This window comes from Cupressus sempervirens, chromosome 2 (genome assembly GCF_028749045.1).
Source record: "Cupressus sempervirens isolate cs-2001-9-10 chromosome 2, ASM2874904v1, whole genome shotgun sequence".
Taxonomy (NCBI): domain Eukaryota; kingdom Viridiplantae; phylum Streptophyta; class Pinopsida; order Cupressales; family Cupressaceae; genus Cupressus; species Cupressus sempervirens.
In genome coordinates this window covers 744,651,326-744,723,414 of record NC_143119.1, presented here as the reverse complement: position 1 = coordinate 744,723,414, position 72,089 = coordinate 744,651,326, and the positions used below count along the sequence as shown (strand labels likewise).

General features: G+C 35.9%; 2 protein-coding genes across 5 annotated transcripts; one reads left to right on the top strand and one right to left on the bottom strand.

The window, feature by feature from the left end:
• The first annotated feature begins 15,998 nt into the window (after window positions 1-15,998).
• On the top strand, window positions 15,999-49,013 carry SIGA (sigma factor A). 4 transcript variants are annotated; one of them, XM_089815295.1, is made up of 10 exons: window positions 15,999-16,266; window positions 17,015-17,772; window positions 32,594-32,792; window positions 32,971-33,063; window positions 47,547-47,675; window positions 47,806-47,859; window positions 47,955-48,029; window positions 48,193-48,255; window positions 48,390-48,502; window positions 48,600-49,013. In XM_089815295.1, the coding sequence occupies exons 1-10, from the start codon at window positions 16,126-16,128 to the stop codon at window positions 48,697-48,699; spliced, it is 1,725 nt and encodes a 574-aa protein (XP_089671421.1). In that variant the 5' UTR covers window positions 15,999-16,125; the 3' UTR covers window positions 48,700-49,013. The 4 variants fall into 4 exon arrangements, with proteins under 4 accessions (XP_089671421.1, XP_089671420.1, XP_089671423.1 ...); XM_089815294.1 differs by having other exon boundaries at window positions 16,003-16,266; window positions 48,585-49,013; XM_089815297.1 differs by having other exon boundaries at window positions 16,126-16,266; window positions 17,008-17,772; window positions 48,585-49,013.
• Window positions 19,899-21,531, bottom strand: LOC149575529 (uncharacterized). Its single transcript, XM_089812321.1, has 3 exons — window positions 21,142-21,531; window positions 20,815-21,058; window positions 19,899-20,176 (listed from the first exon to the last, which is right to left on the bottom strand). Exons 1-3 carry the CDS (start codon window positions 21,391-21,393, stop codon window positions 19,899-19,901), a joined length of 774 nt encoding a protein of 257 aa, XP_089668447.1. The 5' UTR covers window positions 21,394-21,531.
• Window positions 49,014-72,089: the final 23,076 nt, after the last annotated feature.

Sequence of the window (72,089 nt, the reverse complement as noted above, 5' to 3'; positions counted from 1 at the left end):
CCATCTAGATTAGATTGTCTTGTTCTCGAGTGAGATTGATAGCAAAATCATCTAAAGATGGCATGGTGAATTGAGTACAAAGTGCACCCTTACTAGCATAGAAGGTAGAGACAAACACAAAATATTTCAAACTTAGCTTAGAGAGAATACTAAGAATTAGTTGTTCATCCTCCTTTTCAATTCCACATTGTTTTAACTGCAACCTTAGTGATTTCAATTTAGTGAAGAAATCCTAGATTGTGTTGAAATTGCTTGGCCTTAGACTAATTAGTTCATTTTTCAACATATGACCCCTCATTGAATCTTGTGTGCCAAATAGTGTTTCTAGCTTTGTCTATATTTCATTTGGTGTATCTAAAAACTCAAAGTTAAAGAGAAAATTAGGACAAAAAGACAAACACAATGTTCTGTATGCCTCATCACATTTGTTAAATCATTTTAGCTTATCTTCATCTTTATCAGGTTCAATTTCAAGTCTCATACTTATCCTATTTAATCCATCTATCCTTGAGTGAATTGTCATGCATGATTTCCACTCAACGTAATTGTATAAAGTTAGGATGGGCATATTTGTTTGATCCATGATGAAGAAATATAGAGAAGAAATGCTAAAAAGAAGAGAACTCAGCCAAGACAATCCCCCCACCCCCCCCCCCCCCCAACAAGAAAATATGATTTGGCACTTTATATTAGTGTGTTTACAGCTACACTAGCAAGAAATACTAAGTGGTCTTGATTTCAATACATTACAAAACCCTCACAAAGAGCATATGTTGAAAATGCAATTTTGGCACAATACTCAGAGAAATAAATATCACCACTACGATCTACTCAAAAAATCATGTACTTTCAAAAAAAGAATCATCTCGATACGAGGTCGTGTGAGAAAGTAATGATCCTCCAAAGTTCCCAAAACAAGAACTATGCAATGTCACAACTGAGAATCCATAATTTCTCAAAAATTTATGCATCAAAATCAAAAAATGCACTAGTGGATAGAGCACAAAAAAATAGCCAAGATCATAACAAGAATCGTCAAAATCGAAGTCTGTATGAGAAAGAACAAGGCATTTGAAAGCTGCATTCAAATCTACAAATGCTAATGGAGAGGGGTACAACATTATCTTTTTGCATTCAATTTTGCAAAATATACAGATTGCATGCAAAAACTAAAACATACCCAAATGGTTTTTCGGTGCTGTGAACAAAACCCATAAGGATTTTTTCTTGTTGATGTATAGAAGATGTAGATCTAGTGTAAGTCAGATGCCTTTAGCAACGAAAAATGAGCCTAACAACCAAAGAAGAACCCCAACAACCAAAATATATCATGCAAAGGTTGAATAAGCTACCTAAGATAATCAATGGCATGTTGGAGCCTGCAATATTGATTGAAAACACCAAATATGAAAGTCAGTTGTCAAATTTGAGATTGAAACCCTAATTTCACAACTTGTATGATGATCTTCAATTTGAATGAAATGAAAGCCAAATTTGCTTTCTCAAGCCTCCTAGATGTGTTGGAATAACTAGAAATGTTTCTTGTATAACCAGAAATGTTGCAATCACCTAGATTTCATAAAACACATACAAACCCTAGAGATTAAAAATGTTTTCATCAAACTTTTCTGATTCTCAAGATCATCCGAAGATGCAAGAGAAGAGCATACTAAGTTTTTTTTAAATATTACAATAAGATTTATTACCCCCCAACCCCCCCCCCTCTCAAATCTCTCAAATAAGGAAACTAAAATCTACTCTTGCACATAGAATGGCTTTGATACCATGTTAGAATATGAAAAGATTAATTACCTAGAAAACTAGTGCAAAGAATAGATATCTAAACTATGAATGCAAATGATACAACATCAAAATAGCAACACAGAGTTAGTCTCCAAGAGAGTAATGCAAATGCTAGAAGAAAAATTGCATTAAGAGGATGCAAAAGCAAGAGATGCAAATACAAGCTAGGTAGCATGCTTATATAGACTAGGAAGAGGGAGGAGGTGGCAACACCAACCAATGAGGAGCAACCATCTATCAGACTAAAGATAACAAAGTATCTTCCCAATAGAGCTAATCGATGCTCACATGTAGGAATTTGACACCTCGCACCCACTCACCTAATAAGACATGCTTTATTAACCTAAGTGAGATTATTAATAGTGTAAGAAAAACCTAGTAATATAGGGAAAAATAAATAATCCACTAGGAAGTAAAAAAAACTACACTAACAGATTATAGCGGTCCATATTTTCACCTATTGCAAAAAAGAAATCTGTTATATATTTACTTTCTATTATTGTTGCTAAAAATTTATATGTTGAGAAAATGGATGTAAAAGCTATTATATTTATGGTGATTTGGAAGGAGGAAATTTATATAACACAACTAGAGCACTATGTGGTAAAACGTGAAATTTATTTGGTTTGTAAATTGAAGAAATCTTTATATTGCCTCTAATAGAGTTCTATGATGTGGTACTAAATTTTGATATGTATGTATTAAGTTTTGGGTTTGAACATTATGAATTAGATCACCGTGTTTATTATACTATGATAGTGATCAATATCTATAAAAAAATTGTTGATGGTATGTTATCCATTGTTTAAAGAAAATGTACAAACTCAAAGGTAAAGTAAAGTCTCATTGCTAAATTTGAAATGAAATATTTTGGTGCAAGTAAAAATGTTCTAGGGATGGGAACTAGAAGATATAAGAGTGGACATTTTTTACTATTATGCTTGGGTATGTGAATTCCATTTTCTGCAGCTTTGGCATTCAATATAGTAGATCATTATGTGTTCCCTTTATAGTTGGAATGAAGTTATGTATTTCAAATTACCCTACATCTCCATCATAGATGGAAAACATGTAAAGAGTGCTTCACTAGAGTGTAGTTGGAAGTTTGATATATTTTGTGTCTTGAACTAGATTAGACATTACTGAAGTAGTTGGAGTTATTTCTAGATTTTTGTATGATTTCAATATAGTTCATTGGGATGAATTTTAAAGAATCTTTAGAAATTTGAAAAGTGCTTTTGAGTATTTTTATTATCATCATGGCAATTTGATAAGAAATGAGATTTTCCATATTATTCATGGTAATGTGGATTTAGACTGAGCAAGCGATGTTTATAGCATAAGATCTACCAATGCTTATGTATTTACTTAATTTGATGGTTCAAATAGCTATATAAAAAAGTGGAAATGTTTTATTTGGTCACTATAAAAGTAGATTATTTGACAGCTACTCATGCTTATGAAAAACTCATTCAACTTAAGAGACCATATTCATACATTCGAATAAAATATGGTGACATGGAAATCAAAGTGTGATCTATCTAGAAAGAACCAAAAATTTCATGTTGAGACCAAGGAAATGTTAGGATTACAAGACAAAAATATAATAGTTATATGCAAATATAAATAATAATGTAAAGAAATAAAGCAAGTAGAAGTAGAACAAAAGACACAAAGGTTTAGTGTGGTTCACCCAATCTTGGGCTATATCCACCAAAAAGAGAGTCCATTCTTATTATCCATAGAAGAGAAAATTGCAGTCTGATACATTTTACAATACACTACCACTAGTTTATAATACCCTAGGTGGGTTAACAAGTAAACCATAAAAATTGCTCGATGAGTCAACCTAGGGAAATGTTTAATGAGACAACCAAATTTTTTTTTAATGATTTAACCCCCCAAAATGGAAAGTATACAATACTTGCATAATCAATCACCACAAATCAAAAAAAGTTAAGGTTTAGTATCATTTTGTTAGAGATATGGTTGAGGATGGCAAGGTGAAGTTGGCTAGGGTAGAGATTTCGATAAATGTTACAATTTTTTTAACTAAGTCAATGAGCAAAAATAATTTCAAATGGTGTTCATATTTCATGGTCCTCTTGACCCCTAGAAATTATTGCCAGGCATTTGACAGGTAGGAGATTTATTAGAAAAATAATGTCTTAACCTTGCAAAAATAAAATGACATTATTGATAAATGCATCTGGGGGGGGGTGCAAACAAGGTGCCCACCTAAAAGCCACATTTTATGTATACTTTATCATTGTAGTTATTGATCGTTCAACATTACACCACATATCTAATAGAGGATATTTTGTGCATTTTTCTTTCACTAGAAGACAAACCCATTTTATGAGGCACTATATTGTGGATATGGATTGTGATGTATTTAGAGAGCTTGATAGCTTTTGAGTTTCCTTTGGATCTCCATTGCATATAAGAAAATTACTTTGCATGTATATTATAATTTTTTTAAAAATTTCTAGACAATATATCAATTAACTTTTGAAGTGTGGTAATTTTCTCCCAAAATAGATTTTCTTACCTTGTATTATGTTATTTGTGTTATCTAGATTTCTTAATTTTTGTAATTATTGCAAATATAATGAAAGTTTTGAATTTCTCATATCAAGATTAGTGTAGGAACTTGTTCTACAACTTTAGATTCCTTTCAATGGTATATGGTGTGGATGGGAGGAATGTTGGTAGAAACCTTCTGGAAAGGACTATTTATGGATCCTATTTTTCCACATGCATTGGATGTAGTTGCCCCTAGGATCATCGAGGTACCACTAACATCATAAAATTTCTTGATTGATGAACAATTGAGACCTTAATATACATGATTTTATACAAGTGCATTGGTTTTAACATTCTTGAACCATATAGGACCAAGCATTTTCCTAAATATTGTGGATATGGAATAGTTTATTTGCAATAGGTTTTTTTGTTTTTTTGTTTTGGCATAATATAATAATCTACTAGAAAATATGATTTGACAAAAGTGGATGATCTTAGTTGACATGATATTAGTACTTTTTCCTTATTCATTCTTGTTTTCACTTTGCCATTTAAATGCAATGTGATTCATAGTACACCTTGTGTTAGCATGAATGTTGATTGTATTCTTATGGGAGAGTGTCCTAAGCATTGCTAGAACACATGGGATATTGTTAGCATGATTGATATGTTGCATTCATGATTGTGGTTGTCATTGATGACAACATAACATTGTTTTTGTGAAGACTAGAAAAATAGAAGACAAAGAATGAGGTTGTATAGATGGAGTATTGATGATCAGATGAAGCGTAGTTAAGGATGTGTTCTATACTATGTCCTGATGAAGTGGTTAAGTGTGTACATAGAAAGTTGAAGATAAGCAAAAGATATGCTTGATTTACATAAGATAGTATACAAATAGAGTACCTGAGAAGTAGTTTCTAATATTTGGATTGTATCTCCTAATAGGGATAGAATCATGATATGTGAAGTTAGATAGTAAAAATAGACAATATAATGATGACATCAATGAGTGCACAAGGTCTGAGGTCACATATGTGGAAATTTGTAAATACTGTGAGCCGACAATAATTTGTAATTATGAAAAAATGTAAAGTTTTTGTAATATCTTAATGGGGTCCTATTATAATTAATTGGGAAAGCCTCAAGGTCGACTCAAGGAATTATTTTGAGGATATGGTATAAAGGAAGGATATTTTCCTTGTTATTTTGTAAGTAAAAAATTGTGATTAATGTATGAAGTTTGAATTGAGCAAGTGATATGAGAAGTATTTGGTAAATACGAGTAAGCAATCTAAGGGATTATTGGATCCAAAGTTGGTGTTCTAGTATTGAGATCAAATGAGGATAAGTCTAGTTAGAGGACATGGAAGGAGCTATACATTTCTATTAATCTACAAGGAATAATACAAAGATCAATTGGATAGTGAGTTCAATGGTCTTTCCCCTGAAGCTATTTGGACAATGGGTCCATCCACCTTCTACAACTCCTAACGGGGTTGGCACAACTCCTAACAGGGTTGAAATCTCCTAACAGGGATTCAAAGTCTCCTAATAGGGATTGATACATATTGAAGGCATTTCATTGGCTCTTAATAGATTCCATCCTCTAAGAAGGAACTTTTATATTAGTACATCATTTTGTGGGTACCATCCTCACCAGGGTTTTCCCTATGATCAAGGGTTTCTCTAGTTAACATATCTAGTGTTATTGTGTATGAGTATCTTGTTGTGGCTATTGATCATATTGTTCACATGTTTAAGGATTAATAAGGTTGATAAATATTGTAATAGTTGGATAACTAATTCACCCACCCCCCCCCCCCCCCCCCCCCCACCCTCCTAGTTATCTTGGTGGACTTTACTTTCTAACAATTGGTATCAGAGCCTTGGGTCCTTAAAGAGAAATCTTAACAACTTTGGTAGATAAATGACAGGTCACTTCAGAAGAGAAATTCCTAAATTTTATGGAGTTGACTATGACAACTAGAAGGAAAAGATGAAGACTCATTTACTATGTATGGGTCTAAGATACTAGCTGATGACATAAAATGACAAACAAATTATGAAAGAAAGAAAGCTTGAGGAATGGAGTAAATCTAAAAGAGATTTGTTTATGTGTGATATGTGTGCCAAAGAAGCATTATTGTCATCTCTTCCTGAAAATGAATATAGTCAAGTAAAATCTTTAGAGACATCTCATAAAATTTGGAAAGCTAAATATAATCTACTTATGGAGGTGATAAGCATGTTAAAAGAGTCAAACTACAAAATTGGATATGTTTGTTTCAAGATTCTAAAATGATGGATTAAGTCTTGTCATGGATATGTGATTATATGAAAGATCTTGAAGGCATAGACACCACCATTCAGACAAATAGAGCAAATGATTGAGCAAGTGATAACTTGCACTAAAATTTTTACCAGAGAGACTTTACTTGGAAGATTGGAAGAAACATAATTAAGCTTGAAGAAATCAAATGATTCATCCATATTGGAAACAACCTTAGTGCAATGAGTGTTTGTCCTTCTTTACCAAGAAATGCAAGCACCAGTGGAGACTATGCTAGCAACAGTAGATCCAGATCTGAGGAGGATAGAAGAATTGAATAAGGAATTACTTTACTTGTAAGAAGAAAACCAAATGGTAAGAAAAAATTTAAATGTTGGACTTGCAATGAATTTGGTCATTATGCTTTAAGTGTCCTAGAAGAGTGAAAATTTGTAAAAGGAATTTCAAGCCTAGAAGACCTATAGATTGTTTGTCTGTGAATGAAGATGATGAGTGTGAGGAAAGTGTTTAGATTGAAAGTGATGCTGAATTAGGATTTGTGACTATGAAATAAGTAGATATGTTATATTAACTTAGATATCGATCGAAGTATGCATGTTCACAATTTTTTTTGGGTGGATACAAGTTCACACCCTACAATATCAAAGGTGAAATGCCAAAAATCATGTAAAAACATTAAATTAAGTCACTTAAGTAACATAAGAAACTCTAGTAGGATGAGGATGAGGATATTTTTCATTTGGTTTACCCTATACATTAATAGGGTCCATGGTGACATCAACAACATACCACCCTTCATCTTCTTTATCTTTTTTTAAAGTGCAAGTAGAACAAATCACAATAGCTAGCTAAGGGAACCATTTGTAAGAATCAAGAGCCAACTAACCAAAATCACAACTAGTTGATAGCTTTGCACCCCAAAAAGGTCATTGCAAAGTGACATCCCTAGAGGGGAAGGAAAAGTGAAGCTAAGAAGATCAAGACAAACCACTATGATTGTAAAAGTGGCATTAAGGAACTTAGGACATGGGGGATTGAGATTACTAAGCATAAAATATTCAAACTATATGCAATCACAAGAAGGAAAATGAATATGAGAGGTGGAAGGGTCCAAAGGCACTCTAGTGATAGTTCAAGGGGCATTACCCTAGTGATCAAGAAGATCCTATAGGTAAGGTACCTTGTTGATCTAATATTGAATCTATAACTTTGGCATAAACTAAAAGATTTGTATCATCAAAATTGTAAGGAAAAACAACATAATCTCTATATTTCCATAAGTGATGAGGATCTCTGCCTCCAAAAACATGTCATATTTGAGTTTACTTGAAGGGAATGTAAGGCTAGTACCCTAAAATAACGGCTAGTACCCTAAAATAACCATATGATAAGTAAAATGCTTCAAACAAAAGGGAAAAATATAATTCATGAATCCAACTCTAAATTTGTTGGGCTCTGTAATAAAACTAGGAAAATGTTAAAATGACTTTAATTTCCTACAAACTGGGAAACAAGAATGTTCAATACCCATATGCCTAATATGAGATTAAGCCTAAAAAAAGTACACCAAGAAAAGTGGATAGGATTAGTTTCAAAAATAGTAAATAGGTCTTGTCAAAATCCATGTTGTTAGATTGAAAGTAATGATTGTAATTAGCATCTCAAATTTAAACTAGGTACCATAGATGTGATGAGAGCCAATGATGTCCTAACCACAACTTATAATTACAAAAAGAAAATTCCATAGTCCAACTTTAATCCTTCCACAAGGCTTGGATGAGTGGACACCAATCTTATAAATCATTTCCACTAGAAGAGCCATCTTGATGACATCATATGTCTCTCAATTGTGCCAAGAGAGATAGTATTGAGTATACAAATTATCCCATGAGAAAAGACTTAAATGATAGTCATGGAAAATAAATCTCAAGGGCTATAAATGCCTTTCTTGTGAAAATATAGGCTTTGAACCAAGGCAGAGGAATTTCTTGACATTGAATGAGTGATGACTATCAAATGTTGTGTTAGTTGAAGGAGATCCCAAGCCAAGGCTTCACAAATTCCAAGGCATGCCAAATTATTTTGGTAACAAAATTGTCATTGATAAGACAAATTATTTTATAAGAATAAGGTTTGAAAACCAATCCACTTCCAAGTTGGTTGATTAACTAAAAAGCCAAAAAAAATACAATGTTAGAGAAGAGTTCCAGGGGCCTCATTGCCAAAAATGAAATGGATGACCCATTTAGGAAAATGTACCAAACCCTAATGTAGGGGAAAGAAAAACCTAAGCCCATCAAATTCCCACGGGAGGTGAAAATACTCCTAGGCCACTTGATGGAAACCTTGAGCATCCTTAGGATAGGCCCAAATAAAATTATAGAGAAGCTTCTCCAATTTGAAATAAGAGGCCTTAAATGGAGCCCACCAAGAGGAGTGATATACATGGGTAGCTTCAACAATTTTAGAGAAAACCTATTATTTTATAGCGAGAGAATGTGGTTTGACAATCCAATAGGAAAGTTTTTTTTTCAATTCTAGTGAAAACCATATTCCATAAGCCAATCAAAGAATCTTAAAACAAAAGGGAATGCTAAGAGCCTTAAAAAATTACCCATGTTCAATCCACTTCCAACCATAGTTGAGAAGCCAAGGTAATGAAAGTAGAGTAGATTGGCAACAACATGGGGTCTTGTACCATTGAATAGTTGAGCCAAAGGCTGAGGAAAAGGTGTATAAGCACTATAATAAATCCTTGATATTCTACTCTTCCTTAATGAGAGTGAGAAATGAGTCATTCACAATATCGCCATTGACCAATTGGTTGAATGAATTAGGTAGGGAAATTCCTCTAACTGACTTGATAGAAATGGACCTTTTTTTCAAAAAATATCCAAACTCTTCAACAAAAAGAATATACAAATAATACACATTAAGGAACACTTGTTAAATGAAACTATAAAGGAACAAAGGCTTGAGATTGGTGGTCATTAATGATGATATAGGTTTATACATTAACATGTCAAATCCCAAAGTTTGGAGAATAGCCAAAATGAAAGGCCATTAAATGGGATCTTAGGTTTTAGAAAAGTCATTTTTCAAGAAAATGGATTAAATGCTTCATCCATTCTTTACATTCGTAGACAACAATGATATTATTCAAGATGACTTTGGTTTTTTTAAAGTCCATTTGCTTGAGATAAATATTAGAGGAAGAAAAAGATAGATATGTAGAGCGAAGGCCTTTATAATGATCTTGGAGGAAATAATGAGCAATGTGATTGACTAATAATTGTAGATATCATTGCTGTTGCCAAATTTAGGTATAACTTTAACATTTTTTTAATAAGTGTATGATAATCCTTAAGGTAGACATTATAAAGATGAGAAAACACATAATATTACAAGGCTTTATAGAACTCATAAGGGAAACCATAACGCCCCAATGCTTTATCATCAACCATAGAATTACTTATTTCTTTGAGGTCTCCAATACAAAATAATTGATCATAAAAGAATTTTTGAGCTTTAGAAAGTCTACATGACACAACTAGTAGACATTCCTAAAGTGCATGCTCTCATTTCTAAGGGGAAGCTCCTAAGTATTAAAGACCTTCTTGTAATGGAAACAAAAGCTTGGAGAATATCTAGTAGTTCAAAGAGCACTAGTTGGCCTTAATTGTTTGATGCCTTGGAAAGAATCACAATCTCTACAAGAAAGAAATAACTCTTTTGGAAACCCACATAAGTTATTGTAATCTTGTTTCAATTCAAGGCATATTATGAAATAACTATTTACAATTTGTTTTTGTTGATAAGGCTGAGCAACACACACTTGTAAGGTGGAGAAAATGGATTTCCAATAAGAACTTATGTGGCACAAAAAAGATTTGAGGTGGTTGCCTTCCCTGATCATTGGAAAAAAATGAGTAATTTACAACCATAAATGTGAATGAAGTGCATTGTGAACTTGGTTTGCACTTCCATTGAACAATCCATTTGATCTAGTGAACATGATGAAATTCAAGATTCTAAATCCACTAGACATGGGCCAACATGTGCTAGCGAGTCAACAATATAGTGTTAAAAAGAATAGGGTCTTGGAAGGGTACACCAAATCCACCTATCTATTAATTTTGGACTTAATAGGGAATTGGTTTGACAAGGTGACCTCAAAAAAGGGTACAATCAGTAAGGCCTAGTATGAGGCAAATGACAAAATTACTACATACATGCCAAATGGTCTAATAACAATGGTAATATAGGTTAGAATCATAACGTCCCAACTTGTTGTGCATGCAAAACCATGACTTCTATTGACCAATTGTTCATTAAAATGAAAAAATTCAATTTGCAATCCACCACCATCGAGAAAATCGCTCAACTCTATCATTAGAAGCAATATCATTTATTTTTAGATATGAGCTAGTTAAAGATAAATCATAGTAATTAAATTTGTTTATTTTATGTGTTTATTTCCCTTGCAATATCTCATACCCAATAAAACTTTAATTAACATAGAAATCGAGTAATTGAGGGCATTGAATCTGCACTCAATAACTATCCAAAAAATTACTCAATTATTTTAAAATTGATGTAGGAGCATCCCTGGTTGTCTTGTAATCCTGCATGTTAGAGGGATTTTGGCTTGAAGATGTGGAATCAGTCACCAATGGAGTGGTGCTTAGTCATTATTGGGCATAGTTCTGGCCTGGGAGCTTAACATACTCTATGGAGCTTGGCAGACACTAGGAACTCGACATACTCTATGGAACTCGACATACACTATGAAGCTCAATAGGCATTGGGAGCTCGACATACTCTTTGGAGCTCAACATGCTCTAATAACTCTAATAACTTGACATGCTTGAAGAGCTCAACATTGCTTATGGTTTGATGATGCTCAGCTTGGTCTTTCTGACACTCAACTTCGTCTTAGTTCTTGTTGGTGTCGAGTTGTTTGTGAGCTGACTTTGGGCATTTAATTTGTGTTGTAGTCCACTTGTGGCTTAACATATATTTAATGTATGGGTTTTAATTTAATTTGTAATGAACTAGACCAATTTGTGGCTTAGTTGGGTATAAGTAGAGGGTTTTGTGGAGTCTTTGGGCATTAGATCATCCAGCTTCAAGAAGAGGATGAAGGGTAGATGAAAAATTTAAAGGGCTAGTAGCTACAACTTGAGAACCAAAGAATAGCTTGGTGGACTTGAAGGTACAAGTGTGGATTCTTCTTGGTGTTCTTATCCAATTGTGAATCTGGACTAGCTAGGATTGGGTTTGTAAGTTAGATCTTGTGGGATCTTGCATAACTATTATTGTAATTGCTGTTGTATTTGGCCTAACTCAGAAGGCCTTACAACAGAGCATATTGCATGTAATCAGTTATTTTATGAATGAAGAGTTACTTTTGGTATCAAATATTGTATCTTATGTTGCGTTTCCGCTATGTGGTTATTTGTCGGGGGCTAGGACATCTCTTTTGAGGATTCTCCTACCTTGCACTATGTCAAGTGGTATCAAAGACAACCTATTCTTGAGTATGTAAACCAATCACTGAAGTTGAGGTAGCATACACCAAGATCTTGAGTTGGAGAAGGTTGATCTTGTGGAGCTAATTGATCTTTTGGATTGGTGGATCTATTGCTTTGGGTTTGCGCAAATTTTGGAAGATACCTCCAAGAAGATTGGACCCTAGGGATATTGATGATCTTAGTGATGTTGTAGAGGAAAGGATCTCAGAAAAGATTAGAGCAGAATTCAGATATGAGATGACATTGATGAAGAATGACATGATTGCTGAAATTGTGAGTGTTTTAGGTGGTGTACCTAGGCATGTGGGTATTGATGATGGGTATGAGGATTTTGTTGAAGACTTTGAAGTTACTGGATCTAGTGGTGAGGACAGAACTAATCATGTGGAGAGAAATATTGGAGCTAGGACTAGTCAGTTTGCTAGACCTGGATCTCACTTGAAGTTGGAGCATAAGATGGAGGTTTCTAATTTCTTAGGTACTTTGACTCTTGATGACCTAATTGATTAGATTGGTGAATTAAAAGACTACTTTGAGCTTGAGGATATTGAGGATCCACTCAAAGTGAGGTTGGCACAAACTAAGCTGAAAGTACATGCTACTCTTTGGTGGAAATAACTACAAAGAGATAGAGAGGAGGAAGGTAAAATGAAGATCACTAGATGGAGGTTGATGGTGACTAAGTTGAAGACTAAGTTCATTCCTTCTGATTATGAACTTGAGTTGTTTAAGAGGTTACATAATTTGAAGCAGAAAGATATGATTATAGAGGATTACACCGAGTTCTACAAGTTGACTATTTAGTCTGGGCATAGAGAATTGTCAAAGGAGAAGGTAGCTCAATACATTAATGGTTTGAGATTTAATATTTAGGATGAGGTTAGCATGTTGAATATTTATTTAGTTGAGGATGCTTATCAGTATACTCTGAAGGCAAAAGATAAGTTGAAGAGGAAAATTCAAGGTAATGCTAGAGGGAAGAATAAGTTGGATAACTCGGTAAAGGATAAACTAAGTGTTGAAGGTGAACCAAAACTTGGTGATCAAAAGTGAAGGACAGGTGGAGGTAGGTTTAGTGGTAATTATTTTAGATGTAGTGAAGAGGGGAATAGATCTTTTCAATATCCTCATGGTAGGAAAGTTGTTGTTGTGAACGAGGTTGCAACCCAAGAAAATCAACCTAAGAAAGGAGAGAGTTTGCTAGCTCGACAAGTACTAGTTGGTGAGAGGACACTGGATTATTATTAGAGGACTAGTTTGTTCAGGACTCATTGTAATTCTAATGGTAAATTATGCAATGTGATTATGGATGGTGGTAGTACTAACAACCTTGTTACCAAGGAGATGGTTCAAAAACTTGGTTTGAAGAGAGTGAGACATCTTTATCCTTATAGGATTGGCTGGTTGCAAGGTGAGCATGCTTTGGAAGTGAGGGAAAAAAGCCTTGTTGATTTTCAAATTGGGTAGTATAAGGATCAAGTGTTGTGTGATATTGTGGACAAGAATGGTTGTCATGTGTTTCTTAATAGACCTTAGCAGTATGATTGCATGGTTGTGCATGATTGTGTCAAGAATGTGTTACAATTGTGAAAGGTGCATGAAGTATTACCTGATTCCTTTGAAGAGCTCGGTAGGAGGAACTTGAATATTGGTAGCTGAGTTGAGTTGAGGGATTCTGAGAAGGTTGGAGATCAGCATGGAAAACAAACCTATAGCACACCAAGGATGGATGTGAAGAAGCAAAAAAAGAATAAGGGAAAGAGTGTACAAGTTGAAGACTTGGAGGATATGTATGTGAAGAACCAGTTTGGGATTTATGTGTTAAATCCCAAAATATGTTCTTCTAGCTATTGAGAACATCTTTTCGAACCTCAGGTGTCTAATGTAGGAGCATCCCTAGTTGTCTTGCAATCCTGCATGTTGGAGGGATTTTGGCTTGAAGATGTGGACTCAGTCACCAATGGAGTGGTGCTTGATCGTTATTGGGCATAGTTCTGGCCTAGGAGCTCGATAGACAGTGGGAGTTTGACATACTCTATGGAGCTCGGTAGACACTGGGAGCTCGACATTGCTTATGGTTTGTTGATGCTCAACTTGGTCTTTTTGATGCTGGACTTGCTCTTGGTTCCTATTGGTGCCAAGTTGTCTGTGAGTCGACTTTGGGTATTTACTTTGTGTTGTAGCCTACTTGTGGCTCAACATATATTTAATGTATGGGTTTTAATTTAATTTGTAATGAACTTAGCTGACTTGTGGCTTAGATGGGTATAAGCAAGGGGGTTTTGTGGAGTCTTTGGACATTAGATCATCTAGCTCAGAGAAGAGGATGATGGGTAAATGCAAACTTTGAAGGGCTAGTAGTTGCCACTTCAGAACTAGAGAATAACTTGGTGGACTTGAGGGTACAAGTGTGGATTCTTCTTGATGTTCTTATCCAGTTGTGGATCTAGACTAGTTGGGATTGGGTTTGTAAGTTGGATCTTGTGGGATTTTGCAGAATTGTTATTGTAATTGCTGTTGTATTTGGCCCTAACTCGAAAGGCCTTACGACCAAGAATATTGCATGTAATTAGTTATTTTATGAAGAAAGAATTATTTTTGATATCAGATCTTGTATCTGGTGTTGTGTTTCCGCTATGTGGTTATTTGCTAGGGGCTAGGACATCTCCTTTGGGGATTCTCCTTCCTTGCATATGCATTAAAAATAAATTATACTAATTGAATTTGTTTATTTTATGTGCTTAAATCCCTTCCAATATCTTATACCCACAAATATTTAATCATGGAAAATTTTAAAGCAGAGACAACTACTCAAACGAGATCAATGATATATATGTAAGAATACACAATTATTAATTAACTAAAAAATAAAAATACAATTATTTATTAACTAAAAATTACAATATATTTTTAATTAATTAATTATAAAGCATTTTGTATTGTCTTAAAATTTGCATTGTAATCTGAAACAATTGAAATAAGATAGATTTATTTCCAAATATGTGTTAAACAAGGAGTCAAAGTTTATCGAAGTTGAATGTAATATGCTAAAAACTAAATTGAAATAAGATAGATTTATTTCCAAATATGTGTTAAACAAAGAGTCAAAGTTTATCGAAGTTGAATGTAATATGCTAAAAACTAATGAATATGAAATTATAGTAACTGGAGTGTATTTTTAAGATAGAAAATATGAATTATAGTAGAAAAAATTGCAACTATAATATTTAATACGATTGAATGTAATATGTTGAAAACAAATTATTAAGAAATATAGTAATTGAAGAGTTTAACTTTTCAGTCAAAATCTATCTATCTATCTATCTATATGGGTTGTAGTTTACAAACTTTTTAAACGTAAATGTGGTTTGTACACTTTTTATTGTCTATATTGCATAAAGTTATCAAATGAAACACTATTGAATAATAACTATCAAATAATATTGTCACGTGGGTTGAAGATTTTTAATTCTTCATCAATCATGCATAAAGTTTCTATAATAAATTCTTAATTTTTTAAAAGAAAAAGACAAAAACCTCACGAGAATAACAATCAACCGCTAATTATGAAAAAATCAATATATATTAAAAGTATATTATATATATATATATATATATTTTTTTTCTAAGAAAAAGACAACAATCAACCAATAAGATAAATATTTTCTATTCAATTATTAAAAAATCAATATATTTAAACTATATCAGTATACAATTAAATTAAAAAGTTGCTTTTCATGAATGCTAATTTTAGATCATTAGATAAACATTTATCTCAAAAATTAAATTATAAATAAAAGGTATTTTCTACAACAAACCAAAATACCATATCATGATTCTTTAGTCAGAGAAATATCACAATGCTTATTTTTTTCGTTCCACGTACTCAAGAACAGGCTGACATGGCCGATGATAAACCACAACTTCAAATTTCGCTCATCTAAATCTGCGAACGGACATTAACAGTGCATGCTATTTGCAGAAGATTATACTGCAATACCAAGCATAACTTTACACTCTCTTTGCTATTTTCGAACCCTCACTGATAAGGGTTTATGTACCAAAACTACTCTTTGTCGGCAAAATCCAAGCTTCACCAATTTCAAATTCGTAAGAAATTTATGACAAGCAAATTTGTTCTCATTCACCTGAATGTAGCAGTTATGCACTTTTGTTGTAGGACTCGGCCGATTTTTATCTGATTAGAGTACCCTAGCTACGTTGAATTTATATAGTTCATTTTTATGTTTTGAATTGGAATATAAGTAATTCAGTGATGTTAAACTGCATTTAATGTCGGTAAAAGTTGTCATAGGTCTTAATGTCTGTGTTCTTTTTTGCACTGAGGGTCGTTTGATAGTTCTATTTGGTCTAAGCTGGAATTTTATAGTCGTCGTTCCCAGGAAAAAAATCTGCTTTAGAGTTACATTTTCTTACCCCTACAAGTTTATGGTGACTGGGTTGATTTGGCCTCTTTATTTGTGAAAATTGCAGATTCCCCACAATATAGATTAATGTTTTTGCTTTCCGTTGTGATGAGATATCTTGGTCGGTTGTATATTGCATTCCATAAATAGTTTCAGGATTCTTATGTATTCTGGCAATTAAATATCTACCTAGATTTTTGCTTGGAGGGCTTTTTCCCACTTTCTTGGCATTTTTATGGAAAAAAATTAGCTTCCCTGGACTCTAAGGTGTGCATTTGTAGTTAATTATGTTTTGCCTTTTGAATATGGGCAGAGCCTGTCAAGTCTTCCATCAAATTGTTGTTTATCTGTTTCTTTTAAACTTAATTGTATAGGAAAGGCAGGAAGGAAGAGATTGCATATGAGATTTGAATCCTTGGAATAGCTTGCAGGCGTGGAATAGTCATTTTTTCGTCAGTAAAAAGAAGAAAGTGCAGATGAATGTAGGCGGAGTCATCAGGATCAGCGCAGGAAAACAGTCTCTACACTGTTCATTTCTTCCGTCAGTGTCTGCAGACAAGTTTTCATTTCCCGACCATGGAAGTGTGTTGTTTGCTACTAGTGTTTGGAAACATGTAGTGCTTGCGAAGAAAAGTTTGAATTCCACAGCACAAAGTAAATCTGCCAAGCAGATACAAATAAAGGCTTTGAAGGCAATTAGAGAGGGTGTACATGATTTCTCAATGTCTTCCACTAACGAGGCATCGAGCACAATCTCTACAGTTAAGGGCGAAAATTCTAGGCTTGAGCCTGAGGTACAACGTTCACTGGAGGCTCTCTTACTGCTTCAGAAGTCTATGCTAGAGAAACAGTGGTATCTTAATCTTGATCAAAGCGAATGCAGAGAATTTGATCTTTTGAAAAGCAGAAGAACAGGAGTTGTCCGTTCAGGGAAAGCATCTGCAAGGCAGCGGCGCCAGAATGCAAGAAGGAAGTCTTTGACTGAGAATTTCGTCAAATCAGAACTCAATATTCAAATGGGAGATCAAAGCAGTGAGGAGCGCGTGGCTATGCAATTGGGATCACTTGGGGAAGCCAGTCCAACCTCAATAAAGGGTATGCTAAGTCAAAAGTTACTTACTCACGAGGAGGTTTTACACTTGTCAAAGAAAATCCAGAATGGCATTGCCTTACAAAAACACAGATTAAGGTTAGTCCATCATTGTATATTTGGATAAGTCAGTTTTAGGTTACTTGGTAGTTCCTAGCCTTTAGCTGGTCCCTTTTTCTAAGAATATATTCTCTATTGTGCAAGAATTGGACACTATCATCTCCATCACTACCATTGTGTTTATAAGAAATGTTAGATGGCTGGAAAGTTATTTAAAAAAAAAATTCAATCTACTTTTCCAATCGATACATTGCTTTCCAAGCTCTTGGTTTTTTCTCTTGAAATTGCTTATCAATTTCATGAATTCTTGGAGCTCTTTTTCTCTTCAAAGCTTTTCCTACGAGTAAACTACACCTTGAAGTTTCTTGTCAATTATAGTAAGACTTAATTATAGTAAGACACATAACAGTTACTGTTAGAAAAACCCTAGAGGAGCCACAAAGAGGAACCACTTTGAAACGGTGTGGTACGTAATTGGCTCAATTATTCCTGATACAAATGTTCACAGCAAACCTTTAGTTTATTATGTGGCTGACCCAATGGAAATCTATTGAAATGCGACATAAATGGGCTATAAATCAACATGGCACTCAGTTGCAATCTGCTATCTACGTCCTTTAGGACGATTTTAATGTGTTCATGCTTCAGATATAAGTGTACATTATAAAATTACAGATTCATAAGCATTCTAATGCTAATAAACATGTTTTGTATCATTAGTACATGTTGCTAAATATGAAATCAATTATTTTCATCGATGAACTATCTGTAACTACGAAGAAAATGCAAATGTCCCATACACCATATACAATGATTACTCGTCCTCTTATATATCGTAATGCTTAGTCTATTGTGCCATTTCAGCAAGGAAATATTTAAACGAATGCAATGAACAACACAATCCACACAGTATCCTAACGGAACACAAGGATTAGCCCTACATAAATCCATTGTTGTAAAATATTCAAGCAAAAAGCTATGCTTTTTTCATCCGGAAATACAAATAAAAGCCCTCTTGGAGCTTTTTGGCAATTTATGAGCATTTTGGCAATTTACAACTCCTCTCAGCTGTGAAAGGTGTTATAATCTCCCTATTTCTGTCCATTTGCATGTTTTCAAATTTGGAATTTGCTGACCTGTTATAAGACATGTAACCTATAATGTTAATGCAGATTTAAATTGAACACTTCATCTCTTAGTGATTAGGACCCTTTTCTCTACCAGCTGATGCTCCCATTTCTCTATAATAGACACTTATTAAAACTGTTTTGCTGATCTTACAAAGATATGAACAGAAGGAAACAAACTCAACATAGATAACTATAAATCTATAACAAAGCTCTAAGACACAGCTATTGACTAAATGGAAAGACAAGAATTTAGCTTGTGATCAGGCCTGATATGAAAACTTTTGTATGGGTTGACCCAATTAAATTCTATTTGTCCGGACCTATTCCAATTTCTAGCTCCTGTATGTTTCTATTTTATCCATGCGTATAATTGTAGCATTTTGTAAGGGTTTTTCTTTTTTTTTTCTTCTCAGTAATATATTTTGATTTTTTTAATAGTAAAGCATAAGTACAAAGTAGTTTTAATAATAGCAGAAACCCTAACTCTCCCTGCAATACCGAAATGAAGTTACAGGTGTGTCTGAAAATCTCCACCAACCCTACCAACAACTAACCCTTCCTTGGCATTTGTAGAAACACATACAGGTTTTCTCAAAAAGAAACAGAGCATTCTATCATGTCATCAACCCCAGAAACAATTACACAGTTCACAGAAAAACAGACCCATTATAAACAAAAAATCAACTTTCAAAAAAGCATCACTCGAAAACAAACAGAATCTATGGAACCCTTATAATCCCCTCCTCATCTTGTTGGCACCACACCGTGCTTCTTCCTTCTGCCATTGCATGCACAAAGTCACTCATTCATTCTCTCCTCATTATGCCAGCAACATTGTTCTCGAATCTCCCCCAGTTCATCTCTGTGTGCCTAGAGCCACTTGTTCATTCTCTCATCCTCATCCTCTGTCCATCCAACCACCTGCTTCATTTCTTCAATGTCTTCATCCAGCAAGTAAATCATCACAACCAATTTTAGTGCTTGCCATCCACAACGGGCATCCTTAAATCTTTGCCACTGACGTTTCTCATCAAATCACCACACAAATTGGGTGTATTTGGTCACTTCAATCTTCTCCAAGCCACCTTGTCGAACAAACAAATTTATCCCCAACCCTGGAATTAACCACTCAAGGATGTTATCCAAGCCCCCAAATTCTTGTGCGACAATGATCTCCATCACCACTCTGACAATCTCTTTCGCTTCACCTAACTGCAAATCCCGAGCCATAACCATAGAGAACACATCTTTGTTTGTTCTATTGCAGTTTTCCACTTCATTAAACATCTCTTCCAGGATTATCATCACACTATCTGTTAATTTCTCCTCTTCAAACACAAATAATTTATCTAACCTTTTCTTTGTGATTTGGCCATGAAAAGGGCTTTGTTGCTTGGGGGAGGTGAAAGTGAAAGTTGTCTCCATCTTTTTGCATTCATGCTAGAACACACATTCCAAATGACTTTAATGTCTCGAAATTAATCACCCTATGCCAAGTTTTAAAGGCGAAAATCTCGGACTTCACCCACAATAAGTGCAATGTTCATCAAAGAGTTGTATGTCACATAATCCCCCTTCCACAATAACTCCATCATCCCCATATGCTGCCCCCAATGCGTGCAACATCTCTTAGCGCTTTTCAAAGATAAAGGAAAGGTAACAGTTATTTGATTCAAACTCTGTTGTCCATCAATAGGCCTCTAAAGTCCTCAATCCTAATCTCTTCCACTTTTAATAATAAAGCCTATTATGAGAGAGTGACTACCTTATTCCCTTGTCTTCAGACATGCATGATGTTATAATCTTCTAGGGAGCCAACTAGTCATTTATTTGGTCTATGTAATTCTGAAGATGTCGGGCTTGCATGTCACCTTTAACTATAGCATTCACTATTATTTGCATAGTAATATGGGGACGCGTGCCCCCCCCCCCCCCCCCCCTTGTGCCCCACATCCCAGAGACTTCAATGCACCAGGGACTTTGGGACTCCGTCCCCCCATCCCCAATGGCATCCCCTCCTTCCCAGCGACGCCACCAAATTTTTCCACCTCCACCAATGTAACATCCGGATTTTCTGGGTCTAATTGTTGTATCTCGTCCCATTCTTCACGAGAAAGCATTCTTACAGTGCCCTGCTCAGGGGGAGCCTTTCTTGCTTTCTGCTCTATTCGTTCTTGCTCTTTTGAATAATCATACTGCAAACAATGCTATCAACTAAGGTTTTCCTTTTCCCTTTCCAGGATTGCGTGCAATAACAAGATAATCAGAAGAAACTAACCATCATAAGAAGCTTCATAGTTACTGCAATGGCGACTGCAAACAAAATCATGGGAGCTGTTGCAGTGTCTAGATAAGCTTTCGACCCAGGTACTCTTACCAAGACTGCCTGTTCACTGCGTTTCTTCTTCATCTTCTTCATTTGCATTAATTTCTTCTTCAGAATTTGGCTGGGTGAGCTTGCACTTGCATCAGTGTGTATGTAACCCTGCAAATGCCATTGGAATCTATTGCAAAAGCGAGAGCCCAGCATTTCAATTTACCTGTATTCTAAAAAGACGGCTTAGAAGGCAAGATTTTTTGGAATGAGATTCTGATATCCGTAAGACATTTTGTAATACAAGGACATCAAAGGAAAGAGATCATATCAATTTCCAGAAATGATCAAAATTGGCTCACTGTGAGTGCATTCAATTTTAGTAGGGAACTAATAGGATAAATGGATCTAGATTACAAAATGTAACTAAGCACCAAACATAAACATCACACATGGAAAAAAATCCTAAAACAGTTGAACAAAAAAGCACAGAGCTAAGTATGTTGCCGCAGTTGGAATCGTCTGGAAATGATACAGGTCGAACCCGGGTGATTTTGAGGCTGACGTGACGAATTTCCTTGGTACTCTGTTTTGATATTCAATTCAAATTTAAGCAATATTCCATACTGTATATTATCTTTTACTAAGAAAGAAAGTTATTAAAAAGAATCTACAGAATAATACATATTTGGATATTATGGTGAAAAACAATTCTTTAACTGGATCAATGCTATGGCAGTCGATTTAAAACTTGAATATATATAAATTCGTAATGTCTGTAGTCAGCTTAATATATTCTATCCATTACAAATAAAGTAAAAGGCTGAATAGAAAAACGTATGGTTCATACTTTCATTAACAATGAAAAACGTGTGTCAAACTTGCATAGGTTTAAACCTATGTCCGACTCAGCATTATGAAAAGGTAAATAAAGTAATGCAAATCAGCTCCTTACGTGACATATTGTCAATGCAACCTGAAAAGGTTTCCGCCTGTCTCCAACCTGCCTCTCTGTTCTGTATCCCACGGTGAATGATATTGTTATGAAAGGATACAAGTAATCCAGAATCGGGTGTTACTGACACAGTATTACTGAGCAAGGAAATCAATGAAAATTCATGTATGAAAGAAAGCCGATTACCAGCTTTTATGCCGAGTTACATTGATGGTTTTATAATAAAGTTACGGGCCAGACCTTCATAGAACATGACAACTTTTAAAAGGATAAATAACAGGATTCGAGCCTTTACCACAGTCATATACTATAGGGAAAAGAAAGGATGATCCTTGCAATGAAAAACATTGGTTTTACATGCAATCGACTTTTACTTCCACATACTAATATTATATGAAATTATGATATGATCTGTTGGCACAAGATTTAAACTCTGCATTCGTAATATAAAAGGAATGGTAAAATGACCATACGAATTGAATTTTAGACTTCTTACAACTTCCTCTCTCTGTTACTGATTCCTGAGAAAGCCGCACATGTTCAACCTACCTATCTCGTTTAGTGACCCGCGGAAGATGGCATTGATGTGATGCAAGGTAAAATTTTATCTGTACTGGGTTTAGTCACCATTGTTAACAGGGAACTCGACTGCTAGAACAAGAATAGGAAGGCCGTTGAAGTGTACGAGAAAGTATATCCCACAAGACCATAAGAATTCCATAATATAAAATGGGGCCAGACCTTTCGGCTACCATTGGTTACAAGATGACCATCCGAATACCAATCAAATCAAATTATAAAAAGAAGGAAAATAATTAAAAGATTGGAAAAGTTAATGATTATACAATCCAAATCGCCAAATATTAAATTGATTTGCTATGCCGAGCATTATCATTTAAGAGCAAAGAATATTAAATTGAAAAGGAATAAGTTGGAAAGTTGTAATTCGAAAATTATAATAATTCTAAAGTTATTATAATTCGAATATTATTAAAATCTTATATGCACTTATAAACATCACTTAGTTGATTATTAAATTATAATGGTGCTAAATGATTTTATATTTAAATGTACGTAATAAATAATTATTAAGAACAATATAATGAAAGATAAATTAAAATCCTTTAAGATACGTTTTATATTTTAACTCAATTTATTTTATTTAAATAACTCATGCAATTCCACAGATGTATCTTGTTACACTTCGCTAGGTCCTTTACCCATCTGCCAGCGATGGTGATGCTTTGCTTAATTCTTTTCTGACAATGCTTCAACCCCTTCGACATGCTCCCTGCAAGGAATTTCTTCATAATTAAATTATAAATTATAAATAATCATATCAGTTAACCTTTCATCTTAATTCCATGAATTCGCAATTAACGATCAACTATCATGTCATCTTCACTTGAAATCATAATGACCATTTTACCATTTCGCCATATTATATCAAATTAAACTGCCAACTAACTTCATGTGAACCTCAACGTCTATATTTCAAGCTAGGTCAAAAATTGGGATGTAACAACCGAGGATGGAGGACATCCCGATATTGACTATTTGCAGATTCAACTATTTATGTTTAATGTTCGATGTTCCAATTCAATGCAATGTTCAAACATTTACTCTTTTACATTTTTATATCTTATATTGCAATACATATTTTCATAACTTGCATTTTAAGTGCCATATGCATATATACATACCCCCCTCCTATCCCCCATCGCCGTCCCCACATAGTCCCTAAATTAAGGCCTCTGTCCCCCCGTCTCGAAAACTTGTCCCCCCGTCCCCCAGGGCGGTGTAACTATGATTATTTGTGAATCTCCTACTTTTTCGAGCTCTTAAACTTTTTGCTGCCAAAACAGTTAGTGATGCTGCCTCAGCCTCAACTACATTGTTTGTTCCATCAACCAATCTTTAACCCCCACAAACAATTAAGTTACCTTCCCAATCTCGAATAATAAATCCCGCTTCTAAAGGGCCTAGGCTGTCCTTAGAGGCACCATCAAAATTGCACTTCCACAATCCCTCAATTGGTTTTACCCACATTACATCGCTTACCACCTCAGATGATGGATTAACCCATCTAAGCCCCATCGCAAGCTAAGGGTTTATCATTTTAATAAACAAAATGTTTATGAGAAATTCATAAGCATTTGGCTGCATTCTGCCTCTAATTGATGAAGTCAACATCTAAAGCTTCCTGCCTAATTTTCTTATTTCCATAGGGACGCATCCCCTATGGTTTTTGATGCAGGAGCATCCAGTGGTGTAAGGGCAATCCTTTATCACCCAAAAATATGCTTAGAGATAGTTTCTGTTTAATGTGTTTTTATTTCTGGATACCCATTTGGGTCAAATAAAAGTTCCAACTCTTACAGTTCCACTATTAGTTTTTTGGGTTAGAGTTTTTAAGCACCTTGGGATACTTGTAAATGCAGAAAATGAGTTATTTTGTAATAGAGCAAAAATTATGATGAGTTAGAGGGTGTAATTTGGAGGGATGACTATACTTATAATTTAAAGCGCTCCAGAAAAGGAATCAGGTCAAAAGGCTTTATGGTTAGAAAGTTATTGCAGTTTTAAGTTTCCTGGAGACCTCCTAAGAGTGCTTCAAAGTCAGATTTGAGGCACTAAACGACCTTGTACGGGGCCGAAAAATGGGGGATGAGCAAAGCTCTTTTATATGGCTATACAGCGCTTCGAGAGCTTTTTGAAAATGTAAACGGTTCGTCAATCGGAGTCCCAAATCAAAAGTGATGCCTCCCGGAAGTTGGACTACCATTTTTGGATTCTTCTAATTTTACACCGACTTCTAATGTGACTTCTAGAACCTTCTGTTTTGGCGGTGGATGCCAACTGGTGTATTCTAGAATGTATTCCTAACCCTAAACGAATTGGGGTCTATTTAAGAACTTTTTTGGCATTGTAAAGGCAGTTCTTAGTGGAGTTAGAGGGAAGGTATTGTGTGGAGGATTTCTTTTTCCAGAATCATACTATTGTAAGCCCATAGGGCTTTTTTCATTGATAATAATATTTCCCTTTTTTGTGTGTTCATTCTGGTCTTTGGTTGTGTCTCCATCAAGTGGTATCAGAGCAGGTTTTCTTGAGTGTGTAGACAAAGCACCGACTGTGAGGTAGTTTGCACCAAGACTGTGTGGTTGTGGGTTTGAGACAAGAAGATGCCTCCATGAAGGGAACGTGGTGGAAGGGCCGAAGTTGTTACTCCTGAGGGTAGAGCCCTCTAGAGACAAGTTGATGCAGGAGCATCCAGAGGTATAAGGGCAATCCTGTGTCACTAAAAAAAAATGTACCTAGATATAGTTTCTATTTCATGTGTTTTCATTTTTGGATACCCATTTGGGTCAAATAAAGGTTCCAACTCTCACAGTTCCACTATCAGTGTTCTAGGTTAGAGTATTTGAGCACCTTGGGATACGTGTAAATGCCGAAAAAATAGGACTATGTAATTGAACTATAATTATGGTGGATTAGAAGGTGTAAATTGGAGGGAGGATTAAAATTGTAATTTAGAACATTCCAGAAAAAGAATCAGGTCAAAAGGCTGCACGGTTTGAAAGTTATCGCAGTTTTTCGATTTCTGGAGACCTCCTAAGAATGCTTCAAAGTCAGGTTCAGGGCATTAAATGACCTTGTATAGGGCCGAAAAATGGGGAACTAGCGAAGCTGGTTCACAGGGCTATAGAGCGTTTCGAGAGCTTTCCGAAAATGTAAATGGTTCGTCAATCGGAGCTATGGTTCAAAAGTTATGCCTCTCGGAAGTTTGGTTACCGTTTCTGGATTCTTCTAGTTTTGCGCTGACTTCTAACGCGGCTTCTGGAGCCTTCCATTTTCGCGGTGGATGCCAACTAGCACTTTCTAGAATGTATTCCTAATCCTTAACCCTTTGGGGTCTATTTAAGGACACTTCTGGCATTGTAAAAGACACTTCGGAGTGGAGTTTGAGAGAAGGTACTGGGAGAAGAAATTATCTCCAGATTTATGCTATTGTAAGCCCATAGGGCATGTTTTGGAGTCTGTTTCTCTGTACTAAGTGTACTAGCATATTTTCATAGTTAATAAAACTTTCCCTTTCCTGTTTGTGTCCATTCTGTGCTTGGGTTGTGTCTCCATCACAAGTTCAAGCATTGCAGGAGGAGATCCGTAGAGGATTGAATGTTGCCGTAGGCAACGAAAGTGAGGAAGAAAATGAAGAAGAAGAAAATATTGGACAGGAAGGGGAAGGTGAAGAGGAAGTGCTAAATCAGGCAGAGGAGAGGCTTTTTAGGGCCATTTCTAAGCTTGAAAAAAGACCTAAAATTGATGTGGGTATGTTTTCAAGAACTCTAAACCCGGATGAGTTGATCGATTAGATCAATGAACTAAAGGAGTATTTTGAGTATGAGGATATCAAGGACCTAGAGAGGGTTAAGTTTGTGAAGGCCAAAATGAAAGGCCATGCCAAAATCTGGTGGCAAGAGATTCAGCTAGAAAGAAGTAGAAGAGGAAAGGAGAAAATCACAAGGTGGGATCGCATGGTGGACAAACTAAAGAAGTGGTTCATTCCTGTTGATTACGGGCTTGATTTGTTCAAGAAATTGCCAGGGTTAAAGCAAGCAGGAAAATCTGTCTAGGAATATATAGAGGAATTTTATCGACTTCTTATTAGGGTAGGGCATGCAGAAGCTAATAAGGAGAAGGTTGCCCATTACCTCAGTGGATTATGACCTAGCATTCAAGAGGAGTTAAGTCTGGTTAAAATGACTAGCATTGAAGAGGCATACCAATTTGCCCTGTGAGTTGAAGAGAAGCTAAACAAAAAGTTTGATGGAAGGCAAAGAGGGTGCGGTCAAGGAGTAAGGGGTGGTGGTAGGTCATTTGGAGGCCGAAATGAGACCCAGAAGAAAAATTAAGATGTGGTACTAGCAGGAACCAGAGGAACGAGGGTTTCAATTGCTCCCATGATCAAAACTTTGGAGATTAGAGAGGAAGAGGCAGAGGACGTGGACAAGGTTTAGGAAGAGGAGGCTTTCGAGGTACTTGTTTTCATTGCAATAAAGAAGGTCATCGTGCATTTGAATGCCCTCAATGACAAGGATAGATAGGAGAGCTGATGGTCAAGCAAGGGTTGTTCATGTGGATGCAGAAAGAGGAGAGGTTTTCGTAAATGAAAAGGTCTTACTAAGCGGTGAGACTGAACTTGGACAAAGGAGGAGTTTGTTTCATACCAGGTGCAAGTGCGAGGATAAGTGTTGTGATGTGATTGTTGATGGTGGCAACACTGACAACTTGGTGTATGAGGAGATGGTCTCTAAGCTAAAGCTCAAGAGGGAGAAACACCCCCAACCCTATTGGATTGCTTGGGTGAAGGATAATCATAAGGTCCTGGTTAGTGAATAGTGTTTGGTGAAGTTCAAGATTGGGAGTTACCATGATGAAGTTCTCTGTGACATTATTCCAATGGATGTTTGCTATTTATTGTTGGGAAGACCGTGGCAATTTGATAGACATGCTATACATGATGGTTATGCAAATACGTACTCTTTGACAAAGGATGGAGTTCGCCACAAATTGAAGCCCTTGATAAAGGAAGGTGAAAAGGTATGCAATAGTGCTAGGATATGTCTTGTTGATTGAAGAAATTTTTTGGATGGTATGAAACATTAGTGTATGTGTTATGCTTTGATTCCTAGAAGAGGTAAAGAAGGTAGTAGTGAAATTCCACCTGAAGTTTCAGGCCTATTAAGTGAGTATGGAGATGTCATCTCTGATAATGTTCTAGAAGGATTGCCACCAGTAAGGTAGATCAGTCATCATATAGATTTAATCCTTGGAGCTAGTTTGCTTAACAAGGCTGCTCATAGGATGACTCCTACTGAAACTGAAGAGCTAAACAGACAAGTTCAGGAGCTATTGAGGAAGGGTTTGATTCGAGAGAGCTTGAGTCCATGTGCAGTACTTGCAGTACTGGCACCAAAGAAGGATGGAGAGTGGAGAATGTGCATAGATTCTCGAGCTATAAACAAAATAACCATCAAGTATCGGTTTCCTTTGCCAAGAATGGATGATTTTATGGACTGCTTGAGTGGAGCTCAGTACTTCACAAAGATAGATCTAAAGAGTGGCTATCATCAGATACGGATACGAGAGGGAGATGAGTGGAAGACTGCATTCAAGACCAAGGAGAGTCTATATGAGTGGTTAGTCATGCCCTTTGGACTGACCAACGTACCAAGCACCTTCATGCAGCTTATGAATGAGGTACTAAATAAATTCTTGGGAAAATTTGTTATTCTCTAATTGGATGATATTTTAATTTTCAGTAAGACTTTGGATGAACATTTATTGCACATTTGTAGTGTCCTTGAAAGGTTGAGGGAAGATAAAATGTTGATTAATTTGAAGAAATGTAGCTTTGTAAAAAGAGTTAGTCTACTTGGGGTTTGTTGTATCATCTGAAGGTCTCAAAATGGATCCAGAGAAGGTAAAGGCCATCTTGGAATGGCCTACTCCAAGGTTTGCTACTGAGGTGAGATCATTTCATGGTCTAGTTAGTTTTTACAGGAAGTTCATTAAGAATTTCAGTGGCATATGTGCACCCTTGACTGAAACAATAAGGGGGGATAGGAAAGAGTTCAAGTGGACTACAACAGCTGCAAGGAGTTTTGAATTGTTGAAGAAGAAGGTGACAGAACAACTTGTGTTGGCATTTCTTGATTTTAGTAAAGTGTTCTCGGTAGATTGTGATGCTAGTGGCAGTGCTATTGGGGCTGTATTGAGCCAAGAAGGTAAGCTTATTGCATATTTTAGTGAAAAATTGAATGATGCAAAGAAGAAGTATTCTGTTTATGATCAAGAATTCTATGCAATCGTCCAGGCCTTAAAGAAATGGAGGCATTATTTATTGCCGAAAGAATTTGTATTGTATACTGATCACCAGGCATTATAGTACCTAAATAGCTAAGGTAAATTGAATCAGAGACATATGAAGTGGGTAGAGTTCATGCAGAGCTATACATTTGTGTTGAAACATAGAAGTGGAAGGTCTAATAGGGTTGCAGATGCATTGAGTAGGAGACAATTGTTACTTATAGTAATGCAGGTTGAAGTGGTTGGGTTTGATGAACTCAAGAATCTGTACCCAGAGGATCTTGATTTTGCTGAAGCGTGGAAGGCTTGTAAAGAACCTGTTACTGTAGATAGAACCAGGTGGCTAGATTATTTGATTTTGGATGGTATGCTATTCAAGGGCAGTCAATTATGCATTCTCAGGAGTTCCATAAGGGAAAACTTGATCAAAGAGAAACACAGTGGGGGAATGGCAGGACACTTTGGTCGAAATAATACCATTGCCATTCTTAGAGAACATTATTTTTGGCCTCAAATGTCACAAGATGTGAAGAAATTTGTGCAGAGTTGTCAAGTATGTCAAGCAGCCAAAGGATTTAGTCACAATACTGGACTTTATCAGCCATTGCCTTTTCCATCAAAGCCTTGGGAGGACATAAGTATGGATTTTGTTCTTGGATTGTCGAGGACACAAAGGGGTAATGACTTAGTGTTTTTGGTGGTTGATAGGTTCTCCAAGATGGCACATTTCATCCCATGCCACAAGACTCATGATGCTGTACATATTGCAGATTTGTTTTTCAGAGAGGTGGTGAGACTACATGGTCTCCCAAAGAGTATTGTTTCTGATAGTGATACTAAATTTGTGGGGTATTTTTGGAGGACTTTATGGAAGAAGTTGAGGTTCAGTTCTACACATCATTTGCAGTTTGACGGATAGATCGAAGTGGTAAATAGAAGTCTGGGCAATTTGCTAAGGTGTTTAGTGGGAGATAAGCCCAAGGGATGGGATTTGATTCTGCCACAAGCAGAATTTGCTTACAATAATTCTGTAAATAGGAGTACTGGTAGATCACCATTCCAAATTGTGTATGGAAGTGGCCCAAGGACTGCACTAGAATTAAGGAAGATGGAGCAAGGGGAGAGGACAAGTGCCGAGGTAGAAGAATTTGCTGAACATATCAAGAGCCTACATGAGGAGGTTGATGCACACATCACCAAGATGAATCAACAGTACAAAGCCAGGGCAGATCAAAGGAGGAGACATAAGGAGTTCCAAGTAGGGGATCTGGTTATGGTACACTTACGAAAGGAACGGTTTCCAGTGGGTACTTACAACAAGCTGAAGATGAAGAAATTTGGCCCCTGTAGAATTTTGAAGAAACATGACTCGGGAAATGCATATGAGGTGGAGTTGCCAGATGGGATTCACATTTCTCCTATCTTCAACATTGCAGACTTAATTGAATATCATGATGATGGTGTAGATGAGGGGTTGATGTTGGAGCCATGTCCGATTCTTACTTCTAAGAAGGAGGAGATGGAAGAGATTTTGGATAGTCATGTGGGCAGGAGTACCAGAAATAGGCAGTACGAAGAGTACCTGGTGAAGTGGAAAGGACGACCAATAGAGGAATCAACTTGGATATTAGCAGTGGAGGTTGCCCATTTGGGTTTTCTTCTACCATAAAGTGACAGGGTCACTTTTCAATCTACCTTGGGTGTTTGATGCAAGAGCATTCAGTGGTGTAAGGGCAATCCTGTACCACCCAAAAATATATTTAGAGATAGTTTCTGTTTAATGTGTTTTTATTTTTGGATACCCATTTGGGTCAAATAAAGGTTCCAACTTTCATAATTCCACTATTAGTTTTCTGGGTTAGAGTTTTTAAGCACCTTGGGATGTGTAAGTGCAGAAAATGGGTTATTTTGTAATAGAGCCAAAATTATGATGAATTAGAGGGTGTAATTTGGAGGGATGATTATACTTGTAATTTAAAGCACTCCAGAAAAGGAATTAGGTCAAAAGGCTTTACGGTTAGAAAGTTATTGCAGTTTTAAGTTTCCTGGAGACCTCCTAAGAGCACTTCAAAGTCAGATTTGGGGTACTAAATGGCCTCGTACGGGGCCGAAAAATGGGGGAAGAGCAAAGCTTGTCCATCGGGCTATAGAGTGCTTCGAAAGCTTTTCAGAAATGTAAACGGTTTGTCAATCAGAGTCCCGGTTCAAAAGTTATGCCTCCCGGAAGTTGGACTACCATTTCTGGATTCTTCTAATTTTACACCGACTTCTAACGTGACTTTTGGAACTTTATGTTTTGGCGGTGGATGCCAACTGGCATAATCCAGAATGTACTCCTAACCCTAAATGAATTGGGGTCTATTTAAGAACTTTTCTGGCATTGTAAAAGTAGTTCTTAGTGGAGTTAGAGAGAAGGTACTGTGTGGAGGATTTCTTTCTCCAGAATCATACTATTGTAAGCCCATAGGGCATTTTTCATTGATAATAATATTTCCCTTTTCCTGTGTGTTCATTCTGGTCTTTGGTTGTGTCTCCATCAGTTTTGGGGTCGTACCCATACCAGAGATGAAATAGGGACACAGGGACGGATTTTGGCCATCCCCTTTTTGGCAAATTCGGAAACATCCCTTAAATGACCAAATTTTTTTGGCAGGAAACTTGGGGACGACCAGCAATACCGGGGATGGTTTTGCCGTCCCCTATCCATCCCCAAAATTGCTAGTCGTCCTTTTTTTTCCGGCCAATCTGGTAAAGGCAAAATGCCCCCCAAAAATCATTTTTTTCTAATTTTTGTTGTCTGTGCGACCCCCTAGTCCTCTTAAAGACATAAAATCATGCAACCCATATTTGGTTCATTAAAACACAACTCTTCTAATCATTTTTTAGATTTGACATACTTCCTAAGAGGAAGAAAAGAAACATAGGAGCAGTAGCATCAGTGAGAAAAGATTGCGTTTAGTATTTACTAACTATTTTAGTTGGACTTCTCTTTATTTCATTCTGATTTCAGTATGATACTTGGAGCCTTTAGGCATTTTTATTTTTGCTATATATGTGTTTGATATTGTTATAATGAAAGTATTTAGTATTTGCCATTTGATAATATTCCATGTATTGATCTTCTAAAATGTCTATGGTGAATGATTTATCAATGTTATGATATGAAGATTTGAATTTTGTTTCTATATATAAAAAAATCCCCTATGTTTTTAATCGCTGTCCCTTGAGGTCCCGTCCCTTAAATTTTGGCTTTGACCCATACTTGTACTAGAAACACGTCCCCATCCCCTAAAACGTCCCCGTCCCGAAAACTCCATGGAGCATAGCTAGTAATTTTCAATTAGGAAAATTTAATTATTAAAAGCTATTTTATGAATTGCATGATTAAATTTTATTTAAAAAAAATGGTGAATCATGTATTGAACAAAGATACAATTGGCCTAATTGAACTCAATTTCTTTTGTATGTCGTCGCTTTATCATATCTAGTTGGTACCTTTAACAAGCTCATTGCTATCTTAGGCTACTGTTTTTTGTCATTCTATTCAAAGCGTCATCATATTTAAATAACTGGATCGCTACATCATTGCAGGCTGAAAACCAAGTTAGGTTATGAACCATCTAATGCAGAATGGGCTGCATCTATGGGTATCCCTGTCATGGTTCTAAATAGAAAGTTGATGGAGTCTTTTTTTGCTGAACAAAAAATGGTAGCGAGCAATATACGTCTTGTTGTATCAATAGCCCAGAAGTATGAATATACAGGTGTTGATATGAGAGATTTGATTCAGGTATATACTTTACTGGGTCCAAAATATAAGGTAGTCCATTTTTCAATCTTGTGGTACATAAACTTTCAGCTTTCAAGTAGTGCTTTTATATTACTTCTGGAGAGTGTTTTTCTTTGAAATATTTTTATGGCGGCGAAGGGGGTGAATATAAATGTATGTTTGATGTCTAACATTGTAGGAAGGCTTAACTGGGCTGAGACATGGAATTGAGAAATTTGATCCCTCAAGAGGTTTCAAGCTGTCAACTTATGTGTATTGGTGGATACGTCAGGTATTGTATCAGCTGATTCCAACCAAACATTTTGAATATGGTCATGATTATCCATTTTCCTTTTGGTATTAGACTTCATATATTTTATGTATTAAAGTAGCATTCTTTTTAGCCATCCACACAAACAGATTGTTCAGTAGCAACTGGTCTATCTCTTTCTTTTTCTTATTCCATTGATTGCTAGAAATGCTTTTTGGGGCATTCATCCTTTATTCTTGGAGGGGATCCCCTCAAAGTGCCATTGCAGTAGAAGTTATTTGTATCCTTGGGAAAAAATTCAGGTATCTAATACAATTGATTTGTACCCTAACCAAAGCACTTGAGGAATATATTGGTATTTCCCCTACCTATTATACAATTATGGTTCCCAAAAGAGTCTACCTGCCATCAAGAGGTGCTGCATACCTCTCATCTTTCATTGGTTTAATTGAATATGGAAACTAGCACTGTCCCACAATACAAATCTCTTGTCTGCCTTTTGTCCATCCAATGAATAGATTAGGATGTGGGGTAGATATTAAGACTAGTATTTGGTCAAGAGCTATGGCAAGAAAAATTGTTTGGCCGCTATTGTTTTTACTAGGTGCAGGAGATTTTGTTTTACCCCATATGGGACGTGAACCAGTTTTTTTATTTCCTTTTGCATGTATTCAGCTACAGAGGAGGTTTTCTGAGTTGTCGCCTGCAATATTGTAGTGTTTTCTTCCCCATCTGTGATTTATCATCCATCAGAGTTGGGTTGAGGAACATGAATTTCAAATTGTGGAATACATCTGAATCAGAAAGGTTTTCCTACCAGTGCATTTAGATTTATTATATCAGGGTAATTTGTGAAAATTTTGTATTTTCCATTGTTGGGGTTAATGTTGGTTTAAATTTCCTCTACCTGGACCATATTATTCCCTGAATTAATTTGTATTTGTTATTACTTTTTTCTTTGTGCGAGCTTTGGCAGAAGTTAAGGCTAGCATTGTTTAGGTTTTGTTTTTATGGTGATTTTGCTCTTTTTTAATGAAGAAATTTAGTTTCTTTCCATAATGAAGTGTAGATTAACTCAAGTCCTAATCTATTTTCTAGAATTGCTGCTCAAACTTGAGTGATTAGTGGTAAGTTTGGCCAATCATTGAAAAATGGTGGGTTGAATTGGGAAAATCCTGAGTACAGTCTAGGGTTCCATTTTTTGTTTGGTGGCTGGCACCTTTTTCTGTGGTGTTTGGCCACTTCTGGTTCTACAATCTCTGTGGCATCCTGTTCTTTTTGAGGTACCCCCCTAAAGCAAATAATTTCTAATGCTGTTGTTAAAGGGAAAATCCTTAGTACTATTAAAAATATGGTAGGATGTCGCTGCAATTGATATACCCTTAGATCTGACTTCTGAAAAGCTTTTAGATCTTACTCAACTTGCCTTGGTGGGGATATTCATGGATTCTCGGCCTTCTTTTAAAACAATGAAGCATTGTGCTGATTAGGAATGGAGAGCAAAGAGAAAAGGTTCTATGAACATTGTAATGTATGGGAGAGGCTTCTTTATTGCTTCCTTTACCTTCATTAGGACAATGATCTGATTTGTGTGAAGGACAATTAAATGATTTGTGGAGTGTTCCATGGTTCCTGGGATGTGAAGGCTGTATTTTTATTTTTTTATGGAGGTCCTCCACGAAATATTTGTAGCTACCGGATATAGGAGCACAAGCCTTACAGTTGAACCTCTTCAGCTAAAGAGCCAAGGACTAAGGGGTATCCATTCCACCAAATTTGCCCGGGGCATGATCCCGGCCTCATCCCTTTTCAACGTTGGTGCCACGCACTCAGTGAGACTTGATCCCTAGTGGACTCTTTAAGAACCTTTCAACTTCACCGTTAGATGAAGGACCCATTGACACTGTGGCTGTATTTGATCAACGAGATTCCAAACTTTGACTCTCTTGAAGAAACTCCTTTTTGATTTCTGGTCTAATCAACATTCCCATTCGTTCCTTGACACTTGTAGCATGGAGAAACTTTCAAGCCAATAGGTGATACCATTGGCACATATAAAATGTGGACTGAACCAAAAGAGAAATAATTCTGTAGCTAGAATATGTGTTGAAGTAGATCTACTGACAGGACTTTCTGAAACTATTAATATGAAACAAAATTATTTGATTTACTCAAAAACTGAGCTGAGAAAGTATCAATCAAATCTAATCTTTGTCATGAGCATGGGTGCTTCCAAAGAGAGTACCCTAAAAAACTAAAAGAAAGAAATAAGTAAGGAGCCCAAAATGGGTGGTTAACAGGAATCCAAAAGGAGAAATTAATGTCAAAAGAGGAATCCCATCCATGTTAGCAAGGATTCCTTCTCTTCCAGTTCCTCCTTTGAATGGTTATCCCATGCTGAGGACATTGATGAAGGAGTAGTCAACTTTTTGAGAAGGCAAATCCATTAGATGAGGACATTGAAAAAGAGTATAATTGATGTAAAGACAAGTGTTGCTCCTTAACCCTCCCTTCTCCTAGGGTCTCCTTTAGGCCACTTCTCTAGCCTATTACCTTGTGTTCCCATGTGGCTGCTTAAGTGCATTTTGGGCTTATATTTAAGCAATTTAGTGTTCTCATGGAAATTTAGAAGTGTCTATAAAGGATAATTTAGAATCTCTAGCTATTTTAGTGGAGTGGCTATTATTTAGCAATTGAAAATAAGCTATGCGAAAAGAGCAGGAGCTGAAAATAAGCAGTCGCTGCTTATTGCCAAAAACACCACGTGGCTCCACAATTTTTTTTCCCTCTTTAAAAATATTTTATTTCTAATTTTATCTTTGTAAAAGCATTGTCTAATTAATTAATTCAAACTTTAAGTTTCTTGCTTAAAAATAAGCAGCATAATATATGTTCACAGGAGCCACAAGCTCCACAATTATTTCCTATAATTGTTGAGCAGCCACTACTTATCGAAATAAGCTAAGTAGTGGCATGGGAACATGCTCTTAGGGTTCTTACACTAACCCTAACTTAGAAGGATTACATTCCCAATCCTCCCCTTTTCAACTTGTCCACACCAATGTAGAACTCAACTCCATCCAATCAACACTCTTAGATGCCTTGTTGGGTCATCCACACCAAATGACCACACATGCTCACAACCTACCCAAAATGGAGAGAGAGGATTGTTCTTAGGGCATTAGGGTCATTCCAATGCACATCAACCAAAAATTCATTGAAATCTCTATCGATTTCAAGAAATTGCTCCGAATTAGGCCTACTACAGCTGCAAAGAATTAGGCCTCCAAATACACCTTTTGGCACACTTGGAAAAAGGTTTAACAAGGTGGCAAATAAACTTCATATTTTGATACGCTTTTGGAAGACCTGTGAGATTCACTTGGTTTCACTTCCCCAACCTGTCCGTACAGTGGGTTGCTGATTTTAAGCCTAAAATTAAGGGGTTTCCCAATATGCTGACAGAATTCACAAGGGTTTGTTCAAATCCCTAACAAAACATGTCACTCGAACTTCTTCTTGGGCATAGGACTTCTCCACCCTCATATCCTTTGCTCCATCCACTTGGATTGAAGCAACCAATGAGCTCAATCCCATCAAATGTTGTTCCAACCACTGTGATCCCTAACCATGCTAACTTGGCTTGCCTAGGGCATCATTGTAAAAAGGCCAAAATTGCTTTCCAATGCCTGCGCACTTGCATGCCTATAGTACAAGGAGCCATCTCACACATTCCAAGAGACCGTACAACTATCAAGGTGAGTTATGACTCCAGCTTCCAAAACTGCTTGGTTCAGGCCAATGATAGTGCAAAAACCAAAATATTTACAAAAGTGCAATGAAATGGAAACAACAACCTATCTAATATCACATACAGAATTAAGTACTTACATTTACCAACCTAGAAACAAATTACAATATGGAGTTCAATTCGTTAAGTACCCTAATGGAGCAAAAGACTCTCACTGTGGTAAAACAACTCAACAAAAATGCTTGTTCATTAACCAAAATTTCATCAAAGTGCCATCCAACCCCTGTCATAGGTCAAGGGAGGCCTTATATAGGTCCAATACACCTGTTCCAACTGCTTTGAAGTGGTTATTCCACCTAGTGCTCGAAAATGCACTTTTGCTCATGCAACTTGACAACTTTTTGCCTAGTTAGACCAAACTTGGTCAAAACCCTATAAAACTTAACCAAGTGCTAGGATATGTCGCTTATGACATGAAACCATTATTCCACCCTTCATTTGTCCAATCTAGCCCTCTAAATGCAGAATTGCCACCTTTGACAATGATGACATCAAATTGCACATCACTTAGCCACTTTGGACAAACAAGTAGCATTGAGGACCTAATTAGACCTCCTAATGGCCAAGTCATACTCTAGGATTCATAAGCACCTTTATTACACTAGTGGCTTGGCCAAGGCCACCACAAGCCAAAACTTGACTAGGAACCCTAGGTTACCAAGTAGCCTTACCTAGGTGCTCCTGCACCAATAATATTCATCCCCCCTTAATATGAAGAAATACAAATCAATGTTTCTAAAGAAGAGAGGTTCTTGATGAGGAATAATCTCTTTGCTCATCATTAGGTAGAAAACAAAATGAAAGAAAAAACAAACAAGCCAATATAGATCTGGCCCTTAAAGCCAAAAATAAAATAAAATTTGCTAAGCAATACAGATTTCCTTGAGTTTTTTGGGTCATAACTAAGAAAACTAGTATAAAATATCCCTTTTTCAATGAGAGGACTCAAATTTTATCCTAACAAGAAACCAACACTTAAAATGTAGAAGTTATGAATATGATAAATATAATTTGGTCCATTGGTACTAATTTGGCCTCTTCTTCAAAAGGGGTTCAGAGGGCAGTATGATAGGTTGGTTCTATAATATCTTTCTTTTGGAGTCTTTCATGAACTTAGGTTAAATTTGGGTCACTTAGAAAGAAGTTTCTTCTCATCTTTTAGTTCCGATTACCAATGTTTACTCTCCTAATTGCATTTCAGATAAACATGAATATTGATACTCCATTTTTTAAATGCCAACTTGCATGAACAAACTAATTGGATCCAAGGTGGGAATTTAACACAAGTAAAAGAAGGGGAGCTTCCTTGTCAAGGAAAGAGAAAGACAGCAAGTAGAAGACATCATGACTTCTTTCAATTTAGAAGATTTTAAACCTAGTAGAGGCAGGTTTACTCAATCAAATAAATGTTCAAAACAAGTGTAGATTGCAGCTAGAATTTATTGTCTTTTGATCTTAGGGGTTTCTAGATGTTGTTATGTGGAGCCTAATTAGACTTAGAGGTTAATTTATTTACCAATTCATTTGGCATAGTTTTCCCCAGATTCTTTTACAGGGGTTTAGGGGCAGCACCCCTAAGATGGAGTCAAGGGGCAATGCCCCTTGCAAAGTCCTGGGGCAGCGCCCCCACGAGGGTTTTTGGGGGCAGCACCTCTGAAAGCTCAAATGACTTTATTATTGTAAAAGGAGTCGGGAGCTATTTTTCTATTGGACGACATATTCTAGCCCTAATTTTTTAAACGGCAAAAAGCTTGTATAATATGGCTTAGGGTTAGGGGTTTTATGATGTATGATGAGATAGTAGCTTCTTACGGTGGTATAGAGTCACAAGGGATTGCATATTGTAATCAGGTTATAGTTACTGGATAATAAGAATATTAGACTCGTTGTTTGGTGGACGTAGCCCAGGGATTGGGTGAACAACATTAAATTTTTGTGTCTTATGTTCTCTTCTGTGTGCATTATGCTTTTCTAATATTGGTTATATTTTGCATGTAATTGTTATTTATGTCTCTATAATCCTAACACTGGAGGCTTTTCCTCAAATTAGAAATTCTCCCTAAACCTTTGATAATAGATCAATAAATCTTCTTTTTAAGCATTATGTTAATTGGAGCCCTATTACTTTCAAATATTCTTCCTTTTGGTTAAAGAAGATAGGATTTGAAGAATTAGTTAAGCATGCCTTGAAGGCAATTTCTTACCATCCTGTCACTTGCCTAAATTGTATGAACAAATCACAGCAACAGATCTGCATTTGGAAGCTGACTTCTCAAATATAACAAAAAACAGAATGCCAGCAATCTTAATTGCAATCAGATAACATTTAGAATTATCTTGAAAAGCATGGATCAACTGACAAGTTGCTCAAGCAGGAACAAAACACTTTGAATTGGCTGATTAATCATTTAAACATATGGGAAATAGTTGGAGACATAAGCCTAGAATGACTTGGTTGATCGGGGGAGACAAGAATGCCAAATGCTTCTATAGTAAACCTAGAAAAGCTGATGCTACATCATCACTTAGTTACAAGGAAATGCTGGATGCATTATAAATTCTATCCAAGGCATTATAGATTGTGTTATCTCTCACTTAAAGCAATTGTATCAAAATGAAGACTTTGAAAAAAAATCTATGTTACCTTGAGTTTCCGGTACGGGGATGGCTGGACGGGTTTCCAGGACGGCAATTTTTTTTGGCGATTTTGGTGACAGAGAGGGGGAGGGGGGGGGGGGGGGGGGGGAGGATGGCAAATGGGGACTGCACAAAGCATGTCATTTAAACATTATAGAACCATAACATACAACATTTGAATGCCTTCTAGGAAATAATATCTAGTTTCAGTACCCAATTGTCAAAATGCATATCAATATTAGTGAACACTGAATAGTGAACATTAACAATATCATAATGTCATAATGATAAACATGATAAATCTGAAAATCAAAATCAAAATATGCACAAAGCTATAGGCCCAAAGGTTAGAGGGCTGCCATAAAGTAATAAGTATCAATGTATCATAATCATGTTCATGTTCAACATAAAAAACAAAACATAGGCAAATGAAGCAGAGTGCTCCTTCTATTTTGCCTCTACCGCCATGGCATCAAAATCAGAGTCCTCCTCACTATCATCCTCCACAAGAAGCGTAGTCTCATCTAATGGAATCCCAACCAATCCTAGTGTTGTGTCATCCTCATCTGTCTAGGCCACATCCCCAGGCTCAACATCCCATTGCAAAGCTGGTGTCTGCCTATACTCTGGAGTCTGACGACTAGCAAATTGAAGAGCATGATGCACTATCACTAGCTTTTCCGCTCTTTTAGAGGTAAGTCTGTTCCTCTTGATAGAGTGGATATATGAATATGTGGACCAATTCCTTTCTACAGCTGAGGAACTAGCAACCTGTGCAACGAGGCAGTTGGAAAGTATTTTTAACTGTATCTCTCCTATGTCAAGTCCACCATCTAATAGGATCTCTCTATGCCAAAACAACTCTATCCAACCTTGCTTGTGGCTTACCCAAGTTTGGGCCGTGAAGGTTGGTGAATTCAAGGAACTGCGCACGAAGAGTAGAGGCATCTTGAGCTGAATGCATCTTATCAATTGCTCTTGTGAAGCCATCCAAAACCTCAGGATCATCACATGGGAGGCCCCTTCCACCCAACTGTGCATACCATTTTGGATTTAGAGCAAAGGCTGCCATATGAAGCAGGGTATTCATCATGTTCCACCTCCGCGTCATAATAGGCCTAATATGCTCCTCATAAAATCTCAATGTAGGATCTTTTGCTACAACAATTCTCTTCATCTTCCCCAACATGTCGTCAATAGTCTCATAGATCTCTCCCAAACTAGGAGCTTTGGTATCAGCATATCTAATGACATCTACAATGGGTGCTATGACAGAGAAAATATATCTACAAGATGCAAACAAAAATTAAAATCAGAATTAGAATTTTAAGAATTTTAAGACTGCTAGTAGGAAAATCAGCAAGCAAAAGACTAATAGTAAATTTAAAAATCAGCAACTTACTTCATTGTGGACCACCAACTCTCATTAAAGATCCTTTGCCTCACTGCTTTTCCTTCAGAAGACTTAGAATTAGACCATCGTCCCCACTTTGGATTCACCACCATCAATTGAAGGGCCTCATACACCTCAATCATCCTCTCCATCAAGATGAAATATGTGCAATACCTATAGCAACAATTATAAATTAAAATATAAATAAAGTTGAACTTAAACATTAATGATTAAAATTTAAAACTAAAAGCATCACATGTAAGTAAACTTATAAATAATTTTTTTAAATAACTTAAAGTTAAAACAAACTAAAAGTAAACTATAATTAAAATTGACATACCTTGTCTCGGTTGGTTTGAGGAACTCCTCCTTAAAGAAGGACCTGAATAGAGCAAGTGAAGTGTGGTGGTTGCAAATAAACATTTGCACTTCTCTAGCTTCTAGCATCACCTGTTTGACCCATTCAATCTTTCCTATGTCCTTCAATGCATTGTTCAAGAAATGAACACAAGAAGGGGTCCAAAAAATGTGCCTATAAGCACCCTCTATCATCAAAGCAGTTGATTTGCACACGTGCAGAATCTATGGAATCTGTGATAACTTGTACAACACTAGACGACGCAATCTCCTCTATGGCATCTCTCAAAACGGTGAATTGGAATTCTGCATCCTTCTTTCCTAAGCAATCTATGACTTTAAAAAAAAAGAGCCAACAGGGGTTGTGACAATGATATTGATGAGTGGCCGATGTCTAACATCAGTCCACCCATCCATCATAATAGAGTAGCCTATCCTAACACAAGTGCGTTTCATATCCTCAAATAACAAAGCAACCTTTGAGTACTCTTCATCTAGGATGGTGGTTCGTAGCTTATGCTCACCAGGGGGTACAAATGAGGAATTCATGCTCCAAATATCTTTCACCATTGGTTTATAATAAGTGGAACGAGTTGCATTATATGGGATACCATTAGCAACAAAGAATCTACCAATGGATGCTTCACACTTTTCCTTTGCCTGTGCATTAAACATACTTTCCACTGAACCCTTCTCACCACTACTCATCTTTCTCTTCCCTCTAGACTCAGTAGGGCTGACACTAGTACCAATGGCGGATTACATATGCCTAGATGATTTTGAGAGAATAGATGGTGATGTCATTGGAAAATTGTGCCCCTCCATTTCAACCTCAATGCAATCTTTGGCATTCTAATTTTTATTCATCAGTCAAGTTAGGACAAGCTTTAACTCCTTGGCATGAAAGACCTTAAAAGTGTGACTTCACTCGTATAGTTGCCCCTAAAATCATCAAGACAAACATGGCAATCCCACACCCTAGTCCCTCCCGAATTCTTTTTATCTTTTGGCTTAGGTGTGACATATTGGAGGAGGTTTTATCCTATTGAAAGGACCCTTTGCAAAATTCTTCATAATGGTGGAAGGGCATTTAAACAAATCAGATTTAGGATTGGGTTTTTTCCTAGTCTCACTACTAGCAACATCAACCCCAACCGCATTTTCTTCATCACTACTACTACTAGTAGTACTCCCACTACTGCTCGTTGTGCTTTGTTTTCACTCTTGAGATTTAAATATGCAATAGATATATGAGTTGAAACAATGAATTTTTTTTTTTAAAAATCAGACTTTGCCAGCTGAAAATCTATTTAGAAAATGATATATGGAAGTATAAAGAGTTTCATACTTACTTGACACATAGAATAGAAGATCAAACCCTTGGTCAAGCTCTTGGAAGCAAAAATATCACCTCCTTTTCTTGCAAAATGAAAACTCCAGCCAGCTGCAACACAAAATGAAAACTCCAGCCAGCTGCAACACAAAATGAAAAGCAAACAAATGACAAAACAACTAAAATGTGGTGAGTTTAAACCTTTTAGGGCATTTGGAGGGGTGGGGCCCACTTGGGTGACCTAGTTGGAGGCTTTAAAATACTTTCTTATGTTCACATTTTTTTAATTTTGTGCATACAAAAAAAGGGGGACGGCCGGTCGTACCCGATACGGTTGGGGGATATCTAGACGTTCCCTTTCGTATCGGGTACGGCTGGCTGTCCCCATTTTTTCCTTAGGCGTCCCCAAGTTTCAGAGACATCCCCTGCAATTTTTCACTTTTTGGGGATGGCCGGGGGACGTCCCAGACCTGCCCCGCCATCCTTAGGACGTCCCCGTTTCCGAAACGCTTGGTTTTAGGCCGGGTACACATCTCGGGGGAACATAGAAAATATCAATAAGTCAAGGAGCTCATTTGTAATATTCCTTTTTTGTTTGGTTAGAATCAAAATAAAGACTACAATAAAGCAATCAAAGAAGAGCTTGAAAAAGTTTTTTTAGCATGAAAAGAGATAAAGCCCTTGGCTCCTATGGTTGAAATGAATTTTTTTATTTTACTCATTTTTCGCAGTAGACCTAACTCCTGGATTTGGTTTTGTTGAGTTGCAAATAGGGCTCACAAAAACATTTGTGGACTCTTCTAGGATGAACATGGGCAAACTCATCATGATTTTCAACATTTTTGTCTATTCTTGTGATGTACCCACAATATTTTTGCAATATACCTTGCCTGAAGAGGGGAAAAAAAACTCTTTTACGGACGATGGATCTTTAAATAATGGAAGATATTAAATGCAATAATCTGGTGATCCACCTTTGCTGGACACGATTCGATCTTGTGTGGTGATAAGTTATCTCCTAAGTTATCATGGCCTCTTATTGCTATGTATATACAAGCAAGCACATCTACATGATGTAATCAAATATTTTGTATGTAATCTAGTTGATTCAGTATTTTGCATATTGATAAGAATACAATTTGTTCTTGTTCAGTTTGTCTCTCTTTTGTTCTATTCATTGGCCTCTCGATCTTGTGTGGTTGCCATTGGAAAATTCTCACTTGGTATCAAAGCCTTTGGAGTGCCACTACATAGTCTTTCTAGAGAGATTTTTGTGCAATTGGGGGTTTTGCATTTTGTGGCTTGCTATTCCAGGTCAATATTGGAGGTTGTTGGGTCAAATCAGAGGTTACCATTGGATTCAAAAGGCTAATTTTAGTCAAAATTGTCTTTTGTTTCATTCAAATCTGACATCTTAGGCTAAATAAAGAGCCATTTGAAGGTTGAGGGTGGTTACAATTGCTTCCATTCCATTCAGAAGGCCTAAAAACCCTAAAAACGACTATCCATTTGCTTAGATTGGACACTGTTGTCCCTAAAGAAAAAACTTCCCTCCTTGGCTGCTTGTACGAACGTATACGCAAGCATTGTTTTTAATTTTTTTAATTAATTTTTCTTTCTGTTTCTATTTTCGTGATATTACTATTAGGATTCAATTGTATAGTTTTCTAGTCAAACTCATTGAACCATGTTCACAAGAACCATCTCTTGTTAAAATGGATGGAATAGAAACATTCATTGCATCTAGGTAATGCTGAGAGAGGTGAAACATCAAGATTTCTTGAGTGGTCACCCATCCCAACACTACTCCAATTCAAGTGCACTTATCTTGAAAGTCAAAAAATCTTCGTTTTAAATTGGAAAACGTTGATTTTTTTTGTTTTAAAAACAGTTGAAAAAACTGTTTTTAAATCGAACTTGGGACATTCCTTGTCTTTTGTTTTCAACAAAAAAAATAAAACACTTTGTTTTGGTATAGTGAGCTCTATGGCGTGCAGTGTACTTGTGGGTACCACAAACATTGCAGCCTACAATACAGCTGCGGCCGGCCTTAACATGCCACAGTAGGTGGGGGTCCTATCCCAATTTTTTAAAATTACCCTTTTAAATTAATTTTTTACTATGCTTAGAAAACTTAAAAAAATTCAATTTTCTTTATTAAAATAATTTATTGTAAAATTTTAAAAATATAAAAAAATTATTAAAACATATTTTTTTCTTTATTGGTTTGATAAATTTTTTGTTGAAAAAAGGATTTCTTTCTTTTTAAATATTTTTAAAAAAATGAGTTTTAACTAAATGTTTCTTTTATTAAATTTTGAATTTTTCAAAAACAAAAATTTAAATAAATAAGTGAATTTGAAACACAATTTTTATCCATCTGTATGAGTATTTTGCAGCATCTACCAACCAATAGATGGTGGGGGAGGGGGGGTTGTAATTTGTTTCCTACATTGTTTGCAGTATTTGATAGGATCATTCTTGGTGGCATCATCTTCATGTTGAATGCTCTCGTGTGAGCTATGTTGTACATGCAATATTATAAAGTGTCGCACCTCTTTCTACTTTTTCATTGATGACATATTTAATGTAATCCATTTGTATTTAAACTAAGAATTATCTTGTGACTTGGTGCATGGTTCTAGAGGAGACAGATTGCACACATTTACCATTGGCAATGCATGGTTCCGTTTGTGACATTTGATTGTACCAATCTGTTATTGTTTAGTATCTAGTTGATGCTCACATAGGTGTCTCCATGCTTGATCATTGTTTAGCAGTGAGTGATTCATCATTACTTCTTCATCGACATTGGTACTTGGTTCTGTCACACTTTGACATTCTTGGTGCAGCAAAGGCTCTATTGTCTTCCTATCAAGGAGCTTTGGTCATCATCTTGGACCATCTTTGCAAGAGAGTTGACATTGATGAGGGGTGGTTCACAGTCTTTGTTATTCTTCTTCTTTTCTCTAATTCATTATTGAGAGATTTGTTTGTTTTCATCTCTCTTTTGGAGCGGAGTTTCCTCCCTCTTTGTTTGTGAGAGATTGTATTGTATTGCATATTGTACATGGATTCCTAACATGGCCTAGTAGCCAAGACCCATCTTGCATTATGAGTTCAAATGCATTCTCCTAAGTTACACTTATGGGGAGGCAAGGGAGGCGGGGTGGGGGGGGGGTGAGGGTTGCACTTAAGCTTACTTAGAGTGCATCTGTAGTAGTTTGCTTATGACACACTAAAAAATTTGCACATGTTGTAGGAGAAACTCCACTTTAGGTGGTGTAGTCATCACAATCCACTTTATGTGTTATCTCCACCTTTGGTGCACTTATCATCTCCACATGTTGCACAATGGAGGATGATCAACTTATGGTGGAAATGTTATTCTACCTTGTTTGGGTGATAAGTTATCATTGTCTTTTACTGCCTTGCCTATATAAGCAGGCACATCTACGTGACGTGACCAAGTATTTTTTATGTAATCCAGTTGACTCAATATTTAGCATATTGATAAGAATATATTTTGTTCTTGTCCTCTCTCTCTCTCTCTCTCTCTCTCTCTCTCTCCATTGGCCTCTAAATCTTGGTTTATTACTATTGGCAAATTCTTACAGGACCTTTATATGCCTGATTTAAATAGGAGATCAAGAACATTTAGGAATGATTGTGGGGAGAGCAGTTGTTGGGCATCAAGACATAACCAACAGTCAAGATAGGGTATTCAATTGATATCAAGCCTTGTAGCCTTTAGGGTATTTAATATTTATACATTTTATCTTTAGATTGAGGACTTGATTGATAAACTGAGGTGTGAGTGACAATTAATCACTCATCTGATGTTTAGGCACTCCAAAGGAGAATGATGAAATGCAGTTGATGAAAGAGCACTTAGGCACTTGTTAGACAAATGCAAAAGGACCTCGTTCCAGATGAAGGGCTCAACCAATAGGAGGAGACCGAACATTTACTCATTTTCTGGTTGCTCCATAGGCACCTAGATCTTGTTAGCAATCTGCCCTTTGTGGGTTCAATACTACATATATAGTAATAGCCAAGAAATGTCTATATTATACCATTCTGCTATTCTTGGCATGAATTTGTGAAGACGTAATTTTTTTATCAAGTTGACAAATCACTTAAACAAATTTATTTTCTTCATTGCTCAAGATTATAATGGCCTTTTTCTTCTTCCTAGTGTAATCCTGTTAATGTTCTCCAATCAGACTTAGCTTTGTGATAGCAAAATTTTCATTTATTGTAGATGTAAGCTTATTGCCTGTTTGCATGTATTCTAGCAAGTACTGTTAATACATTTGATTCCTTCCATATTTATCATATCTGTTTGCTTCAGTATTTTTGGTACCCGTCATTCATCCTGTCCACCATGTTATATGATGTAACTTTACTTGGGGGAATATATATTTTCTTATTTTGTGCTCTATAAATAATAAATAGCATAATGTGTGTATACTAATGGGTAGGGAGAAACTGTCAATGTTCTTTAACTTTTATCTGCTTCTGGCTTTATTAACATTTTGCATAATTAATGTGGCCAGTCTGCTCATCATGACTAAGCCTTTCATTATGGAGAGCTTAGAATCTTTTATAAATTTCAGTCTCGCAATTCAGAGTTAAAGAGTTAACCCTGATTCATAGACATTATCTTCCACCAATAAGACATAGGAGTTGTAGAAACATACTAGGACCAACAAAGTACATAAGAATCCAAGCACCAATTGGAGACATAAAAATATTAGACTTGAACTATGCAGACAATGGTGACTGTCAAAAATTAATGGCAGTATGGACTGCTGGCCATTATAAATCTTGTATTGTCGCCTTATGCAGATAAAAGATTTAACCTTCCTTAGCTATTTTTTTTCAGTTCATTAATCATGCATTTGATTCCTTTTGGCTTTAGATGGATATTGTCCATGCCATATGCTCAACACTTACTATTCTTTTTCTAGGGAATCACAAAATCACTGATGAACAATCAAAGAGCAGTACGAGTACCTAATCATGTGCATGAGAGCTTGGCTAAAATTAGGAAAGCAAAGTTAACTCTTCGTGAGAGTGGTGTCGCCTCATCAGTTAAGGTGAGTTTCTAACATTTAGAAGATTTATAAATTTCAGATCGCATTATGTAAACTTTCTTCTTTCAGTTGAATTTTATAATTCAAATATTTTACAAAATAGCTGATGAGAATTCCTTGAAACAACTCCCAGAACATTGCAGCAACCTTAAACATGTCAGAGGCAAAAGTGAAAAATGCTAAACAGGTATGGAGATGGACTGTCCCAGTTATTTTCATCTCCCTGACCGATCTTTGCGTTCTCAAAATCTGTACATTTATAGAGCATTTGTCAAAATGCAGGCAATCAAGAAGATATATTCTTTTGATAAAGAAATCTCTAAATTCGAAAATAGTAAAGGCCAAACTTTTCACAGTGTAAGAATGTGTAACCTTTCACAAAAGTTGTGTATTTATTTATTCTCAATCAAGATTAAGTAATTGAAATACAGTAATTTTGCTCCGTTTAATGTTACTGAAGTCACTATCATCAATGCTTGCTTATTACATCAGACTCTTGTTAACCTCCTTTGGTATGCAGAGTATTGCAGATCCAACTGCTGAAAGTGATCTATGGTTAATGGTAGAAGAGCTTTCTTTAAAAGTAAGTTTTCTGTAGTCCTAAGAGTTCAAAACATCTTCTGAAGAAGATTCCGTTCATTTATTTGTGATAGACAAGAAGCTGTTTAAGTAGTGTGGTTATTTATGGTGAATTCTAATCATGTTCATTTCATGTAGGAAGATGTGCATAAACTAATTAATTCGACATTAAGAACAAGAGAGCGAGTTATAATTAGGCTATATTTTGGTATAGACACCCACAGACATACATGGGAAGATGTTAGTAAGAGGTAAGTCTGACAAATGAGTGTAGGACTGTAAATAATGATGTCTAAGCATTTCTACATGATATTGACTGTGATATTCTTTTAGAATTGGATTGTCCAGAGAGAGGGTGAGACAGATTGGGCATCTATCATTGGGAAAGCTGAAGCGGGCAACTAAACATCATAAGCTGAAACCACAAATTTTATCCAGAGTTAGATGATGGTGATCAACAATAAGGGCAATCCTAGATTTTACTTTACAAATTCTGTTGCTTACATTTGCACATCTATGTGCAAATTGTATATTTCCTGTAATCTAGTTTAAGGAGAGATGTAGATAAATAAAATACCCATATGTTTTAACTTTTAAGCCAAATCTTTAGATTACAGTGTATCTGCCTCCAGTTGATCCCTTTATCTATTTGCAGTTGTGTGTGAGGCTTTCTCTTGCTCATACTTAAAAGGTGAAAATTTCATGATGTATCATAATTAAGGTCATAGTAGTAAAAATATATTTCCAGCCTTGCTGAATAAAGACATATTGTGAGCTGCCTTAAAATTTAAAATGCAGGCATTTGAGAAGAGAAATATCTAAGAAAGAGTTTTAAGTTCCAGTATCTCCAAGCAGGAAAATAGAAATATCAGGTCCTCTGTATTTAACCTCAGGGACCATTTTTTTTGTGAGGTTTATTTTTTCCTTCACTCCCCAATAATATTCAATGCAAAATACTTTGATTGATTCCTCGCAGCATGTCTAATTCGTAATGACAAAAGTAAATTTTAGAAATCAATATACAAGGAAAAAGATTGAAACAAATCTCTTAAATCAATCGAAAGCAGAAAATACGTAATTGCATGCATGAAGTCTAATGTATTCCTATGGAGACCGGAGATTATTTATAGTACACTAGGATTCTCACATTTTTCTCAAAGCAACCCTCTGACTTTTAATTTCTATAGAAAAATCACAATAACAACGGAGCATATATAATAACATATACATATAAACGATAGATGCCACTCTGCAATCTTGCCGCTCTTTTTTATTTTGAATTTTGAATGATGGCAGGCCCTAAGCCTCCGGATCTGCCACCGTGCTCGGACCTGCAACTCGTGCTTGCGGTGTGCAGGGACTTGGAGAACTTGCAGGATGGTTGTGGGTCCTTTGGAGTTGACGGATTGACTTGTGCTGACACTGCTGCTTTGGGTAGTGAAAGCACTGCTGCTTGTCCACTGGAAGGTGGTCTGAAGCCGAATGATGGATCACTGTCGGGGTGGAAGAATGTGTTGGTCGGCACCTTGAAGGCCAGTTTCCCTATTGAGAATCCCAAGATTACCCATGGGCAGGAGGGTCCTGTGATATCCTTCCCTGATAGTGTGGTGGAAAATGTGACCTTTGGCCTCAAACTTTGTATTGTTGGCAAATTTGTTGCATTTCGTCTCACTATTGAGATGGTACGCAAATGGGTTAGTCAGAAATGGAAGGTCAAAGGAAGCGTAAGTGTTTCTGCTATGCCTAGTGGTCTCTTTTGTTTCAAATTTACCACGGAGGAGGATTTGAACTTCATTCTCTCTGGTACTTGGTATTATGGGAAGCACTATCTTGCCCTAACAAAATGGCATCCGAGCTTTGATGCAAGTGTGGAGTTGAACAAACTTGCCCTAGTTTGGGTTAGGTTACCTGGTCTCCCTCTTGAATTTTGGGATGAGAAAATCTTAAGGTGGGTGGGGAATTCTTTTGGTCATTTTGTCACGGCTGATAAAGTGACTTTGCAAAAAACACGGCTGGTTTATGCAAGGTTCTGTGTGAATGTAGCCCTAAATAGAGCACTCCCCACTGTAGTCACGTTGAGGAATAAATGGGGTGAGAAAATCCAGCCTATAGAATATGAGAATGCTGGACTGTTCTGCCAAAGATGTGGTCAATTTGGACACCTTATCATGGATTGTAAAGCCCAAATGCAGAAAGACAAACAGAAAAAGGGCTCTCCAGGGATTGTTATTGAGTCTTTGGGTGAACCTTCAGAGATTTTTGAAAAGGTGGCAGAGACTCGTCCTAGGGCTACTCCCACTGTGCTTCCCACTCCAGAAAAAAGCTTGGACCCGGGGGGGGGGGAGTTGTTTTGGAAGACAAGATGAATTCAGAGGAATACCCTTTCAGAAGGGATTTAGAGGAACTATCGTGCTCATCTAAGGTTGGTGCGTTACTGGAGGAAGGTGAAATAGACATGACCCACCCTCTCCTAGGTTCCCCAGTAACCCAGAAGGTTGACAATCAGAAAGAAATTCTGTCTATAGGCTGTGACACTATGGTAAAAGTATGTACCCCTTTGAGGATGGTTAAAGCCTCCCCAACAAAGATTGCTGCAAGAGTAATGGAAAGTATTGAGAAGGTGGAAAAGGAGCTTATCACTACCTCACCACAGGAGGAGGATAACGGGGAATGGGAAGTCTAGAAGAAGAAGGTGGGGGGGGGGGGGGGGGCGGGAGAAACTAGATGTTGGTACCTCTGGGAGAACTGGAAGACTATCTAGCAGAGCAACCAGGACAAAGCAAATAGCTAGGGATGTGGCTAGTGGTAAGCAACTTACACTAGAGACAGTTACTAGAGGTAAGAAATGAAATTCCTTTCTTGGAATATGAGGGGGTTAAATAATCCTTAGAAGCAATATGCTTTGAAGTAATGTTTTTTTCAGGAAAAAGTTGATTGTGTCTTAATACAGGAGACTAAAATGTCTTGTGCTAGTTTTGATAAAACAGCTAGTAATATTTGGCCAGGGGCTGGGTACTTACATATGGATGCTAATGGAGCTTCGAGGGGTATTGCCACCATGTGGAATCCGAACTCTATGAAGGGCACTGAGGTCTGGAAGGAATTTTTTTTTTATCATTACTAACTTCCAATCTAGCAGCCATTGTTGGGGGTTGATCAATATCTATGCCTCTAATAGCAGACTTGGGAGGAGGGAAACGTATGAGAAACTGGCTAGGATTGCTGAGACTATAAAGGATGAACAGTTGATGTGTATGGGGGATTTCAACACGCCCCTTTACCATTCGAAGAAGCTGGGTGGTAATAGAAAATGTCCGAAAAGTTTGCAAGACCTCAATGACTTCATGAGTAGGTTGGACTTTATGGATGTGGAGTTGAGAGGAAACCCGTATACTTGGACTAATAACAGGAAAGGGAAGGACCTTATTCAGGTCAAGCTGGACAAATTATTGGTGACAGGGAACTGGGATAGACTGGGGAACTCCCACCTTGAGAAACTCACTAGAACGGTATCAGACCACTCTCTTATATTATTCCATTGGGAGGTTGGTTTTAAAGGCGGACATAAACCTTTCAGATATGAAATAATGTGGCAGTCTCACTCGAAATACAAAGAGCGAGTTTAGGATTGTTGGAATATAAGGGTAGATGGTACTGCAATGTACAGACTTACCCAAAAACTGGATAATATTAGGAGCAATGCCAGGGTCTGGGCTAAGAGTTCTTTTGGTGACTTATTCAAAGTTAAAGGTGAAGTGGAGGAAAAGCTCAAAAAACACCAAGGAGAAATTGCAGGAGGGACCAACCTGGAAGGTGCAACTCAGGAAGAGGAGAATAGAAAAAAGTGGAAGGATATCCTACTAAGGGAGGAAATTTTTTGGAAACAAAGATCAAGAATTCAAGGGCTTAAGGAAGGGGATAAGAACACTACTTTCTTTCACAGGTCAGCCTCTAACCATAAAAGAAGAAACACGATCAATAGGCTGAATGATGAAGGGGGAAGGGTCTTAAAAGAGTAGGAGGAGATGGGAAGACATGTTGTGGAACACTATAGTAGAGCATTTGTATTTTGTTGGGAACTCAGTAATCGGAAGAAGCTTGATTAATTCAGTCCCACAGATACTTGGTGCGGAGGAGAATAATCGGATACTTGGTAATATCACTGAGGAGGAGGTGAAAAGTGCAGTGTTTTCTATGAAACCTTATAAGGCTCCGGGCTTGGATGGGTTTCCTTTGACGTTTTTCTAGCATTTTTGGGAGGTGGTTAAATCGGAAGTGATTTGGGCCACTAGGGATTTTTTCAGAACTGGTAAGTTGCTAAGGAGGATTAACAAGACCTTTATTGCTTTAGTTCCTAAAATCCCTACTCCTTCGAGCCTGCTTGACTTTAGACCTATAAGCTTATGTAATACTATTTATAAGATCCTTGCCAAAGTTTTGGTGAACATAATTGAGGCTTTCTTGAAAAGAATAATTGGTAGCCCTCAGAAAGGATTTGTTCCAAGAAGATAGATACTGGATGCGGCTATAACCACACATGAGGTTATTCATTCTATGGAGAAAAACAGAAAATCGGGGATGGCATTCAAATTGGATATTCCAAAGCTTATGATAAGATCAATTAGGACTTCCTTTAGGATGTACTGGAAAAAGTGGGTTTTAACAATAACATTATAAACTTGATCATGATGTTGGTTGGCTCAGTGCAATATTCTGTCCTGCTTAATGGTTCCCCCTGGGGCGACTTTGCTACAGAGAAAGGTTTAAGACAGGGCGATCCACTTCTTCCCTACCTCTTTATTATGGTTGCTGAAGTTTTAGGGAGGTCATTCTATAAATTAGTGAGTACGGGCTGTGTCAAAGGGGTTAAACCTACTACTACTGTTGAAACTGAGGTCATTCAACAGTTTGTTGATGACACTTTCCTATTTGGAGAATCTTTAGTAATGGAGGTTGAAGCTTGGAAGATGATATTACATAATTATGAAGAAAGTTCAGGGCAGCGAGTGAATTACCACAAGAGTAAAATTTATTTCTTTAATATTGAAGCCTCATTACAAAGGAAGATAAGGAGCATTCTAGAATGCCAATCAGCTAGCCTCTCGGATACTTATCTTGGATTACCACTTACTACTAAAGAAGTGACTAATGACTTTTGGAACACGATAGTGGAGAGAATTCAGAGGAAGCTTGCAGGGTGGAAAGGGAAGATTTTAAGCAATGCTGGAAAATTACAACTACTCTTTGCTGCTCTTCAGGGAATCCCTATTTACTTCTTGTCCATTTTCAAAATTAATCAAAACATGGCAGAGAAAATCGAGAGAATACAAAGGAATTTCCTTTGGTCAGGGATAGAGAAGAAAAATAAATTGAGTTTAGTTAATTGGGAGGAGGTGTGTAAACCAAAGATTAAGGGGGTTTTGGGTGTAAGAAGGGTTCGGGACCTTAACAAAGCTCTACTTACGAAAATTGGCTAGAGACTGGTTGGAGAAAATACTAATTGGGGCAATATCATGAAAGCCAAATATTTGTCTAATACCTCCTTGAAGTGGAATCTATTTAGCAATGACCTTCCTGGAGGTTCAAAAATTTGGCAGAATATTGTTAGAAATAGAAGTTTATTAAGAGAAGGTTTGAGGTGGATTGTGGGGAATGGTTTCAATATCAGATTTTGGGAAGATAGGTGGATGGAGGGGAAACCATTGGTCTTCAATAAATTTAGTAGATTAATGGAATTACTTAAAAATGAGGTGGGGGGAAAAGTCGAAGACTATATTGATCAGGAGAGGAGGTGGAAGAAGCTTTATAAGGAAGATTACTCCCAAGATGATATTCTTCTCCTTAAGGAATTGGAAGAGCTGATAAAGGAACATAGACTCCCCCTATTACCTCAGGAGGACACTACGGCTTGGGACTTAACTCCAAGTGGTAACTTCACTGTCAAATCAACATACACATTCAGGTTTAGTAAGGACCCTTGCTCGACATTGTGGTGCAAGGTATGGATTACTGACCTTATTCCTAAAATTAAATTCTTTTGGTGGACGGCTCAGCATGGTAAAATCTTAACTTTGGACAACTTGAAAAGAAGGGGTTTTTATATAACAAATCATTGCTGTCTTTGTAAAGAAAAGGAAGAAAGTATTTCCTAGCTTTTCTTAGATTGCCAATATGCTTTAGGGATTTGGACTAAGGTTTGGGAAAGATTTGGCTTGGATTGGGTTATGAATGATAATCTGGGATAGTTTGTGGATAATTGGGGTTGTCCCTTTTATCACCCTAGATTAGTTTTTCTATGGAAAATTGTTCCACCATATGTTTGTTGGCACATATGGAAAGAAAGAAATAACAGATTATTTAGGGAAGAGAGTAAACCAGAGGATGTGGTTTTTGGAATAATGGACAAATTGTTGAAGGAAAATTTAAGAGTGGCTAAATGTAAAATGCCAAAGGAGGAACCAACTAGACATGAAAGCCTAGTTGCTAAAAGATGGGGTTGTCATGAGATGATGATGAGACAATAGACGAGATGGAGACCCCCCACCCTAACGCAGTATAAACTGAACTTTGACGGTGTTGCAAATGGAGGTATAGGAGCGGTGGGAGGAGTGCTACGGGACAAAAATGGTGATGTGCTGTTGGTGTATATAGGAAAGGTGGGAAATAGAAGCAATAATTTGGCTGAAGCCATGGCACTGTTATGGAGCCTCCAACTAACTAGGGAAATGCAAATTAAGGAGTTAACAATTGAAGGAGACTCCAAATTAGTCATTGACTTGGTAAAGGGAGTGGCCAGACCGGGTTGGAATATTTGAAACACCATTATGGATATCAAGTAAGTCTTGAATGGAATGGAAAATGTCCACCTACAACACATCTACAGGGAAGGAAACAAGATGGTAGACACAGTGACTGCCATGGGGTTTAATGCAATGGCAATCACATGCTGGAGGAATTGGGTTGATCTCAACGAAGATATTAAGTCGTCGATAATCATGGAAAGAGGCAGGAATAATATATGATGATGACTATAAATTTTAAAAGTAGGGCCAAATTTGGCAACATGGTGTTAATGTTTACTAAATTTAACAATAGCTTTTTGAAAATAATGGGAAGACGTGGCTGTACAAATTGTAATCGGAGTCATTACAAATTAAGAGAGATGTCATTTCATAATTATGGCAACCCATTGTGAGTTTCAAATTACTTCCCAATTGGAAGTACAAAAGATATCATTAATCAGGATGTTAGAAAACGTCGGGGTGTGAAAATTATGATTTTATACATACACGAATTCCATAATAATCTCGCATGGGATTTTGGAGCTCATCAAGCACGGGTTTGCAAATTTTATTTGCTTGTTGTTAAAGGGTTTAAGGCAGAGAGTAGTTGCAGAGAGATTGTTGTTGAGAAAGTTTAGATGTGTATTACTGAAGAAGGGGAGCAGGAAATTGGTGAAATAGAGATGGGTGGGGACTTGAATAGGTTGGAACCCACGAAAATGGAGAATTTTAAAGATAGGATGGCCACTTGGTTTCTTTTGAAGGAAGGGGTTTTTTTGCCCTATATGCAGTTGATGGCAAGGTATGACGAGAACTGTGCACTCTAATTTGTTAATGGATGGAATGAGAGGAAGGTCACTATTAATGGAATCACCTTTCAAGTCACTGAGGAGGTGATTGCCATGGCCACTGGCCTCTCAATGAAGGGTAAAAAATGGAGAAAGGTTACTAAAATTACTGATGAGGCCAACATGAATAACTTCTTCGTGGAAGGTGAGGAGCTGATTTGTTATAGAGGAGGGTTTAAAAGAGACAAGCTGCCCACCCCATGGGATGATGTGTGCCTGGTCCTTATGAGGTATCTGACGTTGGAGGGTAGGTTCGGTGTCTGTTATTACCATCATTTCCCTTTATTAAACCATTTTAGAAATAGAGATTTCATTTCTATCCCCTTTTATCTTCTGCATTGCCTTGAGGATATGGTTGCTGAATTTAGAGAAAAAAGGAGGAAAGGTTTAAATTTTACCATAATCCATCAAGGTTTAATCTTTTGCCTCTATCAGTTTCACTTGGCCTTGTGCCCCCTTAGGGTGGTGGTAGTGGATAACTAGTGCCACCGCCAGAATTCACCCTCGAGCTCCAGTATAGGCACTAAATTTCACACCCCCGACCCTCCCCTAGTAGGAAAGACAAGAAAAAGAAAAAACCTGATACAATAGTAGAGCGAAGGGGAAACAAGAAGACAAAAATTGAAAAAACCGATTGAGGTTGATGCAGAGGATTTAGAGGAGGAGACCGGGGGTAAGGCTAGGAGGAGATCTGGTAGGCTTGCACAATCTCAAGGTAGGTGCAAACAGAAGTCCCTCAGATATCCAGTTGAGGAAGTTGAGGAAGATAGTTCAGAAAACAATAATGAAGGAATGGAGAAGGGAGATAATTCTAATTCCAAGAAGGATGATGGAAAGGAGGAAGTGGAGAAAAGTTTTAACTCGAGGGATAACTCGATGGATAATGCCCAGACCTAGGCGTCTGCTGGTAATGCTGTGAATACAGAGATTACCCATGTGTCTGCTAGCTTTTCCCTCAAACCCATTACCTTTTGTGAAGAGAGCAGTAAGATGGACACTTCCCCCATAACTATCTCATCCCCGGTTAAGGATAATTCTAAGGTTTCCTCTAACCCAATGGTTTTGCAAGATGAAATCTAGGTGCTGAAAGCTAAGGAGGAAGCTTTAAAGCTGGAATCGGAGATGAAGGAAGGGATCGAGGGGCTAGAGGAACAATATGCTAAATTGGAAAGGAGGGTCAAAACTTTGGAGGAGGGGTTCTTTACCTTGTCCAAATTTGGCCTCAAAGTCACACATGCTGCGACCACCACCCTTATATTGCTGGCATAGGAAAAGGAGGACACGGGTATGGATATGTAGGACCACAAGTTGCTCTTCAAGTTCCTTGCTGATGACTAGGCCCAAATTCTGCTGGATGCGAAGGGGAAGGGGAAAAAAGAAAATTATGTTTCTTAGTTTACTGGGATCCTTGGATCCAAGACTTTTTTATGTTTTACTGTTGGTTAAGGTTTTGCTATTTTACAACTGTAATTAAGACTCGGGTTGGCCTGTTATGCCAATTTTGGTTAGGTTGAATTTCGTAGTTTGCTAGTTTTCTTGGCTTGGTTTTAGTTTAGTTGCTCTTAAACTTTGTTGGTTTTCGTAGACATTTGGAACTATGTTAATGTTTAGTTAGTCTTTTGTTTGCTGGTGGTTTATACTAGTAGTGTGTTGGTTACCAACTTTTTGCTTGTATGGGCCAACACTCTTGTTTTGGTTGCTTTTAATTTAAAAAACAATGGGGCATAGCAATAGGAAATCCGTATTTAGCAAAGAGCCTAGCTTCATTTTATATAAAAGCAACAAGCAGAATACATCACCATTTAGCCCCTCCCCCCCTCCTCTCTCTGTTTTGAGGAGTTCACACACTAAGGAGATCATAGAAACTGCTATAAAAAGAAAATGATCATCCAAACTGGAACAAATCTACAGGTATACAATTCAGGTCTACATACTCCATTGAATGACAAACTAGAATATATAAGCATAAAAAACTCTTTCCCCAATGCTCTATCTTTTTAAGCTATTTTGAAGAATGCACCTCATGAAAGAACCAATATTTCTACCTCCTATCTTGACTACATTCCATTGTCTCGCAATGTGCTGCCTAATAAATACTTTTTGGCAGCACACTATGGCATCTAAATTTTTAATTCAACAGAAAGAATAATTTACTATTGATAGGAGGGTTTTGACATTTATAAAGCCACTTCCCTTATTTTACATTGACCCCCAAATTTTTCATCCAAATCATTTTTACTTAAAATAGAGTCACGCCTAAATACAATGAATGAAATAATGACATCCATGAGTAAGATTGATCAGTTCAAGTGATCACATTCATATTCTTTTCAATATCTGATCTTGTGCTATATGAATATTGACTAGAAAGCTAGCATTTATTTGATTTTATCTTTCATTAAATAAATGATGCATGTTGTCAATATTTAAGATGATTTTGTGGGAGCATAAATATCCTTATATGCTGCACATTCTACAAGAAAGTGTCATTTTGTCTCTATTACAGAATATATAACTTCTACCTTCCCAATAATTTCTTTGGGTCTCTTCAACCTTTGTGTCTCACATCTAAGTGCAATCTGGTCCTTAACCGTGCAACCAATAGTCTAGTTTTTCTTTTGAATAATTTTCATATAAATAAGTTGTTTTCCCTATATTAACTATAATAAGATCAAAATCTAATAACATGATGGTAAAAATTCAGGTCCTCCTCAAACTAAGTTTGCGAAAATTTGGAAAAGTAGCTTAAGGTAATTGAAAATAGATATTATTGTTGAAAATGGTGCCAAAGATTGTTCCTTTGCAAAATGAAAAAGTCCAAATACAAGTGTAAACCACATTAAGAATTGATGAATGATTTTAAACTTTTTTTGAAATAGAAAATAAAAATGTGACAAAAGTACTAAACAAAAAAATGGTGTAACTACTAGCTCCATAAAAGCATTAAAAAATGAAGAATGGTCATCAATCCATACATCATTGAATTGATTACCCTATTTTTTCATCAACAATGAATTTTTAAGTCACCTTCTATTCATTCATCTTTTAGTTTAGTTTTAACCCATTGTTCTAACAATTTGCAATACAAATAAACAAAAAAAATGCAAGAAATGCATTACACCACAGTTCCTTAGGGTGGTACCCTATAGGGTGAGAAATTGTTGGAAGGATATGCAATTAACATTGTATAATTAATCTTCGTATTATGTGTAGAGGGTTGATATTGATTAGCCTATTTGGACTTGCTTGAACAATTATATAGTTTCCTACAATGAATGTTGCTTGTGTTATATGATAACTTTTTACTCATCTCTTTTGTCACTTTCAAACTAGTATGGGAGCTCACATGAGCTTTTTAACCCTTCTCTTTGTTAAAACTATAACTCTGATCACATACTGGTTTGAATGTGTAGATCGCACAGACCTTAGCATTGATTAAATACCTTACAAAATGCCCAATATATATATTGTTCTTCCTAGACATGATCGATGCCGCTTGGAGTAAACAATTGTGTTAATCTTAACTAGTTTTAGTTAACTTTGTTTAACATGTTCTTTACCTTGATTGGGCAAAAATCTTGAGGAAACATTCTAGGCCGAAAAAGATAGGGTCATGTCCCTTTAAGGGACATGCCCTTTTGGTAGGGTATTTAGGTAGGGTGCAGTTGAAGGTTTAAGGACACACACAACATAGAAGTTTGCTCCTTAATCAATACTGCCCTAAGACGACTTGTAGAAATTATAAGCATTTCTAGAATTATATTTCTCCATTCAAACTATACTATATATTGAAGATTATCTACAACAAGCATAAGAAATGTACGATTTAAGTTTGATTCACTTTAGAATTTGCAGAAACTTTACATGGTATCAGAGCTCTAGTAGTCGAACCTAGGCTTTGCAAACTAAATAATCAGACTTGATATATATCTAGCGTTATTCTCCTATCTTCAATGGTACACATAATCTGACCTAAGGACAAGTTTGATGGGAAAGAACACTTTGATGCTTGGAAATTCAAAATCATGATGATTCTCGAAAAAAATGATGTAAAACGATTTGTTAATTCAACATCTAGACAATCTACTATTGAACCTCATAAAACAATCTGGAGTAAAGGAAATAGGAAAACCCTACAAATTATATTAGATGGGGTTAAAAATGATATAGTACCCATGCTAATGAAACATCAAACAACATTTGATATAATGAATGCATTACTAAATGCATACGAGGTTAACAATGCAACTAGAGTTTTAGCACTAAAAAACCAACTAAATCATATACAAATAAAGAAGGGAGAATCGATGAACTCTTACTTCCTAAGGGTTGCCAATTTAAGAGATTAACTTGCAAGTATAGGAACCATCATTAATGACATGGAACTAACACTAATGGCTATAGATGGGTTACCAAATTCATGAGAAATATTTGCACAAGGAGTAAGTGCTAGAGATAATCTTCCTAACTTAAGTAGACTTAAGGGAGATTGTCTTCAAGAAGAATCCATAAAACTTAAGAAAGGAAGAAAATTGAAAATGGAAGATGAAGAACTTCATGTTCTAAATACAAATTCCTATAAAGGTAAGAAGAAACACTTCAAGAAAAAAAAATTGTAATAAAAAGAATGACAAACCTAAGAAATATCTATCCAAAATAAAATGCTTCAGATGCGAAAAGTTTGGACACTACAAATCTAATTGCCCTAAGAATTCTAAATAGTGAGTGAAATATACAAACATTACTAGGGAAGAAAATATCTATGATCCTGAGAATCGTGTATTGTATTTGACATTATCAAATGAAGTCTCAAGTAAGGCATGCGTTATTGATAGTGGATCATCTCGACATATTATAGGATACAAAGAAGTGCTAGATTCTCTATCAGAAAAGGTTAATGGTGAAGTCACCATCGATGATAATTCAACACATTTTGTCAAAGGAATTGGAAATTGCACCTTGAAACTAAAGTCAGGTGGTTCTCTTCTTCTCAAAGGAGCACTTTATGTATTAGGAATTAAAAGGAATCTAATCTCAGTTACAACACTTGAAGATGATGAATATAATGTTGCATTCATGGATGGTAAAGTCATAACCTGGGCTAAGAACTGCTCATTTAAGAAAGCAAAATTGATTGGTCAAAGAAAAGGGTATTTGTGTGAATTAAATTCAAAACCTAGCTAACCTATTCAAGCCTTAATTCATGAAGCTACTGATATGAACAAAATATGACACAGAAGATTAGGACGTCTAAATTTTAAAACCTTATCAACTATGAAGAAGATGGTTATTGGTTTACCTAAACTGAATAAAGATCACTCAAGCATATGCAAAGGATGCGCTCTGGGTAAGAACACCAAAAGTCCATTTCATGATAGCATTAGAAAAACTAAAAATGTTTTGGAATTAATCCACTTAGATTTATGTGGACCTATGTTTGTCCTTCTCTTGGAAGATTTTGGTACTATATACTTTTTATAGATGACTTCTCTAGAAAAACTTGGATTTACTTCTTAAAATGCAAAGAATCAGATGAAATCCCGAAGAGATTTAAAAAATTTAAAACCTTATTTGAAAAATTATGAAGACAAAATTAAAACTCTTAGGACTGATAATGGAGGGGAATATACCTTAGATTTGTTTAAAAGGTTTTGTAAAGAAACAATAATTAAGAGGGAGTATACCATTCCTTATAGCCTATAACAAATCGAGGTAGCAGAAAGGAAGAATAGAACAATTATAGAAGCTACAAGAGTTATGATATTTGATCAAAATCTAGAATATTATCTTTAGGCAGAAGCCTCTTGTACTGTTGTCTATATTCAAAACAGAAGTCCTCACTCTTACCTTAGAGATAAAACTCTTGAAGAAGTCTTTACTAAGGTTAAACCCAATATGTCATCTTAGGTTTTTTGGGTGCCCAATATATATACATGTTCCAAAAGAAAAGAGAACTAAGTTAGAACCCTCCGGGAGGACAGGTAATTTTGTAGGATATAGTGTAACATCTAAAGCATATAGGATTTTCATACCTGGTCAGAAAAATATTGAACTTAGTAGGGATGTAATTTTTGAAAAAGATTTATCATTCAAAATAGCCCTAAGTTCTAAAGATCCCCTTCCCTTACCTAGTTCTGAAAGAAATATTGAATCTGAGTCTTAGAGGGAGAACATTGAAGAAATTGAAGATGAAATTCAAAATATCAAACTTGAACAAGCTCAAAATTCTAAGAAAAGACCACTTTGGGCCATTAAGACAGTAGAGGAAGCACAAGACTTCGCTGCACCATTTGGAACAATCAGAGAAAGAAAAAGAAGCAAAAGACTTTTTAGTTATACAACAAACTTGAATTATTTGTCTAAATCAAAACCAAGCAATGTTTCAGATGCTATTAAACATACTGCTTGGAATGGTGCTATGACGGAAGAATGCCAATCCATTATGAAGAATGATGTTTGGGAAATTATTCCTAGACTTGAAGGAAAATCTATTGTTTATTCCAAGTGGATATTTAAAATAAAGCATGATGTTGATGGTAGCATTGAAAAATATATATCCAAATTTGGAGCCAAGGGGTTCTCTTAGAAAGAAGGGATTGATTATGAAGAAACATTTGCTCTCGCTGCCAAATACAGCTTTGTAAGAGTAGTCCTAGCTATTGCAACATCAAAGGGATGGAAAGTACATTAGATGGATGTAAAAACAACATTTCTAAATGAAAAGATTATAGAAGAGTTATATTTGGAGCAACCTGAAGGATTTGAAACTCATGATCCTAAAGTTTTTGTTTGCCGGCTCAAGAAAGCTCTCTGTGGGCTTAAACAGGCTCCAAGGGCTTGGTATGAAAGAATTGATAAGTATCTCACCAACTTAGGATTTTTAAAAAATGAAGCTGATCCAAATCTATATTATAAAAGGGATAAAGATATGATAATTTTGATACTGTATGTTGATGATTTAATAATAACAAGTAATGATCATCTCATAAATCAATGCAAGAAAGATCTAATTAGAGAACTCAAGATGAAAGATTCGGGACTCCTTTATTACTTCCTAGGATTGGAAGTAAGGCAGAATCCTAACAACGTTATACTTAATCAAGGGAAGTATACATTAGATATCTTGAAGAGATTTGAAATTGGAACTACAAGTCTATGTCTTCTCCAATGGAGACTAATCTACATAAACTTAAAGAAGTGACAACAGAATCACCTTCCATAGATTCTTCTCTCTACAAGCAAATGATTAGGTCCCTAATGTACTTAGTAAATATGAGACTTGATATTTGCTATGCTGTTAACACCTTAAGTCAGCTTATGTTTGAGCCAAAGGAGATTCACCTAGTTGCAATCAAACACATTATGAGATAATTACAAGGCACTCTTAACCTTGGGCTCAAATATGAGAAATTTGACTTAGATTTACACGGATTCATAGACTTAGATTAGGGTGGAAGTGTTAAGGATAGAAATAGTACTTCACGACTTAGTTTCAATTTAGGATTAGCAATGCTATTATGGATATGCAAAAAATAGTCTTTAGTAGCACAAAGTTCCATAGAAGTCGAATATATTGTAGTAGCAGTGGCCTCTCGGGAGGCAATTTGGCTTAGGAAGTTACTTGTGGGACTATTTGGTCAAGCCATGAATCCTACGATTATTCATTGTGATAACCAGAGTTCCCTCAAGCTTTTTGTGAATCCAAATTTTCATGACAGGTTTAAGCATATTGAAATTCCTTACCATTATGTACGAGATATGGTAGACATGAATACTATAAAATTAGAATACATTTGTACTGCAAATCAGATAGCAGATATTCTTACCAAACCTCTCTCTCAAGTGAAGATAGATCACTTCAGGAAAAACTTGGTATGGTTGAATTATAAAATTTTGTATTCTTTAAATTATTAATAAAATAATTTTATTGTCAGACTATTGACTGGTATGGGCTCCACCATTTGTATTCATTATTTAAGAGGTGACGATCTATGAGATAATGAATACTTGTATAAAAGACATTATGAGAGATGATGATCTCTTAGATAATGTGTTGAATAGTAGAGAACTACTATTAGATCTAGAGGAGTTCAAGATCATTTGTGACATAGACATTTCTATGCGTATAAATCACAACTTGGATAAAAGAAGAATTTATTTTTCAGACTTTATTCTATGTTTTGGTAGATCTTAACTCAAGATCATGTTGTGATATAAGATTTGTGATGTAAGATTACTAGTACCTATGAGTCACAACTTGGATAAATGAAGAATTTAATCATTCTTCAGATTTTATCCTATATGTTTCATTCCATGCAATACTATCATCAGTATAAATCATATCACAAGATTGTTATATGACATAATATTATGTGTTCAATAATACCACATGCTAAGAAGAAGATTCAGATAGATATGGAGTATCATTCTATGCTAAGTCATCATTATTGATGATGCTAGATATGTTATCTCTAAGTATGAGTATCAAGTTAAGAGGGAGTGTTAAAACTATAACTATAATCACATACTAGTCTAAATGTGCAGATTGCATAGACTTTAGCATTAATTAAATACCTTATGAAATGCCTAATATATATATTGTTCTTCCTAGACATGCTTGACAACCCTTGGAGTAAACAAATGTGTTAACCTTAACTAGTTTTAGTTAAGTTTGTTTAACATGTTCTTTACCTTGATTGGGCAATGATCTTGAGGAAACATTCTAGGCCAACCTAGATAGGGTCATTCCCTTCAAGGGACATTCCCTTTTGGTAGGGTGTGGTTGAAGGTTTAAGGACACACAAAACATAGAAATCTGCTCCTTAATCAATACTGCCCTAAGACAACTTGCAGAAATTATAAGCATTTCCAGAATTATATTTCTCCATTCAAACAAGACTGTATATTGAAGATTATCTACAACAAGCATAAGAAAGGTACAATTTAAGTTTGATTCACTTCAAAATTTGCAAAAACTTTACACTCTTGATTCCTCTATTTTCTTAAACTTATCATGACCTACTCCTAGTAAATAGAAGATGGACAATTTGTTCGACATGATAATTGTTGACCTTAAACTCCTTCAATATCAATTGAGTGGTTGCTAATGATAATCATCTCAATGTCATTTACCCACATAAGTCACAAATTATCAATTGGTCCAATGACCAAATCATAAGAAATTGCTAGTGTAAAAGGAAGAGAACATAATTGTGACTAGGGAAAACAAACCACAACCTAAGAACCCTAACTGATGCTAGCATTGAAGTAAATTCCCAAAGGGAAAAATAAATTGTCACAACTTTAAGTTGAAAGAATAGTTTGACAATGATACCAAATAGTCACCCCCCTAATTGATGGTGCCAAGTTTATGTTGTATTGTCACTTTAATAATAGACACAATTATCCCTTTGTATTTTCTGTCTTGAATGACATTGTGGTTATTTCTATAAACTCCAAGTGACTCGCAACAAATGTGGATAGGGATAGTTTACTCTATATGCACCATGTTGGTATTATGAACTACTATGGTGATACCTATATAGATGATTTACAACATATACCCTCATAGTATATTGTATCATATACTTGTAGTGTAGTTGAAACTAATAAGAATATATCACCATAGTAATGTTAACAAATAAGTGTGTCCAACTACATAACTGATAATTGCACTCACTAATAATCCCAAGTTGTTTAAAGAAAAAAAATGTTAAAAAGGAGCTATAACTTAACAAACACTTGAAGCATTGGCGAAATTGGCCTTCCCTCATTGCAAGTGTACTTATTTGATAACAAACACTTTCAATGGAGTTAAAAGTGACCAATAGTATTTTCAGAAGTGTACTTGTAGCATGTGTTGGACACAACTGATACAGTGATGCTATTGTTAGACATAATTGGTAATGACAAATGAAAATGAGAGATTGTTGTATAGAGAGATGTTGATGAAGAACAAGGTCAGAACCAAGCTACAAAGTGTATGCAAAAGAGGTAGTTTAGTTGTAATATTATCATTGATGTCAACTTGTTTGACAATACTAATTCATGTAAGTTGTAATCATCTGAAGGATGTGATGTTGAGAAAAGATGAGAAATGAAAGTATGAAGATGAGATGTTGAAAAAGTGATGATAAGTTTGTGAACTTGATTGGGCAACTAATGAATCGGTCTATGATATTATAGTGTATGTTTGATTGTTTTACACGGTTTCATGAATTTTGAGATGATGTATAAGCAAGCTCATTTGGTCAATAAAAGAAGGAATGAAGTTGTAGAGTGAAAAATGAAGAGCCAATTAGTTGCACTAAGGTAGAGATAATGGTTAGTAAATGAATAGGATGAAAAGTGAAGTAAGTCAGAACAATATTAACCGAGAAAGATTAATGTTAACCAAGAATAGTATTAACTAAGTATGGAAAAGGTTGGTGAAGGAAGTACACTATTTGGTAAAGGTAGAACAATTTTTGAAAGATTGAGTAAATGATGACATCAAGTGAAGATTTGGATGATTCTAGAAGATTCTAAGATAAGGATGAAGTTTGTTAGCAAGATCAATGACTGGAATAATTCAAGAAAGATTTGTTGATGAAGATTAGAAGTGAGTTTAGTGATCCAAGGTGAAGCACAAAGTTCAAAGGTAAAATATTTTTCTAATTTTCTAGATTCAATGTATCTGAGTTGGAAAAGATAAATCTATGATTGTGGTTAAGCGACAAAATTTGTGAAGGAGATGAAGCAACAATAATATGTCTATTTAAGGAAGAGAAAAGAAGGTAAATGTTTTTGGTCTAGTTGATAGCCAAGTTGATGCAAATTGCTGAAGGAGATTCTACGAAGCAGATCAAAGTGTGAAGTTGAAGTAGATTGAAGTGTTGATGTGATGGCTAGTCAATGAGAAAGGATGTTGAGTAGAATGAAGATTTGAACAAGAAAAGTGAGTTGCATATTTATTAGATCTTTTCACTGTTACATTCTAGCCATTGTAGTAGAAAATCTCTTAACTGTTGGACTTAACAATCTTTTTATTTGTAAATCCTTATTTTAAAGTGACATATCATTGAATGTTTGTAAGTTATTTAGAGAGGCCACTCATTGAAAGTTGATAAGGTCTTGATGATCTTTGGTGAAAATCCTCTAACAGGGTCACTCCTAGTAGTGTGCTTGTAACCTTTGACAAAGTTGTCTCTTAATTGAGCTCACTTCAGAAGAGTGAAATTGTTTTGGGTGACTAGTCCTTGGTGTTTTTTTTACTCAAATCAAGTTTCCATGTTAAGAATCTTAATGTGTTCATGGATTTTTTGCATGTTATTTTATTTATACATGTTGAAACCATCATATTGTTGTAATTCAGTTAATGAAGTTGATACTTGGTAGGAACTTAAAGTTAGTTTACCAGTGTAAGAAATGATAATGTTGAGCAAGGAACAAGAAACAATCCAAGTAAGTTAAGTGTGAAACAATGTTACCATAAGATAAGCAACTCCAAGAGCATACACCAAGATGGTTCAACAATGGAGACAAGGATTTATAAGGGGAAAACAAAGAAAACCCCTTGTGAGTATTATGAATGAAGGCAAATGCCTAGAGAAGAGAGAGAGAGAGTGTTGGAGCAAAAGTAGCTCAATACAATAACATCAAGTGCTAAGAGTGTTGTGTTGTTGTGAAGAAAGAAGGAGGAGCATCTCTTATATAGAGATGAGAGAGGAGTTGCATTTGTAACTCCCATTTCTATGAATGCCACATTCATAATAGGTGTGTGCAAAGTGTCACAATCCTCTTAAGGAGGATAAACTAAATAAAGAAATAAACAAGAGTTGTCCTTACATGTGGAATAAAGGACAAACAATGACATGTCCTCCACATGTGTACAAGTGGACAAACTACATGTAGTGACCCTTGGAATATCCCAATTAAAATATATATCCAAGGAAAGATTAACCTTTCTAACACCCCCCCTTAATCTTTACTTGGGGAGTTTACTTCAACGGGTTGTAAACCCAAATTTTTACAATGGAACTGAAATCTCTCTTTAGAAAGTGGTTTGGTTAAAATATCAGCCACTTGATCTTCTCCTTTACAATAAAGAAGAATAATTTGATTGTCTTCAACTTGTTCTCGAATGAAGTGATGTGGAAGTGAAATATGTTTGGTGCGTGCATGATAAACTGGATTCTTTGCCAAGGCAATAGCACTTTGATTGTCACAATGTATAGGTGTAGGTGATTGTTGAGGTAGACCCAAATCGTCAAGAAGTCTTAGAATCCACAAACCTTCCTTAGCGGCATTGGTACAACCTTTGTATTCAACTTCAGTTGAGCATAGGGAAATAGAGTGTTCTTTTTTGCTTTTCCAAGAAATTGGACCTGAACCAACAAAGAAAAAATAACCACAAGTGGATTTCCCATCATTGGGATCTCCACCTAGATCGGAATCAGTATAGCCATGTAAAGTAAATTCAGAGTTTGCATCATAAAATAATCCCAGATTAATAGTTCCTTTAATATACCTTAAGATGCGTTTAGCAACTTTAAAATGAGTTTGTTGAGGTTTAGACATAAATCGAGAAACTAAACCAACACTATAAGCAATATCAGGTCTAGTAAGAGTTAAATAATTTAAACTTCCTACTAACTGTCTATACAAAGTTTCATCAACAAAAGGAGTATTCATATCATTCATCAATTTAGTTCCTAATTCACATGGAATTGAAACATGGTTAGAGTCATTCATCTTAAATTTTTCTAAAAGATCATAAGCATACTTGCTTTGAGAAACAAAGATACCTCTAGGAGTTTGAAAAATTTGCATACCTAAGAAATAATGTAAGATACCTAAATCTGTCATTTGAAATTTCTGTTTAAGTTGGAATTTGATATCAGAAATCAAAGTGTCTGAACTAGAAGTGAGTATTAGATCATCTACATAAACAATAACAATGATAATATCATCGTTAGTATGTTTAATATACAAATTAGGATCATTTTTACTTCTAGTAAAACCTTGAGAAATAAAGAAAGAATTAATTTTAGAATACCATTCTCTAGGTGATTGTTTAAGACCATAAATAGATTTGTTCAATTTGCAAACTAGATTTTCACTACCTTTCTTAACAAATCCAGGAGTTTGAGCCATATATATTTCTTCATGTAAATCACCATTTAAGAAGGCACTTTTAACATCCATTTGATGAATGGGCCAATTCATTTTAGATGCTAAAGCAAGAACTAATTTGATAGTAGGCATTTTAGCAACAAGAGCAAAAGTTTCATTATAGTCTAAGCCTTCAATTTGGGAAAAACCTCTAGCAACTAGTCTAGCCTTGAATTTACTAATTTCATTATTAGTATTCAATTTTGTTTTGTATAACCATTTACATGAAACTAGATTCTTGCCAGGAGGTAATTTGACTAAGTCCCAAGTTTGATTAGCAAGTAAAGAATCATATTCTTCTTGCATGGCTTTCTGCCAATGAGGTTGAGAGTTAGCTTGATCAAAAGACTTAGGATCGTTAGAATTCATAATAGTAGTCATCAAAGCATAATTACAATAATTAATCCTTCTATGTTTAATTCCACCAGATTTAGAAATATAATCATCAGCTTCATTGATTAGGTTTTGAGCCCATTTAGGTTTACGTTTAGTTGTAATGGAATTATCACTAGAGGAAGAATCATGAGTAATAAAAGTATCATTAGTATCTACTTGAGTATCATGAGATGTAGGAGCAGAAATAATCGGTGGTACTTGATTAAGAGAAAGAGTAGGGTTAAGAGAAGGAGGTTGGTCCTCCACCAACACAATTTTAGTGCCACTGAATTCTTCATCCTATGTAGTAGAGCAATCATGAACTCCATTTTCTGCAATACAAACATCTCTAGCAATTTGAACTTTGTTAGTAGTGGAATCATAAACATGATAACCCTTAGTGTTTTCATCATAGCCAACAAACATATAAGGAGATGACTTAGCATCTAACTTATGCCTTTTCTGTTTAGGCGTATGAACATAAGCAATAGAACCAAATATCCGTAAATGATGTAAATTCGGTTTCCTACCAGACCAAGCCTCTTCTGGAGTGATAGCCTTGAGAGCTTTGGTAGGAGTCCGATTAAGAATATAAGTTGCACAAAACATGGCTTTAGCCCAAAATTTATAATGCAAATTCTTAGCATGCAACATGCTTCTAGCCATTTCAACAATGGTCTGATGCTTTCTTTCCTTCACACCATTTTGTTGTGGTGTATAAGGAATAGTAAGCTCGGGCTTAATTCCACATGATTTCAAATAAGAATGAAAAGCATTATTCACATATTCCTTCCCATTATCAGTTCTAAGAATTTTAAGTTTATACCCAGATTGCCTTTCAACATATAACTGAAATTCAATAAATATATCAAGAACTTGATCCTTGCTATGCAAAAAATAGATCCAAGTTCGTCTAGAAAAATCATCAACAAAGGTAAGGGCATACTGAGAACCTTGAATGGAGGTATTCTCCATGGGGCCCAAAAGATCACTATGGACAAGATGCAACTTATGAGTTGCTCGCCATGATTTTCCACTTGGAAAGGGCTCCCTATGCATCTTACCACTCATACAACCTGTACAGGCAATCTTGGAAGGAATAATGTGAGGCAAGCCATCAACCATATTATGCTTTTGCATGAAAGTAATATAATCAGAATTTAAATGACCAAGTCTTTCATGCCATATATTGAAATCAATAGAAGTATGTAAAGAATATCGTGAACTAGCAAATTCATGGAATTTAAACAAATTGTCATTATCCATTTTAGCATGAGCAATCACTTTGAGAGTTTGAGGATCTATGATATAACATGTATCTTTTTAGAATTCAACTTTATAGTTCTGACATAACTGTGAAACAAAAAGTAGATTAGTTTTCAAGTCAGGTACATATAAAACATCATGCAATTTACCATTAGGAATAGTAACATCACCTAGTCCTTCAACTTTACAAGTCTGATTATTAGCTAACTGAATAGGAATGTTAGCAATATCAGGTTGTAAAGAATCAAAATTTTTTTTATGAGAAGTGACATGTTGTGATGCACCACTATCAACAATCCATTCTAAAGGTCTACAAAGATTAAAGCTACAAGTAAAAGCATGACGAGGATTAGAACTAGTTAAATTACATTTTTTATGGTTTGAGGTTTGATGATTGTTACTATGATTCATAGGTTTTTTATCATTTTGCTTTTTAAAACAATTATTGACAAGATGACCATCTTTGCCACAATAAGAACAATGAGGTTTGGAACTGGAATGGTTCCTTTGATTATTAGTATTACGAGTATTATTTGGATGATTCATATTATTATTATATTTGGCATGAAATTTATTGTTGGAGTTATGTGAATTAGAATTAGATTGTTTGTAATTAGTATTATTGGAACGAAAATTATTAGTTGAATTTCTAGACACAAATGCATGTTTAGTTGATTTGAGGGTACCAAACTGAATTAGCTTAGCTTCTTCCTGTCTTAATAAAGTTTGAAAAATAACATAAGTTAACTGAGAAGTTAAAGTAGGAATAGCAAGCTGTGCATGAATATTAGTTATAAACTGTTGAAACTGTCTAGGAAGACATTTTTTTAAGAATAAGATGAATTAAACGAATGTCCTCTAATTGAACACCTAAAGCCATAATTTGACTTTTAAGAGAATCAAATTTTAAGAGGAATTCATCCATACTTTTAAAATCTGCATACCTGAGATCTTCGAGTTGATCTTGCAATTGTATTTCGGGGTATTCATCGCCACTGTCATACTTGGTTTTCAAGATGGACCATGCATCATGAGCTTTAGAATAGTGAGCAATTAAAACATATAAATCTGGAATAATGGAAATACCAATTAACCCTAAAGCTTCTTTGTTTTTAGTTTTCCAAGTATCTTTCTCGTCTTGAGTAGCTGCTAAACCGGGTTCAAGAGAAGGGTCAGTGGTTATTTCGAAGAGGTGTTTAAAATGAAAAATAAATGAGATATGAGTTTTCCAAGAATGATAATTAGAATAATTAAGTTTAATTTCTGGAATTAATGTTGACATGATTAAGAAAAAAAAAAAATTGTTCTTTTTTTGAAAAAAAAAAAATTCCTTAATTTGAAAATTAGATTAATTGAAAAAAAAATTGTTAAATGAGAAATTTTTTTAAATTTTATTAATTGATTTTTTTTTTTTT

What these genes read in the sequence shown, in the direction of transcription:
- SIGA (XM_089815294.1), top strand. Translation starts at nt 16,126, where the DNA reads ATGCTATTTGCAGAAGATTATACTGCAATACCAAGCATAACTTTACAC. An exon ending in ATATGAGAGATTTGATTCAG is followed by an intron (nt 32,793 to 32,970) that starts GTATATACTTTA and finishes CTAACATTGTAG; the next exon opens with GAAGGCTTAACTGGGCTGAG. An exon ending in AAGTGAAAAATGCTAAACAG is followed by an intron (nt 47,860 to 47,954) that starts GTATGGAGATGG and finishes GTCAAAATGCAG; the next exon opens with GCAATCAAGAAGATATATTC.
- LOC149575529 (XM_089812321.1), bottom strand. Translation starts at nt 21,393, where the DNA reads ATGCTGGGCTCTCGCTTTTGCAATAGATTCCAATGGCATTTGCAGGGT. An exon ending in CTATGAAGCTTCTTATGATG is followed by an intron (nt 21,059 to 21,141) that starts GTTAGTTTCTTC and finishes CATTGTTTGCAG; the next exon opens with TATGATTATTCAAAAGAGCA. An exon ending in TGCATTGAAGTCTCTGGGAT is followed by an intron (nt 20,177 to 20,814) that starts GTGGGGCACAAG and finishes AGAAATTAACAG; the next exon opens with ATAGTGTGATGATAATCCTG.